Source organism: Ceratotherium simum, chromosome 2 (genome assembly GCF_057802395.1).
Source record: "Ceratotherium simum simum isolate JZ-2026a chromosome 2, ASM5780239v1, whole genome shotgun sequence".
NCBI classification, from domain to species: Eukaryota; Metazoa; Chordata; class Mammalia; order Perissodactyla; family Rhinocerotidae; genus Ceratotherium; species Ceratotherium simum.
The window spans coordinates 53,665-125,753 of record NC_141901.1 but is presented as its reverse complement, the minus strand read 5'-3'; the positions used below and the strand labels follow the sequence as shown (position 1 = coordinate 125,753).

At 41.6% G+C, this 72,089-nt stretch overlaps 2 long non-coding RNA genes across 2 annotated transcripts; both read left to right on the top strand.

Annotated features, from left to right (window-relative positions):
* The first annotated feature begins 41,008 nt into the window (after positions 1 to 41,008).
* Positions 41,009 to 61,543, top strand: LOC147917706 (uncharacterized). The gene is made up of 5 exons (XR_015553633.1): positions 41,009 to 41,405; positions 51,689 to 51,769; positions 52,470 to 52,731; positions 58,716 to 58,896; positions 61,275 to 61,543. It is a non-coding gene; the product is annotated as an uncharacterized LOC147917706 (long non-coding RNA).
* An 895-nt stretch (positions 61,544 to 62,438) lies between these two features.
* Positions 62,439 to 65,157, top strand: LOC147917705 (uncharacterized). Its single transcript, XR_015553634.1, has 2 exons — positions 62,439 to 62,657; positions 63,309 to 65,157. It is a non-coding gene; the product is annotated as an uncharacterized LOC147917705 (long non-coding RNA).
* The last annotated feature ends 6,932 nt before the right edge of the window (positions 65,158 to 72,089 follow it).

The window sequence follows — 72,089 nt, the reverse complement described above, 5'->3', positions numbered from 1 at the left end:
AAAAAAAAGGTGCAAATTAAAGTAAAACCTGCCATCATCCTCTTTAAAGCAGAGTAACAGTAGCATTATTGTCAAGGTATAAGAAGGAATAGAAATGCTTTATAAAGACAATTCTTCACTTCTAAAGGACCTAATGTGACATTCTAGAAGTCTCCATAGTCTTTCACTTATCTAGATTTAAATTGCTCAATTTATATTTTAAAGACAAATGAATCTGAGGGCAAAATATTGAAATTCATTGTTTTTTTTTCATTGTTGCACAGTACATGGGTATAAAGTGTGGCTGAAATCCATGGTCTTAAGAAAAAAAATATATAGAACTTATTTATCACTCTCATGTTCTGTCCTGACTTAATCCTACATATGTCCCAAGAATAAAGCCTCAGTGAATTCCATTCTGTTCTTAGATATGACATCTTTCATTCATAATGAATATTCTCAAATTAGGCTCTAGCTAGTAATTATGTTCCTGATGCAAATAGGCAATAAAAAGAATCCATGATTGATTAAATTGGGCTCATAACATGTGTACATGGGAGAAACCTGGGAAACTGAGTTTCTCAACTCAATGGCAGAGATTTCCTCTTAAATACTATCTTCAGCTAAAGACACAGGAGGATGTTGGGGGTGGAGGTTTGGGATATGAGAGGAGAAGAAGACAATTCTCATGGACAGGGACATGTAAATGTTTGTCTGGCAACTCTTTGTAGTGCACCCTAGAGATTGTTGCCTGAAGGAGCCAGAATTTTTGATAAGATGGGCTTGTTGGTGCCTTTCCTATTGTAACACCTATGTGACATCATATTACAGCCTCCATAGGACAGTGGCTCATTCCTGAGACGGATCTTCTAGTTTCAATTCTTTAGGCAGTTTAGGGGAGGTCCAATGTACGACCCAGAAAATATTCAAGGTAAAGAGACATCTTTCAGGGTGGCCCATTTTGATCTCCCAGTCCCACAGGGTCCAAAGACTGAGGGAGGCCACAACCAGTGAATCAGTGCAGGACTCCAGGCTCTTCCTCGCCCCTGCATCTCTAGCTATTTTGCTGCCCCCCACCCCCATTTGAACGGTTTCCCCTGCACTGGGGTCTGGTCTGGAAGGGACAGAATGGAGGTGACCAGGAACCCGCCTCTCTGTGGTGGGGCTGGCCCTGGGGGCGGGCATGGGGGTGGTGGGGGGAAGGGAGATGGCGTGTGAGATGGCACCAGTGGTGGTGGCAGTGACTCAGAGGTCAGGGAACTCTCTCTGTCTCTGTCTCTGTCTCTGTCTGTCTCTCTTGGGGACCTAAGGAGAGGACGGGGGCGCACCCTGCCCACCTCACCTACCTTTCCCATAGGCCCTTCTTTCTCTGGCTGCTCAGGGAGCCCTGTCAGCTTGGGTTCAACCCATCAGGCCAAGGGCACATGCGCAGCTGCCAGGGCCTAGGGCGGGCCTCAGGGTTCCTCAGTGAAGCCCCTGCCCGCCCTCGAGGCTCTGACCAGCTGGGGCGCTCTCTGGTGCCTGCCAGGTGCAGCTGAAGAAGGAACGCCAACACCGTACTTGACTTGGCTTCAGCTGTTGTCTCCCTCCCATCCCCCACTTCCACTCAGCTCACAGGCTGCTTCCATTCTTTGGAAGTGGTGGTCTGGCCCTGGTGGCCAAAGGCGGACTGGGGTGCAAGGTCAAGGCTCTGCCTCGGCCAGCTGCCTCGTACCGGACCTCATTTCTTCCTGGAAAGACAGAACCACGGCCTCACCCCACGCTCGCATTTTTCGACTGCAGCTAGGTGGAGGAAAGTCTCTGTGGAGTCAGAAGGGCCGAGACAGGCATATGGCAAAGCAGTGAGTGTGGCCCCAGCAGGCTGGAGGCCTAGGGAGCTGGGGCCACACTGGGCAAGCCCTTCTGGTGACAGGTCCCAGCCTCTTCTCTGGAGTCGTGAAGGCCTGGCCTTCCTAGTGCCCAGGCCACAGCTCTGGGGAGAAATCCATGAGGGAGGGCAAGTGTGAGGCCCTCTGCCTCAGGGCACAGGTGCCATGCCAAGGGCGACTGGAAGGCTGGCTCGGCTTGCCTGCTTTGTCTAAAGGAGGCTGGCCAGCCAGTCAAACCAGCCACCTGGGTCAGGCCCCTTTCAAGGGGACAGGTTCCAGAGGAAAAGCCTTGGGCCCTGCCGTCAAGTTTTCTGGGGTGTGTGTTGGGCCCCCTCAGAGGAGGAAGCTGCCTGGCAACAGGTGTGCCAGACCTGGGCTCTGGCAGCCTCCCACACCTGGGTCCCTGCCCTGCCCCGGCCTCCCGAGGGAGGACGATGGTCTAGGCAGTTGCAAGTGGAGATAGTCATTAGAGACTTAACTTGGAGTTGTAGTAAAAGAGCATAACGTAAGAGCACTGAGCTTGGGCTCTGCCATTTATCAGTTTTGTAACCTGGGTGAGTTTTCTAGCCACTGTCCCCAGTCTCTTCATCTATTAAATTGTGAGAAGAACAACATCTACTACGTCGGGATATTTTGAGGTTTATGTGAATTAATGTATGTTCAAGCACAGAATTAACATTCAGAGTGCAGTCCCTGGTTCAGTAGAAGTGTTTGTTGCTGTTATTATAATTATCATTATTTCATGTCCTTATCTTCCTCGTGAGTTCCCTGTGAAACCAACCGTGATCCACAGTGTCAACAGTTTTATTCCAGGTCCCTGCTTAAAGGCCTGCAAAGGGAGCTCCATGCTCATAACCTCCTGTTTTTATCTCAGTCTCTGGAGGGATGCATTGACCTCTTTCTTCTTTGCACTGAGACACTGAATGGGGGCCCACACCCAACCCTGCATGTCCTCCTTTTAATATCCGATGCTTTTAAAACACTGCTTAGTGTTTACTTGGTGGACTATACTCCCTGACATGAACAACTCACGGGAGATAGGATGTAGGAAACATTGTTCCACGTAGCTCTCTGAGTTTATCACAACACAGAGTACGGTTGATCAAGGGCCAAGGTAGAGTTCCTTAATGAAAAGATCTTCAGAGATGAGGGTGTTCTAATGTGACACCACCTGAAAATAAAGCAAGCACATAAAAGCATATGTAGTTTTAAAAGGAAAAGCACACAACTAAAAGAACTGATCTCATTAAATACACTATTCTATTTGTTTATGTATCAAATTACTGACAGGAAATAGCCAGGTGTAGAGATAGTAGAATTGATCAATTTCATAGAGAATTCTTTTAACAGTTGTTCATATCTTGTGTTTTACATCATTGATGAGGGTAATATTTTCATCTTTTCCTTTCCTAGTGTCTCTATCTTTCTCAACTTTTCCAAAAGATATATTTATATTATCCTCTGAAATTTTAGGGAAATTTAAAAAACGTTATGAAACATATTATGTTGTTGATTTTGTATATTGGAGGAGCACTAGATTGCAAGTGAATTAGTGATAATTAGAGTTTTAGTTTGGTAAAAGATGGTAGTTGGAATTGATACCAGGATGTTTGTAACCTAGTTTTAACTTCATTATTTGATGTAGTTTTCAAAATGCCAGAGCCGGTCATTTTTAATATAATAACTTGTCTCATTTTAAAATATGTGTTCTTGGAGAGGGTGAAGGAAGTAAGTAGAAAATAATTTAATGTAGTGACTTGTTTTTCTCCAATGGATCTGTTATAAACCCAACAGCCATATAGCATTCTGTTGTCCAAATGACCCAATGGCACTTTCTTAACTTTTCTTGCTGTGACTCTAGCAATCTAGGGTCACACCACCTTCTCTCTCCTAGTCATGCTTTCAGTTGTAAGTGTGACATTGTCAATAATATAGTGACAAATTTCCACTATTATTGTCTATTATTTACTAAAATATATATATTATTTACTAAAATATATATATCAGTCTATTATTTACTAAAATATATATATCAATTGCAAACTTTGATAACATAATTGTTAAGTAATGAACTATTTGCAGTGCACTTAACAACTGATTGCTACACATTATTGTGTAGTGACATCATGGTTAAAACCATTATTTCAATTTTATTTTAGAGGTAAGGGTTCAATGACCTTTTTCTTTTTGAAGAAGAAAGACTTGCATTTCCATCTTAGAAAATTGAGACCTTGTTTTTTGCCGTTTTTTTTTTGTCCTCAGCTCTCCTGTATCTTGGTTACAAATTCACATGTCCAGTTACTTCAGATTCATGGTGCTACCTCCTCTGCCTTTTTCATGGCTCTCACTTTAATTTTTCCATAATCCCTTCTGTGAAGGAGGTTTCTCTCCACGCTCATCTAGCGAGGAAGGAACCGACCCTCCTTTATGTGAACTTGGAGACAGAGGCCAAGGTGAAGCCTCGGTGCCCCTCCACACCAGTGAGCTGCAGAAGGGCTGCAGAGTCCTGTGAATCTTTGGCTCCCCTCCTGGCTCCCTCCAGAGTTGGCATTGTCTACACGGAGGAGCCCAGCTCGTTACAATCAAATTGTTGAAGTCTCTAGAAGCCGGCTGAAGGATAAGACTGGCCAGAAAGGACATCAGCAAGCAGTGTGCTCCAAAAGTTGGTGGCAGAAACATTCAGAAGAAGAAAACCTTTCCATTTATCTTGTTTTCTCTTTATCTTCTCTCCCTTCCTTTTCCTTTCCTTAGATGGTACAAAGCCTGTCCACCCCCCATGGTAGTTGTTTTTCTCCTCAGAGCCCCAGTACAGAGCTGTATCTCTTAGTTGTAGGTCAACCCATGGGGGTTCTTTTCCTGGAGTCCCATGGCATTTTATTCATATCTCTTTCATTCAAATTACTTCTCTAGTGTAATTTGTCTTTTTATACATATCTGTCTTCCTTGAAGACTCCCAACATTTCAAGACTTTTGGGCACATAGTATATACTTAAGTATTTGAGTGAATCAATGAAGATCTTTTGTTGAATAAAATCTAAATAAATGAAATACCTACTCAGCACATGAATGCAAGCATTTGAGAGAGAGTTTTGTGTCTGCTGAAGCAGGCTGTTGTCCAGTTTAGGGGCTCAGTGCCAAGGTTACTCAATAGATTTAGACAAAATGAAAGAGATAATTAACTTCAGTTTTAAAATTCATGGAGAAGAGGAGCAGGATATCTAGGTTTGAATCAGGACTTGATCATTCTTGTTGCATCTTTGGAAAATCCAGTCCTTTATCTTTCTCTGAAAACATGACAGGCCAAGAGAGTGAACAGAGGACTGGCTTTTAGAAAGGCAATTTGGTCACAGGAAATCCTGGAGGAAAATATATGGAAGGAGAGCTGGTAGAAACATGGCATAAACTTTTTGTGTAGAAACCCTAAAAATTGTGTTTACATGCTGGCTGAAAGAATTGTAACCCAACTTTTCTCCATTATAGATTTGAGCAGCTTTTTTTTTTTTTTTTTTTTTTTTTTTTTTTAATTTTATTTATTTATTGTTCCCCCAAAGCCCCAGTAGATAGTTGTATGTCATAGTTGCACATCCTTCTAGTTGCTGAGCAGCTTTCAAATATCTAGGTATACAAAAGGATTAGAAAGGAAATTAGATCCAACTGAAAGGAATTTAGGATGGAACAATGAAATGAAGCTGAAGTAAGCCAGAGCACTGAAAAGTGTTTCAGTAAGACCTGCAGTTTCTAAAGGCAGTCGGCAATGTATCCATCAGGTTTAAAGTAGAAAGGGAAATGGGAACAATTCTCTATCATCTCATGTCCAGGAGATGAAAAGCAACAGTCTCTCAGAGAAGCAAAACTTTTCTGGCTTCTAATGTCCCAAAAAAGTGTTTTGAATGGTGCCTAATGAAAGAGATTCTGTGTGACACAATGCAAATACAGTATCATCAACTCATTTCCAAGTTTAGTTCAAACACTTTAGACACGTTCAATTGAGGTAATGCAGAATTCTATAAGGGGCCAAGGAAGAGGCTGACAGCATTCTCTCTCTCAGCTTCTCACTTGACCAAGGGAGAAAATGTTCTTCAACAGATTGACCATGTCTCCTAAAGATAATGGTCCATTTTCAATTTTTCTTTTTGTAAACTCAGCCTGCATTTCCCCTTACATATGCAAGCTAAAGCCTGTGTGTAGACATCCTTTGTTGGCAATGAGGAGCAGACCCATACTATTAAATTATCAAATAAGCCGAACATACAGTTGGCCCATTTTAGGAAAATTACAGGTTTAAGCCCACCTTCATTGGTGGAAGGACATGGTATACCAGAATTAAAATATCTACCATTTATTATGCAGCTAATCGTAAGTCATGCTATTTAAATGAAATTTATTGAATTCTTCTTCTATTAAGTTGACTAGATTTTATTCAAACTGATGTATAATTTTATCTAAGTGCATTTTTACTTACAATGTAAAACTATTTAGAGATGACTTCATTCAGTTTTAGAGGCATATTTTGTATATTTTGGTGTGATTTTATTTATTTTCCTTCATAGCAGAGAGGCACATCCTAGTCTTTTTCTTGCTGCCCTCCCTCTGCAAGATAAAACTCATCCAAGTTTATTTTGTTTTATAAGGCATAGGCTTACTTTGTGATGATACAGAGATCATTTCTGAAACATATTTGGAACTGTAGGGATCCCAGAATTTTAGACTATGCTCAGAATTTTGGGATGTAACTTCAAAAAACATGGAACATTTAAAGTTTTGCCAGGCAAGTTTTCTGCTACTTTCCTTCACAGTAATTTTTTTTTTAAAAAACGAGTTTAGTTTCTTAATTCTTCAGAAGGGTGAATGAAGGAGTTGGCAGGTTTAAATGTACTCTTGAGAGAGCTCTCTCTGGGTTACTCTTTCAAAACAACCATCCCAGTTGATGAATATTTAATGGGGACTCTGTCAGTCCCAGAGCTGAGAGAGGCAGTTTCCAAAGCTCCAGCAGGTCCTGGGAGAAGACAGCACCGGTATCCAGTGCTGTCAGAGTTTGGATGAGGCATGGTCATTCTCAGGATGTTAGAACTGAGTGGAGTTCTCAAAGGCAGCCCAGTGACTCTAGATCTGAGCCCTGCTCAGAAGCCAGTTGACTTATCCTTTGCTCTGAGCATGGTGTTGTTGGGGAAGAGGGAGAATCCCCCTCTGCCCTTTCACTTAAGGTTCTTATGGCTGGCCAAATAATTAACAAGACAGGTTAGCAGGAGAAAATAATACCAAGTTTAATAACATGTATACATGGGAGAAACCTGAATTTCTCAACACAATAATGGCGATCCTCATCTTAAATACTATCTTCAGCTAAAGACAAAGGAGGATGTCGAGGGTGGTAGTGGTTTGGGATTCAGAGGGGAAGAAGGCAATTGACATGGAGAGGGAAATGTAAATGTTTGTCAGACAGTGCTTTGCAGGGCCACCTATAGAGAATGTGGCCAGAGAGACAGGAATTATAGTAATCAAGAGTATGTAGATTTAAGTCTTCTTCTTCCGTCCTGATAAGAGTTTTTACAGATAAGGTCATCCCCCTCCTCTTCCCACTACATGGGGTGGGGAGGGGAGATACCTTTACAAATGTAAATATTTGGCAAACAGAACTTTGAAAACAATGGGTTTTTCGAGGACCCTGCCAGTCTGTCCACACCCAGAGTTAAATTCCTTTAGGCAGTTAGTAGGGGACGTCAAATATCCATTAGAGAAAATAATCAAAGTGATATATTTCAGGGTGGTCAACTTTGATCTCCCAAGTCCCGCCTCTGAAACTAAAAGTTTCACTGTCTTTTTGAAACTTAAAGAAGTTTCATAGTCCAGAATCTGAGTTGGTAGATTGTTCCATCTCACTGAAGACATTTTTTAATCCTGATAATAGATCAGTCCAATTAAGTTCATTTTAGAAGGTGGTGATGCAGGTGGGCTCCCAAAGTTAGGCCTTATATATTGTGGAAGTAAGCAATAAAGTATTTAATAAGAAGCATTTCTATGGAAACAAAAAAAAAACAAGGTTAATGGTTGGAGCAAATTGTAAACCAGTTTCTGAGTTCAGAGGGCAGCCAGTTAAGAAGATTTCTAGATGTCAGCGTCAAAGCATCATTTGCAGTTTAAAATGTCTCTGATAATGTCATTGGGTAATCTCTCAGGTTTATATAAGTCCATTAGTTATAGTTTGCAAGGCTTCAGGTAAAAGGGCAGGTTCAGTTCTCAGTGATTCCAAATGAAAATGATGGAAAAAATAAAAAATGTTAGTTAGGAGATCTGTAGGCAGATATTTCAGGAGACTAGAAGAATTTAGGATCTAGTCTAGTTAACAGAAATAAAACATGGTGGCACAAGAGGTTAAGTGTGCATGTTCTGCTACGGCGGCCCGGGGTTCGCCAGTTCGGATCCTGGGTGTGCACCAACACACTGCTTGGCAAGCCATGCTGTGGCGGCATCCCATATAAAGTGGAGGAAGATGGGCACGGATGTTAGCCCAGGGCCAGTCTTCCTCAGCAAAAAAAAAGAAAGAGAGAGAAGAATTGGCAGATGTTAGCACAGGGCTGATCTCTTCACAAAAAAAAAAAAAAAAAAGAAATCAAAAACCACAAAAGGCAATTAACAAAATTAGGATCTAATATCCGCAAGTGTATACTATAGTTTTTACTGAAATATACTTTTTCTCTGTAAAATCATCCTCATTTTTATCAAAGATAGGCAGATTAACTAGTTTGTAAAATAAGTCTAGTTTTAATAAATTTGGCCCAATTATTTCCATAAGTACAGCAAGAATAGCCATTGATCATATAGCCTCTTTTAAATCTGCTTTGCTGGAACTTTTTTTTAAAATAATTTTATTTATTTATTTTTCCCCCCAAAGCCCCAGTAGATAGTTGTATGTCATAGCTGCACATCCTTCTAGGTGCTGTATATGGGACGCGGCCTCAGTGTGGCCGGAGAAGCGGTGCGTCGGTGCGCGCCTGGGGTCCGAACCCGGGCCGCCAGCAGTGGAGCGCACGCACTTAACCTCTAAGCCATGGGGCTGGCCCTGCTGGAACTTTTTATAAGGAATCTCAGATTGAACTTCAAAGGCCTCTTGAAGCCAGGAAAGCCAAGTCACGGATTTTGTCATCAGGCTTCTCCTGCAATACCTACATATTTGGGTGAATTCCTCTCTTCCTGAGGTTTCCCCAAAATATTTCGAGGTTTCTTGTACCTACCAGATAAGTGACATTCTTACTTATCCAGTAAGTGCTGCTTGGAATGCTGTACATAAGGTACCAGGCCAATATTTCCATGTGGCTTTATTCCATAAAGTCCAATCTTCATTCCTCAAAAGCTGTATGGTTATATCGCAAATATGATGTTCCAGTCACAGCCTTGGTAATATAACCAGTGTTTCCAATTGTGTCCTGTTATAAGGAGAACAGATTCTTATTGAACTTATGCAAATAACTATATTGCCATGAAGTAAGAATATTTACTTACTAAAAGTTTCCAAATTCTGGAGGGATCAGGTAGAGAGGAAAAGATAAATATTTCCATTTTACTTACAAAGGTATAATTTACCAAATTGCTATAAGTCATAGCTAGCTCAGGAGAAAAGAGAAAAAGTTTTCCTTAAATCTGAAAAAACAAAACATTAAAAAAATCAGCAATATTTCAAATGAAAAATCATAAAAATTAGCATCATCCTCATCAGTTTATTTAGTCTTGTGTAATCAGTTCTTGATCCTGATTTTTTTGTTAGCAGCTTCATGAAGTCATCAGTCTCTCCATCAGAGTTCTGTAATTTCTTACCAAGTTCAGTTTTATGATCAGAAAGTTTCTCAGAAGCCTATACTCCAGAGGAAATGTTAGAGTCCTTTCCAGGAACTTTTCTGAAGATGAAACATATGTAAAAGCAAAAAGCAAAGAGATAAGTCTGTAAACAAGACCCCAAAATGGCAATTGACAAAGAAATTTGGTTAATTTTGTGACATACAACACTTTAAATAATAATCAGAACCAGACTGATAACCAAGACAGATCAAAATTTCGGTAATGTTATACAGTTTTAAAACACCTATATCAATAACATTTACCCATACAATATCACCTAAGAAGGTTTATCATTACTTATTTGTAAATGCTTCCCGTCTAATTTAACATACCAAGTAAGCCTAATAAGTTTAGTATCTTTCTTCTTATAGGAGGAGATCAAATTTCTTTGAGAAGTTCCAGAGCCCTTTGAAAATTCTCAAAGAAAAAAGTCAAAAAAAAGACTTTATTTAAGATACGATTTTTGGGGAGCTTGTCAAAAATATAAAAGTCAAGGCAAACAGAGCATTAACAGTCCCAAAAGTCTTAACAGAGAGACCTCAGTCTTTTGAACGTTGGAAATTAACAGGTTTTTTTTTTCTGTCTTTTAGGTAGACTTACTCAAAGGCAAAGAAAAATCTTTTATAACCTCTCAGATGAAAAGCTTAAGAAAAATTATTCTTTTAAGAAAAGAAGACCAAATTTTAATTTTGTACTTGCTTACTTTTGATATTAAACTCATTTACTTAATTGGTTTTAGTTTAATCTTAGCCAATTTGATCATGTATTAAACTCCTTTTCCAGAATTCCTCTTCCACAAACCTATAACTTCCTTTTTACCTTCAGAATTTTTTCCATGTCTTTCTTTTCCCTCCTAGTACTTGAGGACAAATTTATCTTTCTTAATCAACCAAACAAAATATTTCCATTCTTTGTATCTTCTTTATACATCTTACTTTCCTTGTACACAGACATATTTTTCTTAATTTTTAGTAGCTTTTTTTTTTTTAAAGATTTTATTTATTTTATTTTTTCCCCCCAAAGCCCCAGTAGATAGTTGTATGTCATAGCTGCACATCCTTCCAGTTGCTGTAGGTGGGACTCGGCCTCAGGATGGACGGAGAAGTGGTGCCTCGATGCGCACCCGGGATCCGAGAAGTGGTGCCTCGATGCGCACCTGGGATCCGAACCCGGGCCACCAGCATTGCAGCGCGCGCACTTAACCACCAAGCCACAGGGCCGGCCCAAAGATTTTATTTATTTTATTTTTCCCCCCAAAGCCCCAGTGGATAGTTGTGTGTCGTAGCTGCACATCCTTCTAGTTGCTGTATGTGGGACTCGGCCTCAGGATGAACGGAGAAGTGGTGCCTCGATGAGCACCCGGGATCCGAACCCGGGCCACCAGCATCGCAGCGCACGCACTTAACCACCAAGCCACAGGGCCGGCCCAATTTTTAGTAGCTTTAATCACATATACTAATTAGAAATTTTAACCCTTAGAAACCTTAATTTGTAAGTAAAAACTAAGTAAACAATTATAAACTTTTTTTTTACATTGGCATTCTGTGGCTTGGAAAATTTATAAACACTTCATAATTTCTGGAAACATGTTACTTTATAGTACAATCTCTTAATAAAACACAAGACATCTTTACCAATAGACCCAAAAAGCTTTTAGTTTTCCTGTAATAAGCCAAAAGTAGATAAACTTATATTTAGCAATCAATGTCTAATATCTTATCTTATTTGGAAATGATCTAGATACTCAACGAATTTCTATCATAAAATTTAGCAAAACTCTAAAGTTTTAAGTCACCAAAAAGAGTTTGGAAGCTGTAACCACCATAACACATAATTATTGTTAAAAGTTTACCCAACATTTATCTTTTTCACAACTATTTAGTTACTTGTTCCCAATAATTATTTAGATTGTTTACAAGACTTTATAAGACATTAGATAAAATTAGCTGTCATTTAAGTTACTATTTTTGTTAACTAGTTCTGTAATAGAAATAGCATCAGTTTTTCTACAAAATTTCATGTGAATTTCATCACTTCTTATACCTCTAAACATAGTTTTCATTAGGACTTTTATCAATCGGTCTTGGTATTATAATTTGGACAAGGGAAGCATTCCCAGTCAGACGTTTTAAAACATACACAGGCAAAGTTGATGTAACCTTAATTAGCTCAACATTCCAACCTTTGTAATCTTATCAACACTTACACTTTTACATGTTCTCAATTCAATTATAACCTGAGTCGGGGTCTTAAGGCTAGTCAAATTTTTCCCTTCTTTTTCTGGCCTTTTCTTAGGTACCAGTTAAACAATTATGTGAGAGCTCTCAAAACATTTTTTTCCCCCAATTTAGAAATTTTTCCAATTTAAATGATCCATCGTCTGGCCACGTTGACGAGTGGGATCTTAACCGGAACAGCAACTCATCCCAAGCTTTAACTATGGACGCAAGAGGCATCCCCAAAAGAGATCCAGAGAATTCACTCCCCCAAACAAGAAAGGACAACAGATGACAAAGGCCCCTTAAAAAGCAAATGGGACCGCTTGTGACAAAATTCCATGAGAGCAGGCACAGCCAGACAACAAGAGTTTGTCGGAACCCCAGTCTGCTCCACTGGCCGCCAAGGATGTAGGCCGGTATGTACCTCCTCCGGATGGCGGAGACCAGAAAGTTCACAAAGCCAAGCTCACAAGACATAGAACAAGACAAAAGCCCAGATGACAGGCTTATAGAAAGCACAACAAGAGAGACAGAGACAAAGACTCTTCCTGGGAGGAAAAGAATCAATTATCCAATGGGTACCCAACCAGATCCTAGAGTCGCAGAGTCCAAGAAGCTAGCTTCACCAATATTTTCTCCTGTTAATCTAAATTTAGAAAGAGAAAAAAATTCCCACGACTTGCTTCCACTGGACGCCACAGATAGAGATTCCAGGACGCTGACTTTGTAAGAAATCTTACCTTTTGTGGGCTTTCGTCAGGCGTTCCCATATCTCATCATCTGCAGTGGTCCAGGGAGAAGGCAGTTCTTCCGGCCAGAGAAGGCAACTTGCCAGCCAGTGGGGATCCTGCCAGCTATGCCAAAACTGTGGGGGAAGAAGAAGAATCCCCCTCTGCCCTTTCCCTTAAGGTTCTTATGGCTGGCCAAATAATTAACAAGACAGGTTAGCAGGAGAAAATAATACCAAGTATAATAACATGTATACATGGGAGAAACCAGGGAAACTGAGTTTCTCAACACAATGGCAGCGATTCTCACCTTAAATACCATCTTCAGCTAAAGACAAATGAGGATGTTGGAAGAGGTAGTGGTTTGGGATTTCAGAGGGGAAGAAGACAATTCACATGGAAAGGGAAATGTAAATGTTTGTCAAACAATTCTTTACAGGGCCGCCTATAGAGAATGTGGCTGGAGAGACAGAAATCACAGTAATCAAGAGTATATAGATTTAAGACCGCTCTTTCCATACTGATAAGAGTTTCCAGAGACAAAGTATTCCACCCCCCCTTCCCAGCACACAGAGGGAGATACCTTTACAAATGTAAATATTTGGTAAACAGAACTTTGAAAAGAATGGGCTTAGCGAGGACCCTGACAGGCTGTCCATACCCAGAGTTAAATTCCTTTAGGCAGTTAGCGGAGGAGGTCAAATGTCCCTCAGAGAAAATAATCAAAGTAAAGAGATATATTTCGGGCTGGCCCTGTGGCTTAGCGGTTAAGTGCGCATGCTCCACTACTGGTGGCCTGGGTTTGGATCCCGGGCGCGCACCGATGCACTGCTTCTCCGGCCATGCTGAGGCCGTGTCCCACATACAGCAACTAGAAGGATGTGCAGCTATGACATACAACTATCTACTGGGGCTTTGGGGGAAAAATAAAAAAAAATATATATATATATATATATATTTCAGGGTGGTCAATTTTGATCTCCCACAGTGTCTTCTCTCTGCTTGTGCTCCTTTTTGCCATTTCTCATGCTTCTCCTGGCTCTTTCTCTTTCCTACACCTTCTTTCTTCTTTTTTCTCTTTCTTACTTTTACTCTCTATTATATTCCTTCTGCTTATCATTTTTTTCCTTCCTTCTCTTACTGTTATCATTCATTTTCTTTTTATTTTGTAGTACAGTTACTCTGTACATCACTCTCATCTTAAAATCTTGACCCTCTACAACTCTTATACTTCAGTTAGCTATTTTGATGAGAGTATTTTGATGAATTTCTCTTAGATGTTATGCTGATTCAAGGAAATAAAAACTATCACGAAAGGGATGCAGTTGGAGAATGAATTCAGTTCAGGTAGCCATGGAATTAGACAGAGGGAAACTGAGAGCTTAGGTGTGGGTGTTCAAAATATTTCCTGATACATCTTTGTAGTTCATTGTTGTGGGAAACTGCACAAAGTCTTATTTACTGTTGGAGCCCAGAAGTTTGCTCCTCTGGGCAGGTCAGCAGGACTCGGCCTATAGAAAAGAAACTAGGAAACACTGCATGCATTTCTAATGTAAAGAACTGTTTGTGTTCCACCAGGAGACACTTTGGGATCTTCTCTGCACTATCTGAATAGAAAAAGATGAAGAGAAGCTTTTCTCCCTCTGCACAAAGCTGGAACCTTATCTTGAGTTTGAGAGGGTTTGCATGTGACTGAAAACAAAAGTGTTCCCGAGTTTGGATTTGCTTTAACAAGATCTATTGGCTGGCTTTGATGTTAAAGGTCTTTATTCAAAATTGGCTACCTCTAGTGCTAAGTTCAGAGTGGAGATTTGTCAGTATAAGAGAGAAAAATCCCTTTTGATTAACTCAGTGAAATACAGTATTTGGGAAAATGGTTATATTTGAAGGCCACTTGTTAATATTCTGTTGCCACAGTGACATCTGTTGGTAAGTGACTACTTCATGCTATTCTCCATGATTTCTGTTTGAAAGACACACCCTGAGCTTGAGAAATAAATGGCAAGCAATAGGATATATTGGAGCATATGAGGAAGCCATTTGGGGTAAAGCTACTTTGGCACGAATTTGTTTTTCCAAAGAGACCTGTCGCCTGCATTGTGTATCTGCTTTGTCATGTCCCAAAGAGAAGACTAAATGCCCTTAAGATAAGGATGCAACTTCTCCCTCATTGGCATTTCCTTAAGGATAAGCATTTCTCCCTTGGCTAGGATTTGATTGCTGCGCTTATCCTGTGACCACCCAGCTCCAGACAACAGACCTGACACCAGCCAAGCCCATTGAGACAGCAGACCTGCTCCCTGCTGTGTCCATCAATAGCTATTCTGGTGGGGCAATCTGGCAGGGCGGATCTTGTGGCTATTGTAAAAGGGACATTGCAATCCTATGTGATACACGCTCTTTGATGGTATATAACCGCTCTGTACACCCCACTTCTTTGGTGCCCTTCCTTCCTTAGGGAAGGAAGGCCCCAGGCCATGGTCCTCAAAAGTTGGCTCATAATAAACTCACCCCAATTTTGATTTATAGTTTGATTCTGGATTATTTACATCGACAAGCTGACGTGCAGGAAGTAGTAAAGGCACAGTGGTATCCGTGTTGCCAGATATAAAATCTTTCCTCCCTCTTTCCTTTCCCAGGATGCCCACTCTTCATGGTTTCACCTACTTCCATGCTGTGCTCATTCTTCTGATAACTCCTTTCATTCCCTCCTACAATTACACAACAAATATTTAAACACCTACTGTATGCCAGGCTTGGGATACACTAAGGAAAAAATTTTCTACAAAATCTCTGTCTTCACAGAGTTTGTTTTTGTTGGGTAAGAGAGATAATGGCTAAGTAGGCAGACAAGTGAATTACATAGTCTATCGTGTGATGATCTGTGTCATGAAGAAAGTAAGTGACAGGCAATGGGGAGAGCTAGGGAGTGAGTGGGTTGCTACTTTAGAGAGCCCAGGGAGGCTGGAGCAAGGCCCAGAGGGAAGAGACAGGGCAGGAGGACATGCAGATGTCCCAGGGCTGCAGAGATGCTGTGGAGGGACTGTGACTCGGATGTCAGTGGGCAGCAAGAAGCCAGTGTGGCTGGAGCACAGTGAGCAAGAGTGGAAAGGCAGAGAAGGTTTGAGATGTCAGGGAGGGTGAGCAGATGAAAGAAGGCCCCTGGGCCCATCAAAACTGTGCTGTAAGTGAAATGAAAACTTTCAATGTCATTTAACTATACGTTATACAATTTAAGTAGTAAATACCTTTTGTTTTTCTATAGCCTTGTCATGTACATCAACTAAAATGCTGCTAAATTGGGAATGTCTAAATTATCCCCAGGAGTGACGGCTGTATCTTGTCAGCTGTCTGATCTGCACAGCAGTCGAGGGTGGGAGTGATGTGACAATGAGGAGACGAACTCTAGTCTTCAGGTTGCCACCAACTGCTTGTGTTATGTCTCATCTGTAAAACGTGGAGGACGGAAAAGACGAGTGGTTTCCAGACTCCGATCCATGGAGCACTGGTGATTCCTGAAGGCTCTTTGTTTTTATTCTTATGTTTGTAAACTTTGATGCAAGCTTCATGTAGAAGAAAGTGTCCCCTAGCTTTAAAAAGATTCTCGGACTTGGTTATCCCTTAGATTTTCCAGTGTGAAGAATTTGCAGTCTCACAGACTCCCAAAGGACAGACTAAAGGGGCACAATCCCTTTCTCCCGAGTGTCTCTTGTGACAGTGCTCATTGTCTCTCATTCAAACCAGAAGGTGATTTGTCAATAGTGAGATATGGCATTTGAGACCCCATCCTTCAAGATGGCTGAGTTGTCGTCCATCATTGACCAGATTTACGCTAAGTGAATAATATAAAAAGTGAATGTCTTAGCAGGTAGTTTCTGGCACAAAATAGAAACTAGGAATTGAGAAAAGTAATTATGATTGATGTCTGTCAATAAGGGCATAGGACTATTCTTTTTTGTGTGTGTGTGAGGAAGATCAGCCCTGAGCTAACATCCATGCTAATCCTTCTCTTTTTGCTGAGGAAGACCGGCTCTGAGCTAACATCTATTGCCAATCCTCCTCCTTTTTTCCCCTTTTTCTCCCCAAAGCCCCAGTAGATAGTTGTATGTCATAGTTGCACATCCCTCTAGTTGCTGTATGTGGGACGCGGCCGCAGCATGGCTGGAGAAGCAGTGCGTCGGTGTGCGCCCGGGATCCGAACCCGGGCCGCCAGTAGCAGAGTGCGCACACTTTAACCGCTAAGCCACGGGGCCGGCCCAGGGCGTAGGGCTATTCTAATTTCAAAAGTAATTAATGACATGAGTATTAGTCACTGTACATATTAAATATATTGAAAAGCAGTCATGTCCTCATAACACATAATTATAGCTAGAAGATAAACTGGATGCTTTTGGTACTTATGGTTAAAGATATATTTTATTTAGTTTTCTGATAGAGGAAATGAGAAAATTTATTCTTTATATATTGACTATCCTCTTCCTTTCCAACCTAGAATCTCAATCTGCTATTTTGGAAACTCTGAAAAAAATGTTCAGATGCTGTACAACAGGTAAGAAGATCTTGTTAGGATGTCGAATCCTTTTCTCTCTTATTTGTCATAAAATTGTGACAGACTTTGATTTATCTTCCTGTCTGCCCAGCTGGCTAGGCCACCTTGTTTCTCTATACCTGCAGGAGAATCCAGTCAGGTGGAAGGGGATGTTTTCTTCCACTTAGACTTTGCAGAGAAGATCAGCCTTGAAGTGGAACTGAGCACATGCTTTTCAGAAGCTGCATCATCCTCTACTCAGCCAGAGCATTGGACCTGACAGCAGCTGGATCCAGCAGAAAACTGCCCACTCTAGGAGATGTCATGTGGAGATGAGCCTGGCTGGACTAATAGTCACATGGATATGATTTTTAAAAAAATCCCTCAGAGCTTTTCTAAAATCAAATAATATTCTTAAGTTGCTTTAGTAGATGAAACATTAGTGTCTTTTTTATTTCCACAAAAGCTTTTTTTTCTGTTACCAAAGAAGCGAAATTTTATGTCTTTTTTCTTGTAGCAAAATGGACTTACTGTTAAAAAAAAGAAACCTGCAAGAAAGGAAATACTCATATGGAATAGAAATTGTGGGTAGCAATGGCTACTTTTTTATATAAAACCATCTGTTTAATTTATTTATACTTTTTCCCAATTGTGCTTTTGAAAATAACTTAGTATTAGAAATTACCAGCAAGAAGAGGGTGTGCTGTCTTGAGTGTGGTCCAGTAGAAGTCAGGCGACTCAGACCTGAGTTCTAGGCCCAGGTCTGTTTCTGGTTAGTGTGTGACAACGTACTTAGTTTCTCTGGAACGTAGTATTCCTTTCTGTAAAATTAAAGAATTTGATGATTTTTGAGAAGTTTTCCAAATATTAAATGACTTCTCTTTTAAAAAGAAGCAGAAAGGTCCTCCTCAAACTTAAAATTTATCAAAAAATTTTTGTGACCTTTCACTTTCCAGGAACAACTGATGTCCCTTCAATTATATTGATTGAAAATAAAGATCATAAAACTATAAATTTGGTAATCTAATGAATGAATTAGCAGAAAAATGAGCCAGGAAAAAATTTATGATCAATCAAGATATTACATTATGAAAGTATTGTTTGTTACAGTATATAAAATTATGACACTAAAATAGTATCCTTTTGCAGTTTGTAAGTTTATATTGTTACTCATATATCACTATTAACCCTATTATGTTTTACAAGTAATAAAATATCTTGAAAAAACAATAAAGCAGCAGCCCTGCATTACACATGAAAGTTGTGCTTCCCCCTGGAGGGAAAATGAGGATACAACATTGGTCGAGTACTTCATTTTGTAATCCATTGGTGCCTTTCAAAAATATAGCTATTATTGGAAGAATAAAGATACTCTAAAGAATAGCACCACAAAACAGGTTTTCCCAGCTTCTTTTTGTCAGAGCTGAGACCAACATCAGTCTGGGGCACTTGAAGAGGCATGGTGGACTCAGCTGAGGGTTATTTAATTACTGTGAGATGATTAGCTAATAACGAATAAGATGGAGAAAGATTAAAAAGAGGTAAAGGGAAATAAATTTGGAAATAATTAAGAAAAATATCTTAATGCCTTCAAAATATCCTCTCATTATTTTTATAGCATTATTTTTTTTTTTTTTTGAGGCATGACTAGGATAGTATGTTAGATTTTTCTAAATCCTTATCTCCAGGGCATATGTTACTGCGTTCTTCACTATATGTGATAATGCCAAAGAAAACCTGGACAAAAGTATTCCGTACTATTAACAAGGACAAAACATGTACAACATTGCTCTATATATTAAGATTCCATCTGTAATAGTCAAGATACATATTCACGTGTGTAAAATTATAATGATTTTCTATTTTTCTCGGGCTGTGAACCATGGTAAAATATATAGTAATAAGCAGAAAACCTGATGAACTAGGTGATTTAAAACACCTGACGTTACAGCTTGGCCATTCAAGAGTGAAATAGATCAATTTAAATTTCACACCTTCTCCTTTCCTTGAAGCCAGTGAAATGTCTGGAAGACAGAAAACACATAAAATTAATTGAGAGTTAACAGTATTTGGAAGCAGTTGAGGTGAAGCACTCAACAATGATGTCCCTTACTTCAGGAGCCATTGACTCTTTGTCATGAGTTTATAGTATAGGCCGGTTCTCTTAGATGATTTGTGTATGTTTCAAAGAAGAGAGACAGGGAAGGAGAATTAACTGTGAATCTACTGTGCACCAGTTACTTGACTGTATTACCTCATGCAGTTCTTACAGTAATCCTTTAAAGTAACTATTATAATTCTTATTTAAGTGACAAAGAAAACCATGTTCACAAAATTGATCAAGGGTAAGAGGGAAGATCTGAACATCAGTCTGTTGGGTTTTATGCCTCATATTCTCTCCACTGTGATAAAAATGGTGCTTCAACATGGGTACTCACCATCTGGTTATTTAATACCAGCTCCTGCCAACAGCATTGGATGAGATGAGATGAGAAGTTTATTTCCAAAGTTATTTTATTATATTTAAACTATACTATTTATGAGTCAGATGTCAAGACATGTTTTAGAGGCATAGAGAGCAACTGATGAGTTCATCTACACATTTTTCAGTTTTACTATAACTTTCGTGTGTCAACTTTGTGTCACCTCTACCAACTTTAGTGCTTCACTGTTCTTGTTTAAAAAACTCACAATTTCACTTTTCATGTAAAGCACCTTGCTGTTTTCTTCTTAGTCACTACATGGCTGTTTTGTATCTCTGTAAATTACCACTGCAGCAGGAAACGAGAGGTCTTAAGCCAGTTTGCTCTGTACAAATGATGGACATAGGAGGATTTCTGGTCCATCAAGGCTGCCTGTGTTATTCTGTGGCTGTAACAGGGATGTCCAGGACTGCTTAGTCAGGGGCATGAAGCAGAGTCAGAAAGCATCCTCTAAGTTCTTCTTCAGATGTGAGTTCAGGCACCTATCCTCTCACCTGAGCACACTGGAGTTTATTGAATGTGTTCTGACTCTTACTCTTTCCCTGTAGTTAATAAGTCTGGGAGCTCCATACCCCTAGAAAAAACACATGACACTAAACAGACTAACATCCCAACTAAAAAGAGTTGGAGGCTATGGTGTTGCCCGAGAGTCTGATGCTTAAAGAAAATACAGCTGGTGCTCATGTGGAGGGAAAGAGCGTCAGCTACTCCTGCAGGGCTTTTATTGATGCTCCTATGGAATGAGCCAGTTTAAAATAAAACTACATTGCTTAAACCTCACTAACTGATTATTTATTTTCAAGTAATATGCCCTGAAAATCTGCTATGTCTAAAAAACTACTTCATAAAACTGAAACAATTCTGTTTTTTATTCTCTGGTATTGGAAATACTATTAAAACTGTAAATTCTTTAACATTCCACAATATATAAATAGGCAAATATCAATTATATTCTCTAAAAATGTTTGCTCCCATGTTAAAGATTAATATATGGTAACAAAACTGGTTACCACCCAGTTTTTAACTAATTTTTTGCTTTTGAAATTACATATAAAATTTGTGTTTTGAAGTATTTTCCTAAAACTCAGCATCTTTCTGATATAAATGGACTAGTTGAAAGGTAACTAGAATGAAATTTGATCTTTAAAACTCTAGCTTTGTGTGAGAATTGATAATATCAGGCAGTTGAAAGTTGGGTCTCTCCACATTATGATATTTATTAATTGTGAATAGCCACATCTATTACAAAGTACTGAATAATAAAATGAAATTAAACAATATCAGCACTCTCTTACCCCACATGTTATACAGTTTATATGAATATAAATTCTCAAAGGTCAGAAAAATGCTTATGATTTCAGATAACTGGTAAAATACTATCTCATTCCAGTTTTAACCTCATTTAAAATTGACTTAAAACTCTTCTCTTAGGATCCTGCTCTGATCAGTGCCCCCAGGTCCCCTCAATGCCTCATTTGATTGCAAACTTATCTGAGGAATTGAATATTCTTTTCCATTTGTTCTCTTTAAGGTATCTGTGATAGTGCTTTTTATACAATGACCACTTGGTACAATTTATTATTAGTTTCAGAAACATCTTTATTTAGGAACAAATCAAGGAAACAGATGTGAGGAATGTGGGGTCGCCTAGCTGATGGTGCTTGAGGGATTCCTCACGTGAGTCTTCGCATAGAAAAGTTTAAAGAGTAAAGCAGCATTGGTCAGATCAAAAGTGTGGGGTGAACATAATTCTGAAGGAATAATGATGGAGACGTAAAAACAAGAAGCCACTTGAATTGCGTTGGAAGGTATTAGACACATCAAAGGGCTGGGAAAAAACCTTGTTTAATGTAAGTTCTTTCTAAACTCTAAGGCAAAAAGTAATATGAATTTACTTGGTAATTATAAACCACAAAACAACAATTTACAAGACAAGTAAACAACTAAAGTAGAAACCAGAATGAGAAAAATAGAGGTTAAAGGAGAGATAGAGAGAGATGGTTGGGGTCAGAAAACATGGCTTAGTCATCCTTGAAGTCTCCCTCAGACTCTGATCATTCTTAGTGCTCAGTAAACACTTTGAGCCCATGAGCCTGGGGAGGGGCAAAGTGAGAGGTGGTTGGGAGGGGAGACAATGCAAGGATACCCTTGTGGAGGCACTGACATTGAAAATCAGTGACATTTTCTCAAGGTGTTTACCATAATATATTAAGGATTAGTCTGGAAAGTTAAGGATTTTTCTGGAATGTATATTTTCATTTTATGGAAACTCCAAGTAGCCCAGAGAAAGATTTAGACATTTCAGCTTTAGAAATAAAGAGAGGGGCCGCCCCTGTGGCGCAGCAGTTAAGTGAGCGTGCTCCACTGTGGCGGCCCCGCGTTCACAGGTTTTGATCCTGGGTACGCACCAACGCACCGCTTGTCAAGCCATGCTGTGATGGCATCCCATATAAAGTAGAGGATGATGGGCACAGTTGTTAGCCCAGGGCCAATCTTCCTAAGCAAGAAGAGGAGGATTGGCATTGCAAGTTAGCTCAGGGCTGATCTTCCTCAAAGAAAGAAAGAAAGAGAGAGAGAGAGAGGGAGAGAGAGAGAGAGAAAAGCAAGAAAGAAAAGCAAGCAAGAAAGAATGAGAAAATTTTCTGTCAGTTTTAAGAATGAAAACCAGTTAGCACCTGGAAAACAATTGCAATTTGACCACTCTGTACACCCCACTTCTTTGCAGTGCTCCATTTCTTCGTGAAAGGACTCTCCTGGGCTATATGGTCCTCAATGCTTGGTTCATCATACACTCACCCCAATTTTGATTTATAGATTGGTTTGGATTACTTGCATCAACATTCTATTTGTCTCTCCAGTATCTAAACACAGTACCTGACACCTTTGGGGCACTCAGAAAATGTTTGATGAGTGAATAAGTATGTGGGAGACCACACTGACTGGAGTAGAAGGGGCTTTTTGGGGAGTGGTAGAAAATCCCCTCACATTCCTACCATAGTGCTTGAGCCTGTGGGCTTTGGACCAGTTTGTCTGGGCACCAATCCCAGTTTTTCCACTTTTAACTGGGGAACCTGTGCAAAGTATTTACTCTCTCAGCTTTAGTTTCCTCATCTATAAAATGGGGCTACTGATAACTCCTGTCTCATAGGGTTTTAGTGAGATTGAAATGCATTAACTTATGTAAAGTACTTAGAAGAGCTCCTGGCACATAGTAGGCACTAAAATGTTAGCTGTTATCTTATCATTATTGGTCTTATATCTGAGCAGTACTCTGGTTTTGAAAAGATGCTTTCATAATATAGTTGATCCTCATTATTTGTGGATTCCGTGTTGGCACACTTGCCCACTAGCTAAAATGTACTGGCAGCCTCCGAATAAACACTCACAGGGCTTTCATGTCCATTTGCAGATATGCACAAAGTGGTGAAAAATTTGAGTCACTCAACATGCACGTTCCCAGGTGAGGGGGAACAAGGTGACGCTCTGCCCTCTTGTTTCAGCTCATATTGTAAACAAGTATCCTTCTTGCAGTCAATTTTGTGCCTCATTTCTTATCTTTTTGTGTCTTGTGTTGGTGACTTTGCCATTTAATATGTCCCCCATGTGTAGTGCTGCAATGCTGCCTGGTGTTCCTCAGGGCAAGACGCTGTGACGTGCCTTTATGGAGGAAGTATGTGTGTTCGACAAGCTTCTTTCAGACACAAGGTACAGTGCTGTTGGTGTGAGTTCAATGTTAATATATCAACAATATATATTAAATAAGGTGACTTTAAAGAGAAACACACAGAGAACAAGGTTATGTATTGATTAGTTGAAGAAAATGTGACTAAGTCTTGCAGGAACCTAACCCTGCATTTCCCGTAGGAGCAGTGGGTCATAGTCACCGATTCAGTGTTCACAGCGACTTTATAGAATGTCACACTGTGCATAATGAGAACTGACTGTATCTTATGTAATCCTCACAGACTCCTTTATAGTGGGCAGGGTAGGGAACAGGGTGTCCACATTCTACAGGCTATTACAGACCTTATGAGCCAAGTAGAGAATTTAAAATGTCTTGTGTTCAGCATAAGAGCCATGAGTTTTTGAGCAAGGAAGATCTATGATGAACTGATGTTTAAGGAACAGTTACCTGGCAAGAGAATGTAGCATTGAGAGGAAGAGAAAGAACTGAGCCAGAAAGAAGGACCAGCTGTGAAACTCTCCAAGTATTCCCATTGCTAGGTGAGGAGATTCAGACCTAAGGTGCTGATGTGATAAAGGAAAACTAGCAGCCAAAGGATGAAATAATGGATTTGGTCACCATATATAGGGTATAAATTAGGCTGTGGTTCTCAAATTGAGGTCCATGGACCAGCAGCATCAGCATCACCTGGGAACTGGGTATAAATGCAAATTCTCAGGTGCTGCTGCAGACCCGCAGAACTGGAAACTCTGGGGTGGGGCCTGGCAATCTGGGTTTCAACAAGGCCTCCAGGTGCTTCTGGTGCCCATCAAGTTTAAGAGCCAATGAATTAGAAAAATGATTCCAACACATCACCATGCCCAGGTAAGCTGCAAGGCAGGGAGGTGGTATTTGTTTGGAGGATAAGATGCATTTTAAATTTTAGGAAAAAGTAGTTTAGCGTCTGTTTCACCGTAAGGATTCCAGAGATGTCATTTTAGCTCTCTGCGTTTAAGCTCGTTTGTCCACAATATGTTCTCCTTTAGAGAGCCCTTGGTAAGTTATTTACCACTTACCACATATTCTGAAAGTCCCTTCTTTCTTGAAATCCCCTTTCAGAATTGAATACGTACTTTATTTTCGTGCACAAGATCCTCTATTTAAAATCTGGATTCCTTTTCCTATAAGATCATGTATGGCACATGCAGTCTTACTGTAAATTTGGAATGCCATTGGTTTGTTCCAAAACCTTAGAATGCTTTAGAATTTAGAACCTGATGAATAGAGAATGTATAAGCTTCTGTGTAGGACTCATATTTTTCAGATGTCTAGAGGTATCCCAACTTGCCAGTAATGTGGCCTTAGATTTAGCAGAACTTGAAAATATGAATATAGTAGAAAATGAATTACATATCTCATATTAACATTTACAAAATAAATTATCACAGTGTTAACTTACTAATAAGCACTTTCTATATTCTAGGCTTTTGAAAGTATCTTGCTTACATAATAAACATGATAAAATTCCAAAGATGAGCCAATTAACTTTTCAGCAAAAGATTTACTTGAGTGTATCTTGGCTTCCTTTTTGACAGTTTTAGCCTTAATGTTACAGTAATGTTTTCTTTTTCTGGGAATCAGATAATCTTGTATTTGGTGAACATTTTAATTTTTAATGGCCACTTGTATTTTGTGATATGCACGTGTTCAAACAATCTATAAGAACTAACCATTACCATCCACATATAAGATTATACAGGAATGGAGGAATTTGGGCTGACTTATTGTATATAATTGTTCAGCCAAAGCAGATGGCAGACTCTACCACTTACAATGATTTAGGGGTTTGAAGCAGTATTTTTAAATACAAATAATCTCAAAATTGGTAATATATAAAATATATTACTTACTGTGTTAACTAACCAAAATAGTTAAATTTGTTATCTTTCCTCCATTTATAAGGATGCACCCATTATATAGATTCTGTACAAAATTGCAAAGATCACTTTTTTCCTTTTCAAAATTTATTTATTTTAATTTTTAATAGTGAGAACCTTAGTGTTGGGTAAACTGCTGCACAATTACTGGAAATGCTGAGAGTCTTTTTGAAAAGTGTAGAAGTCTAAAGATAATGAAATGTACATTTCTCCAATGTCAAGTCCTTTGAGCCTCTGTCTAGTTGTACCATGAAGAGATGGAAGATTAAGTACCAGCACAGGACACAAGGGAACAGGCTCCCAACTTGAGGGCTTCCCACAGACCACAGAATGCCTGGAAGGCTCTTGGAGATTAAATCTGGGCTTTGTCCATGGGTGGGCCCTGAGAGGAGGATTTTGCTTAAATGACCAGAGAATAGACAACCTTTTTTCTTGATAATAAGTAATACTTACTATGTAAATTTCTTTATAAATCTCTGAATAAAATAAAAAAATATAACCCGTATAGAAATCAACTCTTACTGACAAGCCCCACAGCCTTCTCTAGGGAGCTCAACAGACAATGTCTCAGCTGACTGTGAATTGCTCTTCTCTGAAAGCCAGCCAGCCCTTCACTGATAGCCCTGGGTAAGGAAGGCCAGACACAATTCTTTGAAGATGTTTAGCTGAATTCAGAACCAAAAATCCTACCCCCAGTTGGCTCCTCTGTGAGAATGAATGGCCGGCCTTATTTCACAGGCTGGGCAGTTGAGGTTTCAGATGAGCTTAATTGCTCTGTTCCCCGGGGATGGAAAAGGAGGATTGTGACATTGATTTAGGGCTGAGATTTTGCAGGTAAAGATAGGGTCATAGAGGGGAATAAAGATTTCAGCAAATTGGTTTTTTGTTCTCTACAGTGGAAATAATTTAAGAAGCAGATAGTCTCTCACTCCAACTTCTCTTCCCTGTTCTCTATCTGTCATATCACTGTAAAACTTCTCTCTATAAAAATTTCAGTCTTTTTTCTTTGCAGTTTGTTTATTATCATCTTTATGAATTCTTTGACTTCACCACCTTCTTGGCACCACAACGCTAGTCATTGTGATATTATTATAGATTCAGTTTTGCAATTTCATCCTCTTATCTCTATTTCCTCTGCCATTTCTTAGTTTTAGTTCTTATTGTATCTTATGCTTGAAAACATTTGAAGCTTACAGAGTATATCTGTTCCTTATTTTCTCAACATTTTATTATCTACGTGCCCTCAACTATCACTTTTTTAAAAAAAGAAGTGAAATACAGAACAGAACAATACACTGTAATAAATTGACCACTTGTAAAATTAAGTTCAACCTGAAATCCCTCCCCACTTAACAGAGACCATCTTTTATAATTCATCATGCTTTAGTTTGGGCAGGGTCAGTTTATCAATGATTTTTGGATGTTTTAAACCACATGAGACAAATACAGTGTAAGGTAAAATTGTTAATCTTGCAGAAGTTGTAGAATTTCCTGATGATTAGGGAAGTTGATGGCGGAGAACCTGAATCATATGAAAAGTAGTTGATTAATTAGCACCTGACAGAGTTTGTTAATTTGGTAAAGACATATATGTTGAAAAGATAACTTTGCATATCACAGTATTGTCAGAGGCCAGTGGGAAAATTCATAATATTCTCAAACACTACAAAAAATGACCATTTCTTCATAAAAGATGTCATACATGATGGCATCATATACTTCTGTCAAAAAATTTGCAATGAAGAAAATTAACACTTGAGTCATTTTAATTGTAACAATGTGTTCATGCTTACTATTAGGTTAAAAACACTTTTTATAAATAAAGTGATAAGTGATGTACTTGCTTAATTTTTAATTTTTTTAGGAAAAAAACTTTTTCACAATTTTAAAAAATATTTATTTGTATTTATTTTATGCTGAATTTATTCCTGGGCCCAAAGACTTGTTTTTTAATTAACTAACACCAATTCATTTCAAACTCTTTCAAAAAGTTGAAAAGAAGAGAATACTTCTAAAGTCATCCTATGGGGTTAGCACTACACTGATATCAAAGCCAAAGACATTAAAAGAAAAGAAAACTACAGGTCAATATCTTTGATGAATAGTGGTACAAAAATCCTCAATAAAATAGTAACAAACCAAATTCAGCAGCATATTAAAAGGATTATACATCATTTTTAAGTGGGATTTATTCCTGGAATGCCAGGATGTTTCAATATATGAAAATGAATCAATGTAATAAACCACATTAACAGAATGAAGGAAAGAAACACATCTCAATGGATGCAGAAAAAGCATTTGACAAAAGTAAACATGCTTTCATGTTAAAAACACTAAAAAACCCTCATAGTAAAAGGAAGCTACTTCAACATAATAAAAGCCATATATAGAAATCCACAGAGAGCATTGTATTCAAGTGTGAAAGAGTGAAAGCATTTCCTCTAAGATCAGGAACAAGGCAAGAAGGCCCACTTTCACCACTTCTATTCAACATGGTATTAGAAGTTCTAGCCAAAGCAATGAGGCAAGAAAAAGAAAGAAATAGCATCCAAATTGGAAAGGAAGAAATAATATTGTATTTTTTCACACATAATATCTTATATGTTGAAACCCTTAAAAATTCCACAAAAAATTTTTAGAACTAATAAATTCTGCAGAGTAGTAGGACACAAAATCAACATGCAAAAATTAGTTGTTCTTCTATACATTAATAATAAGTAATGAGAAAAAGAAATTTAAAAACTTTACATTTTTATTTACAATAGCATCAAAAAGAGTAAAATACTTAAGAACCAACTTACTCAAGGAGGTAAAAATTCCAATGATGTTTTTTGCAAAAATAGAAAAATCTATCCTAAAATTCATATGAACTCTCAAGGGACCCCGAATAGCCATAACAATCTAGAAAAAGAAGAACAAAATGGGAGAACTCACACTTCCTGATTTCAAAACTTATTACAAAGTAAAGAAAACAGTGCAGTACTGGCATAAATACACACAATATACTAATGAAATAGTATAGAGATCCCTGAAATAAACTTTTGCATATATGGTCAAATGATTTTTGACAAGGGTGCAAAGACCATTCATTGGAGAAAGGATAAGTTTTTCAACAAATGGTGCTTTGAAAACTGGATACCCACATGCAAAAGAATGAGGTTGGGTCCTTACCCTATACCATATACAAAAATTAACTCAAAATGGATCAAAGATCTAAATGTTAGAGTTGAAGCTATAAAATCCTTAGAAGAAAACACAGGGTAAAAGCTGCATGTCGTTGGGTCCAAATGCCATTGCCAACAATGATTTCTTTCATCTGACACCAAAGACATAAGCAACAACAACAACAAAATAAAAAATTGAACTTCATCAAAATGCAAATGTTTTCTGTATCACAAGATACTATCAACAGAGTAAAAAGGCAACCCACAGAACAGTTGAAAAGATTTGCAAATCACATATCTGATAAGGGATTAATATCTAGAATATATAAAGAACTCCTACAACTCAACAATAAAAAAACAACACAATTTAAAAATGCAAAAAGGACTTGAATAGACATTTCTCCAGAGAAGATTATAAAATGGCCAGTAAACACGTGAAAAGATGCTCAACATCACTAAGTATCAGGAAAGTGCAAAATAAAACCACAATGAGATACCTCTTCACACCCATCAGGATAGTTACTATCACAAAATCAGAAAATAACAAGGATTGGCAAGGATGGTGAGAAATTGGAACCCTTGTGCTCTGATGGTGAGAATATAAAACTGTGGAAAACAGTACGACAGTTCCTTCAAAAATTAAAAATAGAATTACAATATGATCTAGCAATTCCACTTATGGGTTCTGAAATAATAGAAAGTATATTTATTGGTCTCTGCTTCTAGTTCCTGGCACAGAGCTCCTAAAACCCTTGTAACTTCCTAAGTGATAACAACACTAGGAGAATCATTTGTTCTATTGAGGCAACTCTGGGTGGCCTCCTGGATGGCTCCTGGATGGGGGCTGATCACCAGAAACACCAAGCCCTGATTAAAAGGTTGAAATTTTTAGCCCTACCCCTTATCCTCCACAGAGGGGAGAGGGGCTGGAGACTGAGTTAATAATTGATCATGCCTATGTGAGGGAGCCTTCATAAAAATCCCAATAGAAGGAGGTTCAGAGAGCTTCCAGGTTGCCAATGACAAGGAGTGCTTGGAGAGTGGTGCACCTGGAGATGGCATGAAAGCTCTGTGCCCCTTCTCACATACCTTTCCCTATGCACCACTTCCATCAGGCTGTTCTTGAGTTATATCCTTTTATACTAAACTGGTGATCTAGTAAATGTTTCTCTGAGTTTTGTGGGCCACTCTAGCAAATTAATCAAACCCAAGGAGGAGGTTGTGGGAACCTCTGGTTTATAGCCTGTCAGTCAGAAGTACAGGTAACAGCCTGGGCTTGTAACTGGCACCTGAAGTTGAGGTGAGGTTGGGTGGGTGTGCAGTCTTATAGGACTGAGCCCTCAACCTGTACAATCTGATGTATCTCTGGGTTGACAGCATCAAATTGTGTTGAATTATCTGATGATCAGCTGGCATTCCAAGAGTTGCTTGTTGGAGGTGTGGAGAATCATCCCACATGTGAAAAAATGAATCTCAGAACACCATTTATGGGTATACACCCAAAAGAATTGAACACAGAGGTAGAAATACATACACATACACCCATGTTCTTAACAGCGTTATTCAAAATAACCAAAAGCTGGAAGCAAGCCAGGTGTTCATCAACGGATGATTTGACAAAAAAAAAAAAAAAATGTGGTGTATACACACAGTGGAATACCATTCACCCTTAAAAAGGAAGGAATTCTGACACATGCTATGACATGGATGAACCTTGAGGACTTTATGCTAAGTGAAATAAAGCCAGCCACAAAAGGAAAAATACTGTGATTCCACTCATATAGGGTACTTAGAGTAGTCAAATTTATAGGAATAGAAAGGAGACTGGTGGTTCCCAGGGGCAAGAGGGAGGGACAAGAGGGAGTTGTTGCTTAATGAGCACAGAGTTTCAGTACAAGGTGAAAATAGCTCTGTGGATGGTTGGAGGTTATGGCTACACAATAAGGTGACTATACTGAATATCACTGAACCGTACACTTAAAAATGGTTAAAATGGTCAATTTTTTGTTATGCATATTTTATGACCATTAAAAATATTAATTATTTTCAACAAATGAACAAACACTAGCTACATGCAATAGCAAGGAGGAATATCACAGCCATAATGCTGCATAAAAGAAATTATATTCAAAAGGCTATATATTTTATAATTCCATTTATATAAAATCCAAAAAAGAAACAAAACTGAGGTCTAGCTTCCAGTAATTGTGGAGTAGCTTGTTGAACTAACACTCTCACAGATAACAATGATAAAATCTGCATAAAATATTATATATATTTGTATAGAATCATGTATCTGTATGTAATACAGGTACAATGAATGTGTATATGTGTGTATGTATAAATCTCTTCCAAAAGCAAGCAGAACTGAGAGGGAGTCTTCCCTTGAATGATGAGAATTGTACCATGAGATATTTGCAAACTTCAGTCTTTTTCCTCAAAGCATTCCAAAATCTGTGCATGGCCCAGACAGGGGAAAAACTACAGTCTTACTTGTAATGTTAGAGGATGTATTTTGGGGCTGGCAGAGTAGCTGGAAAGTTAGGGGAGAAATTCTGGAAGGGAGGGAGCCACAAAGAGGAAAATCTCAAAATATGTATGAAAGTCTCGCCCACACACACATCAAATTGGCAGATCTTTGAACAACACACAGCAGGGTAGGCCCCAGAGGGCCTCGTGTAAAAACAGCAGTTGGAAGATGAAAGAACTGATTGAGGATTTCAGCTATGCCCACTGTAAAGGAGATAGGATTGGAGTTTCAGTCCAGCCAAGTTAATTCCCTACTAGAAAAATAACAAGACTCTTCAAAGGAATACAATAGAATCCAGAGTCTCTATAACTATCTTACATGGTTTCCAGTACACAATTTAAAAAATCATGAGATTTGAAGAAATAGGAAAATGTAATCCATATATGACTAAAAGCAGGCAGTTGAAACTATCCCAAAGGTGTTGCAATTAGCAGACAAGGATAAGAAAGCAGCTATTATAAAGATGATCATGGTGGTAAAGAAAAATATTGTCATAATGAATGAACAGATGTTGCAACTCAGCAGAGGAATGGAAATTACAAGAAAGAACCAAATAGGAAGATGAAATAAAAAAATACTTTTGAGTTTACCGGTAGATTAGAAACAGTAGAAGAAACATGAAGATAGAGCAATAGAAATTATCCAGCCTGAAGAAAAGAATGTAAAAATTTTGAAGAAAAATGAAGAGAGCCTTACGACCTGTGAGATGATTGAGTCCCCAGCAGAGAGGGGAGAGACAGAAAAATTAAATGAGGCAGAAAGACAAATCAACAAGTAATAGCATAAAACTCCCAATATTATATATATTTATATAGAATCATGTATCTGTATGTAATACAGATACAATAAATATGTATATGTGCGGAAATGTGTATATGTGTGTATATTCGTGGAAAATCTAAAATTTTAGATCTTAGAAAGTCAGCAAACCCACAAAATAAAATACAAAATAAAACCATACCTAGGCACATGATAGTCAAGCTGCTAAAATCCAAAGATAACAAGAAAAACTTGAAAGCAGTCAGGGAAATATAGGGGAAGACGTTACATACAGGGAGAAATAATGTGAACGATGAACGATATATTATCAAAAACAAAAGAGACAAATCAACAAGAAAATCACATCTTTCAAGTGCAGAAAGAAAACCCAAAAGTCAACACAGGATTCTATATTTAGCAGAACTCACTTTCAAAAAGAAAGCAGAAGCCACAATAAGAGACTGCATATCTATTAGGTGGCTAAAATAAAAAAATAAAATTGCAAATAGCAAGTGCTGGTGAGGACTAGGAGCAACTAGATCTGGGAATGCAACATGATAGTTGCATTCGGAAAACAGTTTAGCAGATTCTTATAAAGTTAAACATACACTTATTATGTGACTCAGATATCCGACTCCTAGGGATTTACTGAAGCAAATTGAAAACTAATGTTTAAACAAAAATCTTTGCGTGAATCTTCATAGCCATTTTATTCATAATTGCCAAAAGCTGGAAATAAACTAAATGTCCTTCATCAGGTGAATGGAGAAAGAAACTGTGGTGCATCGGGACATTAGAATACAACTTGGCAATAAAAAGGATAAACTCTTGATTCACACAACAACATGGATGAATCTTGGATCCATATCTCTAAGTGAAGGAAGCCAGATTCAAAAGGCTATATAGTATATGATTCCATTTATATGACTTTCTAGAAAAGACAGCATTACAGGGATGGAAAATGATCAGTGGTTGCCAAGGGATGGAGTGGGAGAAGGGGTTGACTACAAAGAGACAGTATGAAAGAATTTTGGGGGTGAAAAAAACAGCTCTGTGTGGTACCGTGGACGTGGATACATGACCATAAAGTTGTTGAAACCCGTAGAACTGTACATCACAAAGAGTGAATTTTACTCTGCAAATTTTACAAATCAATCAGGATGCTGGGGAACTCAGACGGAATGCAGTGACAAATGAATCTCACTGTATTACAAACACGGGACATAACCACACTGAAGGGCTGGGGATGAAAGGTCCTGACCTAAGTAACTTTGGAAAACAGTGTTTTGATGGGATACTGTAAAACTAAAGTACTGGACACAAACACTGTACTCTAGGTGGTAAATTTGTTTTTCACAAGGGTATGGATTAGCAATTCTGAAACTAGTTGACACATTAGTAAATATATTGTAGACAACTGGAGTTAAGTTTCCCACTGTTGGTGAAATAAGTGACAAGTAAACAAAAGGACAATGCTAGAATAAATTCTGTGATGCTGGATTGGAATTGGAAGTATCAGTATGAATCCATGTCTCTTTTAATATATCTATCCAAATAGATAAATGGATTGATAGATTGAAAGATCTATAGATAGATGTGTATACCTGAGTTTATATTCATACATACATTTCCAAGCTCTGCTGAGAGGGTCTAGAAACAGTGACCCCTAGTATCAATGAGCACACCTAGCGCCCTGATCTTGGTTTCTAAATATCATTCTCCAACAAAAAGAACCAGGTTTTCTTGGAGAAATGCCTGATTCTAGGGCTGGAGATGGAAAATACAAGATGAGCCTGGAGCGTCTTGTAGTGCCAGAAAGTAGGAAAGTGGTTTAAAAAAACACACACACACACAGAAAATGATGAGATGTGTCAAAAGGAATCAATCTGAAAGACATCCCAGTGGCTCAAGCTGGAAAACTGTGAGAAACAATATAAATAACGGTAGCATTTGATTATTATCCAGAGAATAAAATAAATATCCATGAGTCTATACTGATATAAAAAAGATTAAAGAAGAAAAGAAGAAAGAAAGAAAAAAAGGGGAAAAAAAAGAATGAGAGAAAGAGAGGAAGAAGGAAGGGAGAGGGAGGGGCGGCATCTTCCTCACAGAATCCCAAATAATAAACACGACTGGACAGCGTGAAATAGAAAATCGCCACTAGAACACCACAGTAATAATTACTGTGGGAAAGACTGACTGATGAATGCAAAAACTGTGGGTGAAACTTAAAGAAGAAACAGTACGTTTGCAGAGCCTCAAAGCATCTCCCTCCAAATACTTAACTTTTTTCTCTTAATTTCTTTAAAAGACCTATGACTATTTAAAGCAAAAATTATAACACTGTATTGTGGGATTTATAACATGGGTAGATGTAAAATTTATGACAACAATAGCACAAAGGTCAGACAGAGGTAAATGCAACTGTTCTGTAGCAAGGCTTCCATATTTTACATTGATTAAACTGGTACACTATTAAGTCTAGGTAGGCTGTCATATGTTAAAGATGCATACTGTAATCTGGACCAACCACTAAAAACTGCAAAGGTGTGTTACTTAAATGCCAATAAAGGAATTAAACAGCGTACAAAAAGCGTTTATACAAGAATGTTTGCAGGAGATGACCTGCACGTCCCCAGGAGGAAAATGAGTGCATTGCGGGGCATCCACAGAGCAGAACGCCCTCAGCCGTGCTGAGGAGCAAACGCTGACACACGCATGCTGGGTGAGTCTCATCCACCTCGTGCTGACGGAGGCAAGTTGGACAGAAAACAATACACGTGGGATGATTTCAGCCAAGACGAACCTATGGTGAAAAGACCAGAACAGTGGTGGCCTCGGGGGAAGGAAGAAATTGCCTGGGAAGGAACAGGAAGGAGTTTTCTGGGGGTGATGGAAATACTTTATTCTTAAAGGGGTGAAGGTTATATGGGCATGTTTATTTGCCAAAACTGTACGGTTGTGATTTGTGCCTTTCAGTGTGTGTACATCTTACCCCCCACACACACACAAAGGACTAAAAGAATAATAAAGTGAGGTGAGAATGGGATGGAGTGTGGATGAAACAAAAATGGCAGATGATTATTAGTTGTTGAAGCTGGGTGACGGGCCTACTATGCTATTTTGTTTATTTTGTATATTGTTTAAATTATTCTGTAATAAAACACTTGTGTAAGAAGACAAACTCAATATACAGTGTTTGCTGGTAAGATATAGGTTACCTTTGGGGAGGAAGGTGGGAGAAAGGGATTGTCGGGGCCTGAGTGAAGCTGGTGCTAGTTCTTGGTCACACAAGTGTGTTCACCTTGTAATAATTCTTTGAGGTTTACACGGATGATTTCTGCATATATTTCTGTACTCATGTTATACATCAATAAACATTTTAAATCCTACATATTTGCACAAAGATACTAACTCAATATCTCAGAATAACAGCTGTGTTTTGTTTTAAAATGGAACACATTCACTCCTGACATCATCAGATGCATTTTAATACTCCCAAGTATCTATTAATGCCCTCACACTTGCGTGGCCCCCTGGGTCTTTCCATTTTTGCCTATATTTGGTAAGTGGCATGGCTTTGAGTTTTTATGATGCCATCTTTTTCCAGCAAGGTCCACCCCCACGACGATGCTCACCAAGGCCTCGACACCTAGCACAGTGTCATGTTCACAGCATGCACTCAAGACCTGTGGGACTGGGTTGAATGAGGAACAAAACGAGGAGCACATGATGTTCGTAACTTATGTCTAAGTACCATATCGTGACTTAGGAAATTGGTAGGGTTTTTCAATAGATTTGCTATGCTTTCTAATTTTTCCTATTTAAAACAATGGGAAATAGGGTCTCAGAGTTCTTTCTCAGAGAAAGTCTGACATTTCAGGCACAGACTACTGACAATTATTAATGGCATATGACTTTCCCACCTCATCTTAGTTTTAAGTTTTTAATTCCTTACCTTGGAAATGACCTAACTTTGCTTCTTACAAATCTTGTAGTAATACCGATGCTCCAGAAAGTCGGGCCATGGATATTCTGCTGTTGTGCATCCTCCCTGCAAAGAAGTGGAGCTGTGCATCCACCAGTCAGAAAAGCATGTGGTGCTGTAGTATTTGGAGTCAATCAGAGAAGCTAAATGGAAAAACGACTTCAGAGAGTTATCACCATAACCCCCCACAGCAACAAATTATTTTGTGATTCTGAGGGTATATTTAAAAAGGGATATTAAACTGGTTCCCAAGGAGCTAGCCCTATAGTAGAGCAGAAATTGCATATTACCTTCCTGCACAAACTTCCCTAACATTGTGGGAAGGAGCAACGGGAAGTTTTGGTGCTGTTGCCTGTGTTAATGAGGTCAAGAGGTCCACACTGGGATAAGGAAGTCCAGTGAGCAAGCCTGTGTGCAGTGTGGGAGAAGGGGTGTGCGTGTGGTACCCTGAAGTGGCTTAGGAGTCACTTACCAGTGCAGCTGAGTTTCCTGTCTGTATAACGCAGGAATTGGGACTGTCCACTGTGATGTTTTCTCCCTTTTATGACATGGCTCAGGGCAGTCCTTCTAAGACACCTGACCAAGGTATGGGGCCTTCAGGTGGGCGGGGTCCAAAGGGAGGATCTCTGCAGCCACCCTGACCATGGAGTCCAAAGGGAGGATCATGGCAGCCTGGAGGGATGCAGGGGTTGGTAGGACAGGTGGCCTTGAAAAGGCAAATTCCAGGATCCCGGGCACCTGGTATTTCCTTTTTAAATATTGAATTTACATTTCAAATACTGACCAGGGAACTTCCACGAGGGCTGCAAGCATCCTCAGCAACTGCCAGGCTGGTGGGCCCAGCCCTACCTGAGTACCGGCCTCAGGGATGCAGCCCAGCCATACTGCGCATACTCCGGGGGTTGGCCAGGTCATGGAGGGTGGGTGTAGTATAGAGAAGAGGCGGGGTAGAAGGTGGGGTGGAGAAGCAGAGGGGCGGGGCCAGGCGTGGAGGAACAAGGAGGGAGTTAGGGCCCCTAGCTGTGCATGCTGGGAGCTTTTGTCTCTTAACGGCTCCCGGCTGGCAACCTGCAGGACTACAACTCCCAGGATGCTCTGGGCACAGGGCGGTGCCTAATCCTGGGGGGAGGAGCAGGGCAGTGTGTGCTTGGCCAAGGGCCAAACCACTGTTGGCTAGGGACTCTGGTCCTGCCCCCGCTACACATGGACTGAGCCCCGGAGGGATGTGACGGGCGGAGCAGGACCACGGCGTTAGGAGGGTGTGGTGGCTGCATGGGCAGCCGTGGGCCTGCAGCGTGCAACTGCTTTTGTCCAAAATTGAAGCCGGACTCACGTCTCTCCCCCACCGCCTCCCTCCGTTGCTTGATTCCTCCTCCCACTTGTGTGCCTGTGGGTTTTTCCACAGCCTCCTACCTAGTCCAGGGCCAGGTGCTTCTCTAAAATGCTTATGGGAACTGGTTTGACATCCCAGAAACTTGCCACTTTGCCTGCTGCCCTCTGCCTTCTCCAGCCAAAGTGCCATCATTTCATCAGCTTTTGGGAGAAATTCGCCCTTGTGGTCGCTCTTGCAAACACAACTTAAGAGCTTTGCAGGGTAGGGCCGGCCCTGTGGCTTGGTGGTTAAGTGCACGCGCTGCGATGCTGGCGGCCCGGGTTCGGATCCCGGGTGCGCATCGAGGCACCACTTCTCTGTCCAGCCTGAGGCCGAGTCCCACATACAGCAACTGGAAGGATGTGCAGCTGTGACATACAACTATCTACTGGGGCTTTGGGGGCAAAATATAAATAAAATCTTTAAAAAAAAAAAAAAAGCTTTGCAGGGTAGTAACATTGGCTGTTGCTTGCCTTTTTTGCAGATGTGGAATTTGAGCCATCCGTGAGGTTAATCATTGGTTTCCTCAGGATCTGCCAAGAGCAGAGGAGAACAACCCAATTCCCAGGCAAGTGCCTAGTAGGCCGTTTTCACCAACACATTCCAGTGCAGAGGCCTCCGAAACAGCAACCTTAAGATGAGAATAGCTTAAGCATTTTGCCCTTTAGATTGATCACCTAATCTCAGCTCAGGCCTGAGTGGCCAGTCTCTCAGGGACACGGGTCATGACTCTGATCCCTCAGGAAGAGACTGGTGGTCCAGCTTTGGGAGAGGGATGTTCAAGGTAGACAGCACTTGGGCAGCATTTGAAACCCGTCAGCTGTAACATCTCTGCTTTGGATTCCGGCAGGTTCCCAGGATAAACAACGTAGGGATAGTCAGATGTACTATATTCTTTAAAAATTCATTAGAGTAGTGAAACGAACAGAGCATAAAATATCCTGCATATTTGCAAAAGATGAAATGCAAGCAAGACCTTCTTGTTAATTTTTTTCTGCTGTACTGTATGCTTGAATGCAGAAACAAAAAATTTGAATTGCCAAATTCTCTTTTCCTAAGATTGGTAAAATAACTTAAAAGTTTTATTGAAACCTGTGGAGGAATGGTTAGCAGCCTTCATGATTTATGTCCTCCTTAAAATCTGGGCATTGATCTACATCAAGAAAAATCCTTGTTTATATTACACATCCCAATAGGTTACATTTCCGATTCCTGAATGTGGGATATTATCAAAACAACTGAAAAACCTGGATTTTCCTCTTTATGAATTAATGGCACATGAATTCTTTAACATTTTTGTAGAGAAAGGATGAGAAACTGTAGTGTTTCTGAATGTGGCAAGACAGGGAATTCTCATTAGACCACATCCTCGGGTTCTTCTCTCATGTTCAATAGGCCCAGGTGATAGTCCGTGTAGTCAGGTGCAGCGCCGCCACCCCAGCCCCCAGTGTTCCATCCTACTCTGGCCTGTGACCTCTTCAGGGGGTTCTGATGACACTCATCCACAAGTGTTGGAAGGAGACATTGTAACATGAGGATAATCATCATCTTAAAACAAAGATTAATGGAGAGGAAAGGTTCGGGGTCTGTGTGCTCCGATGCATGCTGTTGGGGTGTGGCTGCAGTGACCACTGTGCTCCCAGCAGTCCCCACAATGGCTGTCTCAGACGTTTGATCTCCTGGCACAACTACAACAGCTGTTGACAGAGCTGGGTTCTCGTCGTGGTTCAGTGACTTCCATCAGATTTTGTGGCTCTGACCCTCCTCTGCTCGCCCCCTTCCCATTCCTAGCTGCTTTGTTTATTGCTTTATAGTTGTTTCCTAGGAGCCACTGTGTGTAACTGTATTTCACAGTGTCTTTAGGGACCCACTCTCACTACATGTGTCGCTGTACAACAGCGACTTATCCTGGTGTAGCCCATGTTCGTCCTCTCCAGTGGAGCTGTGAAGAACTCTGCTTACTCGGAGCTCCTCTCATTCTCATGCTGCTGGGGCTGCTTACGAATCTGAGCATCTCGTCTTTGGTCTCATCAACGTTATTCTTTTCATCGATTATTTTGAAGTCGGATATGACTTTGTTAATAATGTGGACACTGGCTGTCACAGGCGCTTTTATGTATCTTCCCCAACAGCTCTGTGAGGTAGGCCTGTGACACCCATTTTACAGGGGGGGACACTGAGGTTCAGAGAGGTCGAGTAGCTTCCATCACTTCACACAGTTTCTTGGTACATTTTGAGTGTCCACCTGGAACTCCATCTCTCAGGTGTGTGCACTTAGCTGGTGTTCCACTTTGTGCCTCTCTGACAGCCTCCTCAAAGGCACATGCCCCATCCTGAGTCCATTGTCTGCTTGATGAGAGTCACTCTGCACAAACAGGCCCCAGGCGGAGAGTGGACTAGTGGGGCGTGGACCTCCGGCTTACCCTGGGCAGGTTTTAGGTTTCTTACGAGAGCTGGAGCAGTGGAAGATACTGACTGTCACTCACCTGGAAGGTTTGTTATGTAGAAATACTCCACTGACATTTTGCAGTTGTCATGTCTTCTTTGTCTTCATTGCTCCTCTGGGCTTTCTCCTACAGTCCGTGCTGTGCAGTAACATACAGCACAGAGACTGGTGAACATAATACTGTTGCCCTGCACCAAACGGTCACATCACTCATTTTTCTAATTATGAAAGAAATATATACTGTAAAAAAAGTCAAATTACACAGATCTATGTAGAGTAAAGTGAAACCTTGCCCTTTCATCCTCTTCCCTGCAAACTCACTCCCCTACTCAGAAGGAACTATTGTTAAGAGGTTGCGGTTTATTGTTCAGGACATTTCCTATGAATTTATGAATACACAAAGTTTTTTTTTAAACATAGATTACATAACTACATCGTTTTGCAATTTGCTGTTTCCCAAACCATATGTCATAGACATCTCTCCTTATCAGTGCACATCACTCTAACTTATCTTTTTAGAAGTTTTAGAGGTATTCCAAGGAATAGGAATACCATGATCTGTTTATCTCTTCTTTGATAGAAACGGGGTTACATCCAGTTTCACTATTATACATAATGCTGCAGTAATATCCTTGTATGGAATTTATTACACTGTTATTCAATTGCTCAATTTGTTTTGTTTCCTTTTAGTCAGAGACTGTGATATATTTTTAACATTTTTAAGGGAATTATTTTATAATTAATTTATAAATTTTATCACTGAATAAAGACATTTATGGGTAAACTGGCCTTCAAGGTCATCCATCTCAGTATTCTGGAGAAAAATGAAACTTAGAAGGTATTATGCTTGCTCCATCACATTCTAACAAGTCATGTTAACAATTTAAAGTTGAATGTTTGAATAGCCTCTACTCTCTCTGTTCCGAAGAAGGATGACTTTTTCTTGTCTTAAAAACTTCTGACTCCAGGGGCTCTCAGTTGGGCTTCAGAGAGGATAAGATATTGGTGTTGTATCTGTTTCTTTTCAGCTGTACGCTGCATCTTCTAAAGATCATAGAATTGAACATGGTCCAATTGATATATATGATTTGGGTCAAAAATTCAAAGTAATGAACCTGTGGGAGATCAAGATTTGGCCACCCTGAAATCTATCTCTTTACCTTGGTTGTTTTCTCTAGGGACATTTCACCTCCCCCACTAACTGCCTAAAGAATTTGACATGGTGGCTCCTTCCAAGAACAGATCTATCATGATGGCTGTAAAGATAACGTAGGGTAAATGTTACAATAGGAAAGGCACCAACAAGCCCCTCTTATCAAAAGTTCTGTCTCTCTGGCCACATTCTCTGGATGACCCTGTGAGGAGTTGCCAGACAATCATTTACATTTATAAGGGAAATCTCCATTTGTAAAGGTATCTCCCTCTCTGTATTGGGAAGAGGGGAGATGAGCTCATTTCTAGAGATTTGATCAATGTGAAAGGTGAGGCCTTGGGGCTACATAATAAAACCTTACTCTTGTTTACTGTGCTTTAGTGGTAATCTCCTGTAACTGACTCCCCCCAACCCCCAAAATCCTCCTTTGTCATTGGCTGAACGTGATATTTAAGATGATAATTTCTGCTAGTGTGTTGAGAAACGCAGTGTCCCTGCTTTCTCCCATGTATACATGTTATTAAACTTGGTATTATTTTCTCCTGCTAACCTGTCTTGTTAATTATTTGGCCAGCCATAAGAACCTTAAAGAAAAGGGCAGAGAGAGATTCTCCCTCTTCCCCCAACAGTTTTGGCGAGCCAGCCAGGAGAAGCACTGGCTGGCAAGTTGCCTTCTCTAGCTGGAAGACCTGCCTTCTCCCTGGACTACTGCGGATGATGAGATACGGGAACGCCTGACGAAAGCCGGCAAAAGGTAAGACTTCTTACCATGTCAGCCTCCCGGAATCTCTATCTGCGGAGTCCGGCGGAAGGAAATGGTGAGAATTTTTTCTCTTTCTAAATTTAGATTGGTAGGAGAAAATATTTGGGAAACTAGTTTCTTGTGCTTTTAGTGACTCGGTTTAAATTTGGTAGAGTACTCTTGGTTTTGATCTTGATCCCTTTTCCTCCCAGAGGTAGTCTCTGTTGTTCTCTTTTGTCTGTGTCTTTTGTCATAAGAAGGAAATACCATAGGGTAGGAAGCAGGCATAGGCCCTATAAGCCTGCTGTCCTGGCCGGCCACACAGACTGGTGAGTTTGTGGGTCTCACCAGACCAGCGTCTACAAACTTTGCTGTGGGTTATTATACACATGAAGTGAAGGCCATTGCCTTTTGGTTGCTGAGGGCATCTTAGAAGCCAAAAAGACCGCAAATTTGGTGGGCACGGGTCGAGCAGTTAAGAGCCATTAGGGCGCTCGCCACTTTCAGAAGACTCCCGTGTCAGGATAAGTTGGGTCACGGAACGGGGTAGATGACACAGGTCCCCCGCCAACTGCAAGAAAATGTCCGTGCAACGACGAGGTATTCTGTAAAGCACACAGTCCCCAACCCCGCGGCACCTCCCCCCCTAGGTATTATTCTGGCTCCAAGAGACCTAAGGCGTGGCTAAAGCTGTCATTGTGCACATAAGGAAAAAAAAAAAACCGGATGAGGTTTTTCCTTCTGTCTTGTTCTGTGTCCTGAGAGAACTTGGCTTTGTGACCAGTGAGAATCTTCTCCTTGGTCTCCACCATACGGAAGGTGCATTTACCGGGGTGCACCTTGGTGGCCAGTCAAGTAGACTGGGGTTCCGAACTGTCTTTGTCCGGCTGTGCCAAGCTCTCAGGGGAGTTTGTCATAAAGGGCCCAGTCCATAAGGGCTTTTGTCGTCTTAACCTTCGTTGCTTGTTAGTGCTGGAAAAATCCCATTCCAGTATCGCCTGCCCGGTGTCACAGATTAGCGGGTCTGTGACTGGAGGCGTCCCACACTATTGTGGAGACCGGAGACACCGTTTTCAGTACACCATCCTTACCGCCTGTGCAACGAAGGTCTTTACTTTTTCTGAACATCTTTGGGAGTAAATTCTGTGGATCACGGGGGCTACATCATCTGCGCCCTCACCAGGGACGTTTCTTACGTCCATGATAAATTTATTCTAAGCGTAGAAAGTTACCTCCGGGTCTTTCATTAAAAAGGCTTATTGGTTCGAGTCACTATTGGAATAAATATACAAATGAAGATCCTACTCGTCAATGGCCAGACGACAGATCCTTTAAATTGAAAAAACTTCTAAATTGGGGGAAAAAATTTTTTTTGAGAGCTCTCACATAATTGTTTAATTGGTACCTAAGAAAAAAGGCCGAAAAAAAGAAGGGAAAAATTTGACTAGCCTTAAGACCTTGACTCAGGTTACAATTAAATTGAGAACATGTAAAAGTGTAAGTGTAGATAAGATTATAAAGGTTAGAATGTTTGAGCTAATTTTATATAAAGAGGTTACATCAACTTTGTCTGAGTATGTTTTCAAATGTCTGACTGAGAATGCTTCCCTTGTCCAAAATTAAAAGACCAAGACCTATTGATAAAAATTTTAATGATAACTATGTTTAAAAGTATAAGAGGTGATAAAATTTACATGAAATTTTGTAGGAAAAATACTGATGTTATTTCTATTACAGAACTGGTTAACAAAAATAATAATTTAAATGATGGCTAATTTTATCTGATGTCTTATAAAGTCTTATAGGCAATCTAAATAATTATTGGGAACAAGTAAATAGTTGTAAAAAAGATAAATGTTGGGTGAACTTTAAACAATAATTATGTATTATGGTGGTTTCAGCTTCCAAACTCTTTTTTGGTGACTTAAAACTTTAGAGTTTTGCTAAATTTTATGATAAAAATTCAGTTGAATAGATCATTTCCAAATAAGATAAGATATTAGACATTGATTGCTAAACTTACGTTTGTCTACATTTGGCTTTTCATTACAGGAAACTAAAAGGTGTTTTGGGTCTATTGGTAAACATGTGTTTTATTAAAAGATTGTACTATAAAGTAACATATTTCTAAAAGTTATAAAGTGTTCATAAATTTTCCAATCCACAAAATGCTAATATAAAAAAAAAAGTTTATAACTGCTTACTTAATTTTTACTTAAAAGTCAAAGTCTAAGAGTTAAAATTTCTAATTAGTATATGTGATTAAAGCTACTAAATATTTAAAAAAAAGTCTGTGTACAAGAAAAATAAGATATATGAAGGTACAAAGAATGGAAATGTTTTCTTTGGTCGATTAAAAAAGATAAATTTGTCCTTAAGTACTAGGAGGGAAAAGAAAGACATGGGACAAATTCTGAATATAAAAAAAAAGCTATAAAAGGTTTGTAGAGAGAATTCTGGAAAAGGAGTTTTATACATAGTCAAGTTGGCTAAGATTGAAATGAATTTAATTAAATAAATGAGTTTTAATAGCAGAAATAAGCTGGTACAAAATTATAATTTGGTCTTATTTCTCTTAAAAAGATAATTTGCTTAAACTTGATAAAAAAGTTATAAAAGATTTTTCTTTACCTTTGAGTAAGTCTACCAAAAAAAAAAAAAAAACTGTTAAAATAATTTCCTGTGTTCAAAAGACTGAGGTCTCTCTATTAAGGCTTTTTAGACTGTTAATGCTCTGTTTACTTTGACTTTTTATATTTTGGACAAGCTCCCCCAAAATTCATATCTTAAATAAAGTCTTTTTTTACTTTTTTTCTTTGAGAATTTTCAAAGGGCCCTGAAACTTCTCAAAGAAATTTGCTCTCTTCCTATAAGGAAGAAGATACTAAACTTATTAGGCTTATTCAATATGTTAAACTACGTGAAAAACATTGTCAGACAAGTGATGATAAGTCTGCTTATGTGCTATTATGTGGGCAAATGTTATTGATATAGGCGTTTTAAAATTGTATAAGATTACTGAAATTCTGACCTGTCCTGATTATCAGTCATAATTCTGGTTATTATTATTTTACAGTGTTATATGTCACAAAATTAACCAAATTTCTTTTGTCAATTGCCATTTTGAGGTCTTGTTGTTTACAGACATTTCTTTGCTCTAATGCTTTAATAAAATGTTTCAACTTCAAAAAAATTCATAGAAAAGACTCTGACATTTACACTGAAGTACAGGCTTCTGATAAACTTTCTGATCATAAAACTGAACTTGGTAAAAAATTACAAAAATCTGATAGAGAGACTGATAACTTCATAAAGCTGCTAACAAAAAGATTGAGATCAAAAATAGATTACACAATACTAAATGAACTGATTATAATTTTTATGATTTTTCATTTGAAGTATTTCTAAATTTTTAATGTTTTGATTTTTCAGATTTAAGGAAAACTTTTTCTCTTTTCTCCTGAGCTAGCTATGATTTATAACAATTTGGTAAATGATACTTTTATAAAAAAAATAAAAATATTTATCTTTTTCTCTCTACCTGATCCCTCCAAGATTTAAAAACTCTTAATAAGTGAATATTGTTGTTTTCATGGCAATATAGTTATTTACATAAGTTCAATAAGAATCTGTTCTCCTTATAACAGGACACAATTAAAAACACTGGTTACCCTGAAACTGTGAAAGTTCTAGAAGAAAACATAGGCAGTACGCTCTTCGACATCGGTCTTAGCAACATCTTTTCAAACACCACATCTGACCGGGCAAGAGAAACAATAGAAAAAATAAACAAATGGGACTACATCAAACTAAAAAGCTTCTGCACAGCAAAGGAAACCATCAACAAAACGAAAAGACAACCTAACAATTGGGAGAAGATATTTGCAAACCATACATCTGATAAGGGCTTAATCTCCAAAATATATAAAGAACTCATGCATCTCAACAACAAAAAAACTACCAACCCAATTAAAAAATGGGCAAAAGACCTGAACAGACATTTCTCCAAAGAAGATATACAGATGGCCAACAGACACATGAAAAGATGTTCAAAATCACTAACTATCAGGGAAATGCAAATCAAAAGTACAATGAGATATCACCTCACGCCCGTCAGAATGGCTATAATTAACAAGACAGGAAACAACATGTGTTGGAGAGGATGTGGAGAGAAGGGAACTCTCATACACTGCTGGTGGGAGTGCAAACTGGTGCAGCCACTATGGAAAACAGTATGGAGATTCCTCAAAAAATCAACGATAAAACTACCATATGATCCAGCTATTCCACTGTTGGGTATTTATCCAAAGAACTTGAAAACACCAATTTGTAAAGGTACATGCACCCCTGTGTTCATTGCAGCCTTATTCACGATGGCCAAGACTTGGAAGCAACCTAAGTGCCCATCAAGGGACGAATGGATAAAGAAGCTGTGGTATATATACACAATGGAATACTACTCAGCCATAAGAAACGACGAAATCCAGCCATTTGTGACAACATGGATGGACATTGAGGGTATAATGCAAAGTGAAATAAGTCAGAGGGAGAAGGTCAAATACCATATGATTTCCTTCATTAAGTAGTAGATAATAATAACAATAAACAAACACATAGGGACAGAGATTGGATTGGTGGTTACCAGAGGGGAAGGGGGGAGGGAGGAGGGTGAAAGGGATAATTCGGTACATGTGTGTGGTGATGGGTTGTAATTAGTATTTTGGTGGTGAACATGATGTAGTCCATGCAGAAATAGAAGTACAATGATGTACACCTGAAATTTTTACAATGTTATAAACCAACGTTACTGCAATAAACAAAAAATTAAAAAAAAAAAAAAAAGAAGTGGTGAGGTGGGAGGTCAGAGGGCAGACCCCTACTCCAGCTGATGGCTGAGCCTTTGTTTCCCCAGAGAAATTAGAAATCTGGATTTTTATGTGGAATTAATTGGCAAATAATTCAAAAATTTTAACAGAGCCAAAATAAAATACTTGTGGAGTCCAAAAAAAAAAAAAAAAAAAAAAGACTTTTTTTAGAGCAGTTTTAGGTTCATGGCAAAATTGAGAGGAAGGTACAGAGATTTCTCGTGCACTCCCGGCCCACACACAGGCATATCCCCACCCCCATTATCAACATCATCAACCAGAGTAGTGCATTCATTACAATTGATGAACTTACCCTGACACATCATAATCATCCAAAGTCCATAGTTTACTTTATGGTTCACTCTGGGTGTTGGACATTCTGCGGGTTTGGACAAATGTATAATGACGTGTATCCACCATTATAGTATCATAGCCAGTACTTTCACTGTCCTAAAAATTCTCCTTACTCTGCCTATTCAACCTCCCACCTCCCCCAAATCCTGACACCACTGATCATTTTGTCTTCATAGTTTTGCCTTTCCAGAATGTCATATAGTTAGATTCATACAGTGTGTAGCCTTTTCAGATTGACTTCTTTCACTTAGTAATATGCATTTAAGCTTCCTCATGTTTTTTCATGGCTTGATAGCTCATTTCTTTTTGGCTCTGAATAATATTCCATTGTCTGGATCTACCACACTTTATTTATCTATTCCCTTACTGAAGGACATCTTGATTGCTTCCAAGTTTTGGCAATTATGAATAAAGCTGCTGGAAACATCTAAAAAAAATGAACCTGCCCTTTTTCCTAAAGCCTTACAAACTGAAGCTAATGGACTTGATACAAACTTAAAAGATTACTTGATGACATCATCAGAGACATTTTAAACTGCAAAAGATGCTTTGACGCTGACATCTAAAATTCTTCACTGGCTGTCCTCTAAACTCAAAAACTACTTTACAACTTACTCTAACCATTAACCTTGTTTTTCTTTTGTTTACATAAAAATGCTTCTATTAAATACTTGATTGCTTACTTCCATAATATAGGCGTAACCTTAAGAGCCCACCTACATCACCACCTTCCAAAATAAACTGATCTATTATCAAGACAATAAAATGTGTTCGGAGAGATCAAACAGCCTACCAACTCAGCTTCTAGACTATAAAACTTCTTTAAGTTTCAAAAGGACTGTAAAACTTTTAGTTTCAAAGGCGGGACTGTGGGAGATCAAGATTTGGCCACCCTGAAATCTATCTCTTTACCTTGGTTGTTTTCTCTAGGGACATTTGACCTCCCCCACTAACTGCCTAAAAAATTTGACATGGTGGCTCCTTCCAAGAACAGATCTATCATGATGGCTATAAAGATAACGTAGGGTAAATGTTACAATAGGAAAGACACCAACAAGCCCCTCTTATCAAAAGTTTTGTCTCTCTGGCCACATTCTCTAAATGACCCTGTGAGGAGTTGCCAGACAATCATTTACATTTATAAGAGAAATCTCCATTTATAAAGATATCTCCCTCTCTGTATTAAAAAAAAGAGAGATGAGCTCATTTCTAGAGACTTAATCAATGTAAAAGGTGAGGCCTTAGGGCTACATAATAAAACCTTACTCTTGTTTACTGTGCTTTAATGGTAATCTCCCATAACTGACTCCCCCCAACCCCCAAAATCCTCCTTTGTCATTGACTGAACGTGATATTTAAGACAAAAATTTCTGCTAGTGTGTTAAAAAACACAGTGTCCCTGCTTTCTCCAATGTATACATGTTATTAAACTTGATATTATTTTCTCCTACTAACCTGTCTTGTTAATTATTTGGCCAGCCATAAAAACCTTAAAAAAAAGGACAGAGAGAGATTCTCCCTCTTCCCCCAACAAACCCAAGATAGGAATCTATAACTTTGGTTCTTAATAAAGAATTTCCTTTGATATCCTTAAGTCTCTGTGATTACTAGTAAAAACTCAACTATGGGTGAAGAGATGTGGTTCTGCTGGCAATATCTGGCTTGAACATGCATAGTTAAACCTGCCACACCCGTAGGTAGATTAGACTTGACCTCTCTACGACCTCTGCCTTTGGTATTTGACCTTGGAAAAATAAGAATTTTAAAAAGCTGCTGTTATTAGCACTCAATGCTAGAAATGCCCATTAAAGAGTGATTTTGATTTGGTAAACCAAAGAGAGTAAAAGCAGAACGAAGTCTTTAATATCTATAAAATTTCAAAAAATTCTAATTTTTTAAAATATAACTCTATTTTTGCCACAGTGCAAACTGTGTATATATGAATGAAATATCCCTCTGTCCATTTCTTAAGTTGTTTCCATTGATTTGATGGATTTATCCTCTAATCCGGATTCCAAGTGTAAAAGAACATCTTGGTCCTTCAAAGAAAAGAATCCATTGAATTTGATTTTCTTTTAGCTCGGCATCCCACAGGTTTGAGGAATAAATTATCATGTAATGATACAATGATTCTGAAATCTAATTGTTAATTAGAAGGGTGTAAGTGATGATTGAATGGTGGTTCATCCCCATGGTCAGGGGTATTGTACACATGGATGTGTAAACACGATTCAGGAAGCTGTTTCAGCCCGGTGACATCCCTGAGAACCACAGTGCAGGAGGATCTAGGCACACAGCCATCTGCCTCGATCTCCTGGGTTACATGTAGATCCAGGGGTCTTGAGAGTGGCTTCAGAGCAGCTAACTTTTATCTATTTCTCCCCTTCCTTCTCTCCAGCTTATCTCAAACAGTCTTGACTATCATATTTTAAAGTAAGACCAATTATAGTTATCTACATGAGCTTCTTGTTCACTATTGCAGAGTAATAATCAGGCATAGCATTAAATATCATTTAATTGACCTAATTAAATTTGTTGTACCTTATAATTGATTAGAACACTAAGTGTAGTTCACCAAATGTGTTAATCTGCTTACAACTGCCATGTGTCTCAGTCCTCTTAGAAGTGTAGCTTTGGCCAATCACAAGATTTTAATGAATCAAATCATCATAAATTAAGATAATGTACTGTCTTTTGGATGATAGGGGGCATATGGGTCCATTTTGGAAATATGCCCATCTGTCTTTGCTCCCCATGGGAAGTTTCTGGTCACTAGGTCTCCAGGTGGCTTGCATAAGCCCTAGGTCTGTAATAGCTTGGTGCCTCTCCTTCTACTTGGGGTAGAAATAAAAGAGGTCAGAGAGACATTAAAATTTTGGTTGCATGAAGTCATCTATGAAGACCATCCATGCATATTGTTCTGGATAGCTCTCTGTTCCTAAGACTACTAGTTACTTTAAGGGCCTGTCAGGAACTGTGAAAGGTCTGATATTTTACCTTACCTGCAAGCTAATAAGTCAGCCTACCATGGTCTTATAGATGCTGGCAAAAGACATGAGACCCATGGGTCAGAAACAAAGGACTTAATGACACAGCAATAGCAGTGGCCAGAGTATCAGCATTTGCACCGGTTCACTAAATCCCACTTCCTACAGGGTGATACACAGTGGGCCAGGTGACATGCAGAGGGTTGCAAGAACTCAGATCTTCAGGAACTCAAATCTTTGATAATGGGCAGCATGTCTGCTGACCTTTGCCCTGGGGGCTGTTATTTTTATTATACTGGGCAGTAAGCAAGCCTGCCCTCTGCTCCAGAGGAGCAGCACTATTTCTATCTTCCAAGGCTAACAGCTCTACACACATCCTTGAAAAGATAACCTGGTTTTACTGGCTTTCAAAGATAAGCTTGGATGAGACTTCATCATCATTCAGTTTTCTGTTTCCTTTAGTGAGATTTTGCAAATATGCTCTTTTCTCTGTAAAGTTCACTAACTTTATTCATACATAAGGGATACTTTTGGTTTTATTTATTAAGTTGAAATTTTCTTATTAGAGCAAATGATGAAACTATTATGGGTTGGATCTGAAAGTATGCTTTTCCAGGAAAAGTGTGAAAGATCAGTGCTCACAGAACTTTGCCACAAGGAGCTGATATCAAATTAAATGATTTTAATTTGAATACTGTTTTGTACAACTTTCTTCCATCTTACTTCATCCTCTCTGCTTCCTGTAACTCCCATATGAGAATGGGACAGTTTCTGGGATTCACTGAACTCATTTACAATATTCAAATGGTTTTGTCTGTTGTGTTTTTTTTTTTATTGAGGTATAGTTGACATACAACATTATATTAGTTTTAGGGTTACAACGTAATGATTCAATGTTTGTATATGTGTTGAAATGATCACCACAATAAGTCCAGTTAACATCCGTCCCCATATAGAGTTACAAAACTTTTCTCTTGTGATGAGGACATGGCGTATTTCAAGGTGCAGAAGAATCAACGATGATGTCATACTTTTCCATATACAGCTTGATGAATTTGGACATAAGCATACACCCTTGAGACTGTCACCACCATCAAGGCCACAAACATATCCATCACCTCCCAAAGTTTTCTTTCACCTTCTTTATTAGTATTATTCTGTGGTAAGAACTCTTAATATCTACTCTATTAGCAAATGTGACTTATGCAACACAGTCTTGTTAGCTGTAGGCACTATGCCGTATCCTAGATCTCCAGAACTTATTTATCTTCATAACTGAAACTTTGTATCCTTTGACCATCAGCTCCCCATTTCTCCATCCCCCCCAGCCCCTGGCAACCACCATTCCAACCTCTGCTTGTATGAGTTTAACTATTTTAGATTCCACATACAAATGAGTATTTGACTTTCTCTGTTTGCCTTATTTCACTTAGCATAATGTCTTCTAGGTCCATCCATGTTGTCAAAAATGGCAGGAATTCCTTCTTTTTTCAAGGTTGATTAATATTCCATTTCTTTATCTATTCATCCGTCAGTGACATTTAGGTTACTTCCGTATCTTGGCTATTGTGAATTAGCTGCAATGAACATTAGAGTGCAGGTATCTCTTTGAGACCCTGATTTCAATTCCTGTGGGTATATACCAGAAGTGAGATTGCTGGATCATATGCAAGTTTTCATTTTTGGAGGAACCTCCATACTGTTTTCCATAATGGCTGTACTAGTTTACATTTCCACAAGGGTTCCTTTTCTCCACATCCTCACCAACATTTGCCATCTTTAGAGTTTTTGATAATAGCCATCTTAACAGGTGTGAAGTGATAGCTCATTGTGGTTTTGATTTGCATTCCCTGATGATTAGTGATGTCGAACAACTTTTCAGACACCTATTGGCCACTTGTATGTCTTCATTGGAAAAAGTCTATTCTGGTCCTTTACCCATTTTTTAAATTGATTTTTATTTTTGTTATTGAGCCAACACAAAAAAAGAGAAAAAAATTTCCAAGCATTTTGGCTGCTTCCCAGTTGATGCAGACGGCTTTGTATTTACAGTGTTACCAAAAGATCATGTTTTGTGCTTTTTCTTCAGCATGTTATAAGACCAGCAGTAGCTGCGGCATGGCAGATATCGGGATCTTCTTGGTTTGGAGATTTACAACATAAATGAGTGGTAAGGAATTTTTTATTCTTCAAGGAAATTCTTGAGATCATAGTCCATGGAATCCAGGATTGATAGGTGTAGGAGGAAATTAAGGTGAGCATCGGTGATCTGGCATTATTTCTGAACTTGAGGGACAGATATCTACTCTATGAGTGTTTGAATAAAAATATTAGAGATCAGGAATTTGTGGTGGATGAATAAGTTTTCTGAATTATTTACTTTTGAACATCACCATTTGGATTATGTGAACATCTGGGATATGGGAGTAAGTCAATAACAGGGTGGTTGATCATGTCACTATTGATTTAACTTCTATGAACACCAAGTGGTCAATGGATTAAGCAAATGAGTAGTCAGAAAACACAGAAATGGTAGGATATGGGATTCAGTAAAGGACTTGGGACCGACTGTCCTGAGAGGGAGTGCCAGGACTTGTGTGGTTGAGAGTGACAAGGACAAGAAGAGAATAGAAACACACTCAAACAAGGAGTTAACAGGATGGAGGAGGAAAAATGATCTGGAGTAGCCTTGAGCTTTGACCTTGAGCTTTCTGTTCTTGATGCAAATCTGCCTGATGACATCCCAGGACAGGTCAGGTCTATCCCCAGAGGATAGAGGGAAGGTGGAAGTACAATACAGCCAGGATAATTGTCCTAAAAAGGCAGGCTTCCTTTATCATTTGACCCAATTTCATGATTTATTTTTGTAGAGTAAGAGGAAAAGATGGATGACAGTCACGTCTTCACAGAGAAAGCAGTGTAACTGTGGGAACCAGTCCAAACCAAAGCCTGGTTTAAGCATCTTCATCCCTTTGAGGATGTCCAGTGACATATTCAAGAGGCCGGTTACTAGTATCCCATCCGATTCTGGCAATGACGGGTCTCTGGGAGGACACATTGGACCAGCTCCACCAGGTCTGCTGGCCCAAGAGACCACAAGGACTCCAGGCCTGCAGCAGTGAAGGACCACTGGTAAGTCCTTTCAATCTTGCCAAAGCATTGCAAAAACTTGCACCTAGTCACTCAGGTGAATCCTTGCCAGGTGTGCTCGCAGGTGGTCTGTACCCCAGGTCCCATGCCCACTCCTGCCTGTCTTCAGATTTGGCAGAGATGATTCCAGGAGCTGATCTGGGCATTCCACAGCCCCACTGCCAACAATTTCTGGTGACTGAGGAAGGTATCAGGAAGGAGGAAAGGGCAGTGAAGAGCACAGGAGAGAGACTGGTGATAGCACTGATGGCGGACAGACTTGCTAGCGAGGCAGAGAAAGTGAGGGGCCAAGAAGGACGTCCTGACAGCAGATGAAATGGAACAGGCACCTCAGTGAGGTCTCTTGGCAGCATCCCTAATGTTTCCTTGCTTTGAGCTCTTGAAACTTTAAAATATACCAATACGTTTCTTTTATTAAACTCTGCTGCGTGACATAGAAAATATAGACAGTGGTTTCTTTCTGAAGTGAGAGGTTGAGTTTCAGGTGAGGAGAGAAAGATCTTCCTTTTTCATGCTGTTCTCTTATTTTCCTCTACTACGTACATTATTTATTTGTACTTTCAAGTCAGCAGTGAGTTATCAACGTCACGGGATGATTCAGTTTTTCCCCTCACAGTCACAGTAAAACCTACTAAAAGTGGATTATTCTTTTTGTGTAATATTCCAAAATATTATTTCAAAAGCTCTTTTAGGTCTATGTTCTCAAATTAGATATTTACTACTAGGTCTCCGTTTTTCTGTTCTTTGTTGCATACTAATTCAGAGTTGCATCTAAGGAAATATCAGATTTCCCTTAGTTTTTTGGATCCATATGTGTTGGAAATTTGATTCATGAAGATGGACATGGCAGTTGGGGGATCGTGCTATTATCAAAAGAGGCCTTTTCAGCATCAGTAATCTGACAAGAACCCACTGCTTGTTGGGATTTAATTGTTTATTTGAGGGATCAAGCTTTCACTGTTGGCACTTCTCTTTCTCTTTTGAGGGAAAGTACGGCCTTCCCAGTCTTTCTTTTACCAAGTCACTTTCCTGGGTGGCTGTGCCGTGTCAGGAAGAACCTGGGATGCCGGGTACCAGGATTCATCCTCAGCTTCTGGCTATCCTGAGAAGGCTTCCCTGGCAGAGTCCAGCCTGTGTGTCTGGGTGACACTTGCAGCCATCAGAAAGGAGGCGATAACTCACAAGTGCCAAGCGATTCATCTGGCCCTTGTCTTACAGGGTCTTTCTGAGGGATGAGGGTCAAAATGTCACTTGGTGACCCTTTGAAAGCTCCTAGTCATGGGGTGGGTTCTCGTTGTGAGCTCAGAGCAGTGTCTGTTCACCACCAGATGGGAAGCATTTCAGTATTTTAATTGGTAAGTCTGTGTTCATGAACGTCCATGGATCATCAGTTCCATGGCATTTCCTGCTGGACCACCCCCATACCCCTGTCATGCCTCATCTTTCAAAGCACCAAACAAGGTTCACACCCCAGCAGGTGGTTGTAATATAACCACAGCACAAGACTGGAAAAAAACACAACTACCCAGGGGCCACACACTTTAAGGTCTCGGGCCCAAATGCCCCATTTGGACGAGTTGATAACACCAACACTGAGTGTGTAAACTGAAGGATTGTCCAAGACCATGGACCTCAGAATGACACGGGCTCAGAAGTCACCTTGAACAGCAAGGGACAGTGTGGGGTCACTCACTGGCCAGGAATATGGTCCCTTATCCTTGTAAAGTAGAGCTCACCCGGGATTCATCAGGCCAAGCCAGGGAGGAGGCTGGGGGCCTTCTAGGGATTTTCTGCCCTAAAGGGAATTGCATAAGGAAGGCAGGGGTGCTGAAAATCCTAGTTCACAGGGAGCAGTCATCTTTATGGAAAGAGGCCCAGCAGTAGCCTTAAAAGCTGTGTCACAAATCTTTCTGCCTGGATACAAAACAAGCAGGAAAAGGAAATCAGAGTCCTGGACAAGGATCCCAGCAGGATTCAAAGCTAGGTCAGGGGTGAACAGGGAGCCCCTAGAGGGGCCTCAGGAGGGAAAATCCTGCCTGCCTTTAGACCATTTGCAAATGACCTTCCTCGGGCCTTGTCCTCTCCACCTGCACGTTTTGATCTTTTCACATTGTTTTCCCCACTAAGAGCTGATGAAATTCCAGAGATTGAACTAGAAAACTACAAGTTCCTAAAATTTGGTCAAAAGAAAACTCAAGAAGAGAAGCAGAAAACATTCCCTGTTCCTCCAGAATGTAGAAAGGCAGCCCCTGCCTGTGGCACGACCTGGTCCTGGGTAGTGCTGTTTTAAAGACACCCACATTTCAGTGGTTGTTGCTCTGCCTGTGAAAGTACCTTCAACATTTATATCCCAAGAGAACGGGTGAGGGGCCGTGTCTGCTCCTGGAGCAGCTGAATGATACTGAAATGAACCAGTCCTCAGAGTTAGGGGGACTGGGGAGTGTCCCCAGTAGCCAGGGAAGGAGCTGGCCCTTCTCCCTTCTCCCACATACAATAAGCTGATGACCCAGAAGAGTTCTTGATTCAAGGAGAAATGTGAGATTCAGTTCTCACTTACATGCCTACAGAAAGTGACAGAACCACACCACAACTCCCAGGTTGTAAAGGGAAAAGGACTTTAATATAATAGTCAAATATGGTATTTATTATTTAAAACAAATAACCACTGTCCCTCCCCAATGTGTGAATAGGTGCTGGGGTAGAAATGTCAGGGAGCTGGGGTGGGGTCATCCCCTCTCTCTTGGGCTTCAGGGGCCCCAGGAATCAGCCTACAATGCTCCCCTTCCCATCAGGTGGGAGGAGCTGGCCCGGTGCATCGCAAGCATCCCAGCTGTATCCCCGCTGCTGAGGATGGGGCTGTGATGGGCCACTGGTATGGGGTTCGGTGTTGGGGCCTGGCAGCTGAGTAGAAGAGTCGGGTATCTTGAGGGACCTCCCTCAGAATCATCGCCCCCCACCCTCTCCCCACTGCACTGGGTGCTCCAGACCCTGTGCTCAGTGCTGTCAGCCACCAGTACCCCGTTTGTCCCTGCCATGTGAGTGATCATTTAGTATCACCTATTTCACAGAGGAGGAAACAGAGTCTCAGGAAGCTGAAGAGAGTAACCCCAGTCACAGGACTGCTCAGTAGTGGAGCTGGGATCCCAGTGCCAGCTGTCCAACTCCCCAAGGCCACACTTAGTCCAAAGCTTTACTGAACCCCTAGGAGTCAGTCATCCCGGCCCAGACACTCACTCACCCCTGACCTTGATGATGGCCGGTTCTTCTTGGCCTTGAGTACTCTGCTGGCCAACTAGGTCTAGGGCTCCGGCTGGCCGGACAGGCTGTAGCTACAGGACAGAGAGGCACCTGTGAGCCTACCAGGAGCCACACCTCAGGTGTCCCCCCACTGCCTGCCCAGCAGCTGGAGTCTGGGTGCCCTGGGGTCGCCACGCAATAAGGCCTGGGGCTGACCGGGGGCCCATGGAGACAGGCTCTCTGGACTGGCCAACAGGGAGAGTCCACCCCTGCCCTCACCCAACTCCTGCCCGGTCTCACCTCTCATTCTCGTTGAGCAGCTCCATGTCCTGGAACCAGGCCCAAAATCGCTCCTCGGGCTCTAGGTTGTAATTCTTTGCAGCCACCTGGAGCAGCAGGATCTCCCTCATGACTCGGTATTCCTGGGACCAGAGGGAAGGAGAGGATGCAGACAGGGCCTGGGTGGGGGATGCTGCAGGGGCCTTGTGGGGGGTGAGGAGTGGGGTAGGGGACCAGTCTTGGGAACCCTCCTTCCCTCCAGTTCCATCCAGCTCTACCTGTTCTCAGAATGGGAATAATCAGCCCCTCCTCCAGGAAGTTTTCCTTGATGCCATCCTCCCCTCGATCCACCCGCCAATTGGATCGGTCTCCCACTTCTCTGTTATCAAACTCTTACACTCAATGTAAGATACAGGGGTGGAACCAGGGACTGTTCTGCCCAGAGGGTCTCTGAATTCCTCCTCCTTCCCCTCCCCTGCAGGGAGTGCTGCAGCTGCTCCTCAGTCCTCTTCTCAAGGTTGATCTCATTCCCCTGGAAGGCAGACAGCCAGAGTCCATCAGACAGAGCCCCCTAGCCCGCCTAGCCCCCTATGCCCACCCCTTCTCATGGTGCACTACTGCCAGGTCCCCAGAGGGGGCCGGGCATGCAGAGAAAACAGGACTTGGACCTAGGTCGGGCTCTGGGCTCCAGAGAAGGAGGACATGGGGGTGAGGCTGAGGGACCTGGCAGCACAACCCTCTCTGATGACAGACTTGGAGGCTGAGGCCTCAGGCAGAGGGGACTGCTCAGCCACTTATATGCTGCCTGACTTGGAGGGACCCCACATCTCTCTCCCCAATGTGCAGCATGGGAGGGAGAGGCTGAGTCCAGCTCAGATAAAATCTCACGCAGCTGTGCCATCAGGCAGCTCTGAGCTTCCCCAGCCTGGGGAACCGGAATGGGTGTCTCAGCTGGAGCCTCTGTTCACTCATCCCTAAGATAGGCCTGCTTCCCCAGCTCCCAGGGGCGGCTGCAAGGCTCTCATGAGAGATGTGCCAAGTGCTAAGAGCTCAGAGCTCAGTTCGGGGTCTCCCGCATCCCAAGGCTCAGGATCCTGGTCCTCCCTGCCTGGTCCCCATGTTCACCCACCTCGAGATAATCACCCATCACCAGGTGCAACATCAGCAGGTCACTGAGGAAAGTGCCAAGATTGGGGATGACACCCTGTGACAGTGGGGTGTAGGTGGGATGAACCCTTGCTCTCAAGTTGACCCCCTGCAGACCCTCCCCTGAAAAGTCCACAGCCACAGCCTCCTGGCCCACACCAGGGTTCCCACGGGGAGCAGCCTAGGACCCTTAGCAGCCTCCCCACAATTCTTCCTCCCCTCACACCCCAAGAACACCACACTCCTCCTCCTCACTTCCCAGGGCCGGCTTCTGGCAAATCACAGGGTGTGCGGTCCCCAGCCCTCCCCACAACAACCCATCCTGCACCAGCTCTTCCAGGCCCCCCTCCTGCTCACTTCTATTAGGGGATTCAGACACTGGCACCAGGAGGAAGGGCCCTCCTCTCTTGATTTGAGGCCTCCAGCTGGGAGGGCTGAGCCCCTCCCCCACAGGCACACTCACATGCTGCTGCTGCTGCTGCTTCTCCTGCACTCTCTGGGGGCTGATCTCTGGGGGGGCAAACGTGGAGGGCCCCTCCTGCCAGGGTCGAGGACAATGTCAGCGAGGCCATACTCCCCTCACCTCATTTCTCTCCAGCACCACTGGCCTCCGACCCTGGACATCTGATTTGAGTCAACTGGTACCAATGCCATTCCACCCTCCAAGGTGTTGTGATTCTAGAACAAGCCCAGCTCCAACTCTTACTCTGGGTGTGAGCTTGGGCTTGTGGCCTGGCCTTCCCGAGCCTGTTTCCTCATCTGGAAGGTGTGAGAACTCCACCTACCTCACAGGTTCTCCTGAGGACTCAGTGTCACGTGACTGTCATCATTGTTCTCACCCTCACCCCTCCAGGTCGAGCAGGCAGAAAGCTCCCACATTCCTTTCCTCCCTCTTAGCTCCTCATCACCACCCTGTGAGGCCTGTACCATATGATCACCATCCTTTCATTTCCCTGATGAGGAGACAGAGGCCCAAACATGGGCAGTGAGTTGCTCAGGGGCCCACAGAGGAAAGGCCGCTTGCCCCTCCCAATCAGAAGACCTGTTCCAACATCCTCACCTAACCCCCTGCCCCACCACTGAGAACAGTCCTGTCCCCTGAGCTCTCAAAGCTTGGTCTTGGGCCCAGCCGTGGATGGAGAGGATGGGGTGTCTTGGGAGTCTGGTTGAGTGGCTCCTGCCTGCCCCAGTCCCGTGGAGTGTCTGGCCCCCAGGCTGGGACAGAGGCCATGCCAAAACCTTCTCCTCCCCAAGGAACCCCTCAGGACATTCCCCTGCACTGAACTCTTTCTCTATCCACTCAGGAACTGGACCCCAAAGGTGCCACCTCTGATCCACAGGGAAGGGGGTGACAGGATACTTTGCTTCCTCGTTTACATGACACTCCTAACGTCCTTGCAGCAGGATCCACTAAGAATCCATCAGTTGCCTAGACGCTTCTCATAAGCCACCGGGGTCATATGTCATTGCCAACCAGGCACTCAGGTGAGACTCCTGTGGTTGACTCCAGTCACTGCTCTAGGGGTTCGGGGGGGTGTCCCAGAATGCACACACAACTGTCTCTGGTCCAGCCCTTCAGACCCAAGGATGAGCAGCCTGTTTGTCCACCTGGGCCATGAGAATCCCCTGCTGTGCCCATCCCCGGGGCAGGTAGGGTGCCGCCACTTGGAGACATGGTGAAGACAGAAGGAACAGCAGGGTCCTGGCTTCCTGAGGACAGGTTTAGGCTGAGGACTAAACCCACCCCAAACACCCAACAGCCTGGAAGAAGCTACATCCAGCAGGATGGAAGCCAGAGTCCTGCTGATGGCGCCAGCTCAGCAGCTCTTCCTGGAACAGCCCAGCCAACACCACTGTGTCCCATGACCAGGGCCTCCTGCCCACAAACGGCACCCCGCCAGCCCACGGGCTGAATAGATCCCTCTGCTTGTTAATCTGTGCAAGATAGATGGGAATGTTTCAGAGAAAATTCAAGTGAGAAAATATCAAAACCACAGCCTACCCAGTCACCCACCTCCCTCCCTCCTCCTCTCTTTCTAGACCCCCAGTCTCCACTCTACCTTGGTCATCAGTTCTCTGCTCAAGGACTCGTCTTGGCTATAGAGCTCCTTAAGTTTTTCAGAGCTCTCCCTGAGGGGAGGGGAAAGAGGGAAGGATAAATTTAGGGATAATGTGAGGAGTCTGAGTGCAATTCCCTTTTCTTGGACAACCCGAGAGATTCAACCTGCCTGAAGGAGTGTTCTCACTGGGCTTCTCTGAGCGCTAAGGTCTCATGGGACTGGGACGGGGCTCTCCTGTTGCTAACTGTGGTTTCCATTCCCCAGCTATACAGAGCAGCTCTGTTTTGACCACTTTGAGTTTCAACTGAGCGTAGAGTTCTATTGCTATAAACACTTGAAAATCTCCAATGTGGCTCAAGCCAGTACCTGCCATTTAGGGAAACCGAATCCTGAAGCAGAACTGGTGCATTAAGGACCCCAGGAGACTTAGAGACCCACTGCCGAGGCCCAGGCCCTGTCCCCAGCATTTGCTGCCACCCAGGAGTTCCCAGCTGACTGAGGGGCCAATGGCAGACATACAGGAGATCCCCCATCCATCCTGGTCCTCCTATGGAGAGAGGCCTACCCACAGGGAAACTTCCCCCGTGTGTTCTTCAGGTGGCTTGTGGAGGTTTTCCGCAGAGCAGAGATGACACTGTGGGGCAAGGAGAAGTTCTTCAGGATCTTGCACTCCTGGGGAAGGGAAGACAATGAGCTGTGAGGTGGGGTGCTGGAGTCCTGCTTGCTCTAGCTTCAGTCCCCTTCTATTTAAATCACCCCTCCTGGATGAGACAGATGTTCAGGGAGCCCCAGAAGGGCACATTTAGGACCCAAAGTGTAACACTCACAAGGAGGAGGGCCTCATGTACCTGCTCCTTGTCTAGTGAGTTGGTGGAGTTGAAACCATTGGGCAGCTACTCGACGACCTCCTGAGTGGAGTTCTGCAAAGACTGCCTGGGAGCTGGGCCAGAGGGAATCAGGTGCTGCCTGCACACTGCCACTGAGGCCAACCCCCAAGAGAAAGTCTGCTCCTCAGTTCAGGCACAGAGGGCATCCTGGCAAAGATCTTTGGTCAGGGAGGGAAGGAAATGAAACCTCTAGGGCTCAATAATATACGAGTAGAGGAGCTCACCTTCTCATGCTGTCAGCCATGATCTGGGGTATGAACGTGACAGACCCACCAGGTTTCCGACACCTAACAACAAGCTCCTGCCCAGGAATGGCCTGTCCCACATACCCTGCCTTCCCCACTCCACACAAACACACACACACACACTATGAGGGGCCTGGAGTGTGGGGTTGATCAGGTGGGATCACCGTTGTGTCCTGGCCTGCACTAGCCTTTCCTGGGCTCCCCCATGTTACCCTTCACTGCCTCCTGTCAGACACCCAGAGGCATCAGGGATGAGGGCTGAGCCAACATCGGCAACAATCAAAAGATTCTCTTTCTGGGTTTTTTTGAGGCCAGATCCTCCAAAAGTTTGGATACAACAACAAAACATTTTTGCTTCTTGGCTGTCTCCATTCAAGTGAGCTGGATGGGGGGCTGTGGGTGCCTGGTTACCAGAGTTCTAAGATCTGATGAGGTCTATGACCAAGGAAGTGGGGTCATTTTTCAAGATTCCTTTACCTGGGCCCCTTCCCTCAATCAGACTTGTCCAGAGCTGCCCCCTGCGCCTGGGCTGCTAACCCTCCTCCCCTATGTCATCTCCTGAACTGTACACAAGGAGCCTACACATCCCTAGCCAAAGCTCCCTGGAAACCTAACTCAGGTCCTAGCTTTGAAGAGACAGAGATGAATGCAGACCTCCTTTTTCTTGCCAGTTCTACATCCTGGGAAAGTCCCTGTGCCTCTCAGGTCCTCCCCAGTCTCCAAACCTGCACCATGGGGATCAGACTAGAATCTACATCCTAGGGACGTCACCCAGTGTATATGAGGTAATATCTATTACCCCTGTGGGCTGGTGTCACATGTACCTAAGGCACAAACTTAGAGATGGAAGAATAACAAGGAGGGGTGGGAGGTAGCACAGAACACCACTCAAAACATGCCTGGGTTCCATGAATGTGATATTGGAACAGCTGCTTCCAACTTGGCCTCATTTTCAGGTCAGCATCATGAGGGGGTTGAAACCGATGGAAATTTAGATACTGCCATCCTGCGGCATAAAACCATTCAATTGTTTCCTGTTTTATGGAGAATGAGACCCAAGTGCCTCATCTTGGCCTATGAGGTGGGCAGCCTCCACAATCGTACCCAGTAAGCCCCACTCATGTTATACACATCCCCGTGGAACCACTAAGTGGTTAGTAACTGGCTTCTGAACATAATAACAGCCAAAATGATGGGATGTCTTGTCTAAATTTTAACTAAACAAGTCTCTCACTTCCTCTTACTCCCTCTCTCATGTTCCATCTCTCTCTCTCTCTCACTCTGTCGAATCCCTGTAACTGAGGAATCAAATACCAGTGTTTTGGGGCTGCCCAAGGTGGAGGCCTATAGAGGAGAGAAGCACAGGAGTGCCCAGGCCAACAGACAGAAAGGAACTCAGGCTCTCAGTCCAAACTGAAGCCTGAAGGCTGAGAGTGAAATTGGGGGCCAGTCCTCCCCCAGTTGAGCCTCAGTTGAGGCCACAGCCCCAACCTATTCAACTCACTGAGGCAGAGGCACCCAGCTAAAACATGCCTGATTGCTGATCCACACATATTGCGAGATAGTTAACATTTGTAGTTTTGAAATGCAAGGTTAGGGGCAATGAAGTCAGAGAGGGAAAGGTAACTGACACAGCCTACCAGGCCCTGGCCCTACCTTCCACCCCAGCTCCTGTTCTCTCCTCCCACTCTCCCTCCAGCTGCACTGGCCACCTTTCTAACCTCCTCTGGCCAAACTCACTTCTGCCTGTGAGATTCAGGGCCAGTGGGGCCATCTCCCTGACACACTGCTCCCAGACTTGTGCAGGGCTGGCTCCCTCTTGTCATTCTGGTCGCAGAAAATGTCACCCTAGTGAGGCCTTTCAGACCCTCCTACCCAGTGACCCCCAGTCCTCCCTCACAGCCCACTGCTGTGTTTCTCTACAGCACTTGCTCTTTTCTTTCTCATGTCTTTGCTTTTGTCCATTTCCCCTCTAGACTGTGAGCTCCTGGCAGGCAGGGACCACTTGGTCATTTTCATCCCGCACTTCGGCACACCAGGGCACCTGGCACAAGGTGAGTTCTCATTGCACAACTGCTGAATAAGTACATGGGCAGATCTTGCACCCCTCCCCCTGCTTCTGACCAACTGTGATTGTGGAGATGAACACTAGTAATAGGAGGTACAAGTTGTTTCTGAGGCAGGGGGAAAGACCTCTGCTTGACTCTTTGCTGCTCCAGGAGGTCAAGTAAAGTTCAGTGGACATCGAGTAAATTCCAGGTTTACAGCAGAAGGAAAGAACTTGATGTATATATATATTAGGTAATGGTTACCAAAATAAGTCTAGTTAATATCAATCACCAAACAGAAATAAAAGGATTTTTCCTGTTGATGAGAAGTTTTAGGATCTACTATCTTAGCAACTTTCAAATGTACCACACAGCAATGTTAACTTGCATAGTGCTGTATATCAAGTATATCGCAATACAACTGAAAAAAATAAAAACAAAAACTCACTGGCCACCACTAACACAAGAGGCTTCCCGCCCCCTGGTGGCCAGCACTAGCACTGCAGCCCTCGCCAAAACAGGAAACTTTCTTTGCGTGTCCTCAAGGCAGAGGCTCTCCAGGGTCCCAGAGGTAAAGGAGCAGGACCTGTCGTCTTGGAGGGAGTGGGAGGAATCTCGGGAACTTACTTTTCCCCGCATTTTGCTGTCCCCCACCAGATGTCCTCTTCACTCCTGAGGCATCCAACCTTAACGAGGACAATGACTCCCCCCTGCCGCCAGATGAGGACCCCGAAGGTCCAACAAGGACTGGTCTTCTCCCCCATCTCTAGACTTGGTGTCCAGTGCTCTGGCATCTTCTTCATTATCCCCAGTTCTCATCCACCCAAGCCCCCAAGCCTCCTCAGTTCTAAACAGTCTCAAGTGGGTGGAAAGCATTTTCTCAGCGTTGTAGAGCACAGTAGGTCATCAACAGAGAACCTAGTCCAACAGACATGTTGTGAGTGCATGGAACCCTTGGAGTCACCTGCTGGATGCACTCGACTTTATACAGGAGGACCCTCACTGAGGTCTTCTCTCCTGGTCCCAATGCATACACAAGGGGAGGATGGGCTCATCATAGTTCTGGGTGCCCACAGAGGTGGACTGCGGGACCCCAGTCCTGTGCTCTCCAAGCTGGGCCAGGGATGGGTCTGGAACAGGTAGAAACCTAGGAAACTTAGGGATTCCTCTGCCCATCTCTGTGCCCCTGGACACGTATCTAGGAGAACAGATGCTATGGCCCCATGGGAGAGCTGCCTCCAGCCTCTCTCCCTCCTGCCTCTTGTCACTTCCTCCGGTTCGGCTCTTTCTTGACTGCACCTCCATGGCCCCTACATGAGAAGTCAGTGTGAGTGGGGGTGCCTGTGCACATGTGATGATGAGGAGAGGTAAATGACCCCATATGGACAGGGGTGGGCAGCAACCCCCTAGGATCTTAATGCCTCTCATTGCCAAAGGAAACCTGAGGGAAGGGGCGGAGCGTTGGCCAAGGAAGCTGGAGCTTTGTCTAGTCTTCAGGACCCTGACCACCTCCTGTGGTCTGGGCCAGTACTTGCCTCTTTCTGGGCCAGTTTCCCAACTGTACAGTGAGGGGTAAGATGTGCAACAGCACAAGCATGTGCTCGGCCAGGACAAGTCATCAGGCCCCATAGATACATTAAGTACAATTTAAGTGTATTGAAGACATTAATATTGCTGTGAAATCATCACCACGACCCATCTTCTGAACTCTTCTCATCTGCAAAACTGAAATTCTATATCCATTCATGAATGACCCCCATTCCTCCTCCTCCCAGCCCCTGGCAAACACCATTCTACTTTCTGTCTCTCTGAATCTAGCGATTTCAGGAACCTCATAGAAGGGAAATCACACAAGGTTGTATTTCTGTGACTGGCTTATTTCCTTTAGAGTAATATCCTGAAGGTTCATCCATGGTGTGCTGTATCTTAGAATTTCCTTCCTTTGTTAAGAATGAATAATATGCCATTGTATGTATATACCACATTTTGCGTATCCATACATCCCTGGACAGATACCATAGCCAGGCCCAAAACCAAGCCCAAAATAAAATGGGGCGCCGACCCGATTTTTATCAACGGTCCCCTGGAGACTACTTTCTTAAGCCACGTTCCATATATTTACTAAGGATCTAGTCTTGGGCCATGAGTTGTTTTTCAGAAACTCCATTTTTCCTCCTTGAGCAAGTTTCAACTGGTTTGAGCCAGTGAGACCACAAGATGGCTGGCAAGACTCAAACCGTGACTGCACAAGTGACTGGAGGATGACTTGTGGGACCAAGAACTCCCCTGCTGATCATGTTAAGGACACCGCCTTTTGAACGTGGGATGTATGACAGAACACGAAAATTTTCTTGCACAAAAGGCCTAGGACTGCCCCCAACCTTCCTGCACCCACTCCTTTGCCCTTAAAAAGTCCTTTTCAACAGCCCATCGGGGAGAAGGATTTAACCTCTGTCTCCTGTCTCCCTGCTGGTCAACCTCGTAATAAAGCTTTTTCCCTTCTTCAGGAACGGGTATCTCATGGTTGGCTTAAGGGGTGCATTGGGCAATGAGCCCTTCCTCGGTTACAATACTTGGGTGGGTTCCATGTTTTAGTTATTATGAATAATGATGCTATGAATATGGGTGTTAAAATATGTTTTGGAGAACACGCTTTCAACTGTTTAGGGGGTATATACCCAGAAGTGGAATTGCTGGGTCCTATATAATTATATTTTTAATTTTTTTTAGGAATTGTTATACTGATTTCTACAGCAATTGTATATTTTATATTCCCAAGAAAGTGCACAAGGGTTCCAACTTCTCCACATCTTGGCCAACACTGGTTCTATTCTTTTTCTTACTCTTCTTCTTTTTATTTTTTCAATAGATGCCTTCCCAATGAATGTGAGGTGGTCTCTCACTGTGTTTCTGATTTGCATTTCCCTAATGATTACTGATGGTGAGCATCTTTTCATATGCCTGTTGGTCATTTGCAGATCTTCTTTGAGGAAATGTTTACTCATGTACTTTGTTCAATTTTGATTTGGGTTGTTTTTTGTTATTGAGTTTAGGAGTTCTCTATCTATTCTGGATATTAAGCCTTTGTCAGATACATGGTTTGTCAGATACAGGATGGTCTCCCATCCTGTGGGTTGTGCTTTACTCTGTTGATAATGAATTTTGAGGCACAAAACTTTTAATATCCATGAAGTCCAGTGTGTGTATTTTCTTATTTTATTGCCTGCTCCTTGGATGTCATATCCATGAAATCATTACCAAATCCTATCTTGTAAAGTTTTGGCTTATGTTTTCTCCTATTATAGTAAATTCTCAGGTCCCCTCATCCTACTTGATCACAAACTCTGGGATGGGCTCAGCATTCTGTGTTGTAGGGGACCTCCACACGGTTCTAATGCACACTGGAGTTCGAGAACCACTGTCTTAGGAGAAGCCAGTCCTGGGTACAACATAGGGTTAGCAAGGATTCCTCTCTCACGAGGGAGTCTCCTGAGGCCCCATGGACAAAATAAGGATTCTCCTTTATAGCCACAGGAAGATCTATCGGCTCAACTCCAGGCAGCCGTCTTCAGGAATTTTTCCAATATGACCAGGAGCTCTGAAATTTGGGTTCAAAAAAGAAAAAACATAAAAGATTGGTTCAACGTTCAAGAAATTTTCCTGCTTCAGATTGAGGGTGGAGAAGTAGCTGAAACAGAGAAATTTTTCCCAGAACACTGATCTGTCATTTCTTGATGGAAACCACTGAGTTCTTTCAGTGGAACTAAACAATGACCAGGAAGGTTATGGTTAGTCTGATGTGTTAGAGGAGAAAGAAGCACAAAGATAAAGAAAATAAAACAAACAGGAGAGAGGGAGAGTGAGGAAGGGAGATAGACACAGCGACCATCAGTCAGAGGTGGTGAGAGGAGGGGAAAAGGAATAGAAGACGCAGAGGGAGAGAAGCAGCTGCCACTCGGTAGGAAACACACCTGTTGACACTCTGCACGTGTGGCTTTCATAGAAAGGTGTAAGGTTTCTAAAAAGCAAAGAAAACAAAAACAAATCCATCCAATATAGTAATTTGTCCTAAATATTAATTGATCAGGTCTGATCACTCTGATGTCTTCCTTCTCCTTTATTTCACTCATGTCTCAAATTCTATGTCCTGCCCTTGTCTAAGGCTTCAGAAACACACCACAATTCAAACTGTCACAAGGTGAACCTTTTAAATCATTTCAACTTCTTCTTCCTTGCCCCTCTGCACAAAATAGATGCCCTACCGTGTTAGATTACCTTTCAAAAAAACTTTTAAATCCTTTATTTTTAAAAGTAGAGTTTTAGATTTACAGATAATTGAACAGAGAGTACATAGCGTTCCATACACCCACCGCACTGCCTCTCTCCTCTCTCCCAAGCCCCATATCCCCTATTATTAACACCTTGCATTAGTGTGATACGTTTGTTATAATGAATGAACAATATTGAAACGTTGTTATGAACTACAGTCCCTAGTTTGAAGGTCACCCTTTGTGTTGTACAGTTTCATGGGTTTTGACACACATATAGTGACATGTAGCCACCATTACGTACAGAACAGTTGCACTACCCTAAAAATCCTCTGAGCATCAGATTAGCTCTTAATGGCTTTTTAAAATATTAACAATTGTCAGAATAACATAAATTTTTACGATGAAAAATGTTCCACAGGTGCTAAGTTTTGTTACTCTCACTATTACGATCACTATTAGAAATAATGAAAAAGGAACCCCTATATAAATAGCAGAAATCATAGAATTTTAAAGATAAAAAGGATCTTGAAGATTAGGAAATTCCATATTCTTCAAGACCCTGCTCTCAGCTTTTTGTATCATTTATCTGCCGACTCCGCTGAGGACAAAGAAAGAAATTCATAAAGAAAAACAAAGCCAAAAACAAATTTTCGTTCTAAGTAGTCCTCTTGAGCCCAATTTAATCAAGCTTGGGTTCTTTTTCGTTGCCTCTTTGCATCAGGAACATAGTTACTAGCTAGAGCCTAATTTGAGAATATTCATTAGAAATGAAAGATGTCCTATCTAAGAACAGAATGGAATTCACTGAGGCTTTATTCTTGGGACATTTGTAGGAGTAAGTCAGGACATGCTATGAGAGTGATAAATAATTTCTCTATATTTTTCTTCTCTAAGACCATGGATTTCAGCCACACTTTATACCCACGTACTTTGCAACAATGAAAAACAATTAAACAATGACCTTGAATATTTTGCCCTCAGATTCATTAGTCTTTAAAATATAAATTGAGCAATTTAAATCTAGATGAGTGGAAGACTATGGAGACTTCTAGAATGTCACGTTAGGTCCTTTAGAAGTGAAGAATTGACTTTATAAAGCATTTCTATTCCTTCTCATACCTTGACAATAGTGCTACTGTGACTGTTTTAAAGAAGATAATGGCAGGTTTTACTTTAATTTGCACCTTTTTTATAAAGTACATTTACGTAGTATTTCTCAGTCTCTTGAAAACTTCTATCATTAAGCTCAACCTTCATTTAAGTCACCAGACCTATTTGATGAAGGCGACACGAACATTTACTTGCAAACTCCTCAGAAAACTACTAATTTAACCTTTACTTTGGATGATCCATTGTAGAACTCAAACTGGATTTGCCAGGCCCCTCAAAAGGGCTCATAACTGTGTGTTTGTACATTTATCTGGGAAGATATTATCTGAGGGTAATTGTTCTTCCCCAAAGCTTTCTTTACCTCAAACAGCAATACTTTCAAAGTTTTAATGAAAATGTGGCCAATTTGGTGAGAACCAAGTGACTTAAGTTTGTTTTAGCATGCCAATGAAATTAAGAAAATACGTATTTTAATTATTGCTATTGATTTTAAAAATCAGAAATGAGGAAAACAAACTTCTTTGTCCAAAGACGCTTCTGCAAATGAAGTTGTCTGAAAAACTGACAGCTAGCCTCCCGTTTTAACCACTAAACCGTAAGAAATGTAATACCGTGGGCAAACAGTTGAGCGTTGTCACCTGCACGAGTCCCCAGCGCTGTCGCCCCATCACGGCCACAGATCAGGGGAAGGAGCTGGCAGAGGGGAGACTGCTTCGCCCTCAGCATCCTTCCTTCCTGGGTCAGAACTCTGTCCCAGCTGCTCACTGTCTAGTCTTCTGGGGAAGCAGAGAATTCTTCTGGGGACACGACACATCGGGTGTTAAGGATGTCATCGTTCTTTTTAAAACAAATGTTACATCGCGTGACGCGCTTCTCAGGACAGGAGGAGGCGCCTCAAGGGAAGGCACATCTTCTCCAGGAGCTGACGGTCATCCAGGGAGAGCAGAGTCAAGGGCTGCAGAGCGCCAGCCCGCTCCCGCTCTCCGTCTCAGGGACACCTCAATCCCCACCCTCCTCCCAGCGCCCCCCCAGCGTTTCCCATTGTATCCTCGGAGGCCCGCGCATGCGCAGGACCGGCGCTCTGAGCGGCAGAGGCGCCGGGGAGCTGGAGAGTCCCTGGGCGCGTTTGCTGGAGGCGGGGGTCCCTGGTGCGGAGGTGGCGGCCGCTGGGGTTTGTGGGGGGGGGATTGGACAGTTTCTGGATCCTTCCTCCAGGATTTTCAGCGCTGGGGAGCTCTCCTTTCTGCAGTGTGGAGGAGCGCTGGGCAGGAGGCGGTGCCGAGGTAGGCGGTGGGCGGCCGGCTCGGCATGGAGATCTCCGCCGCTGATGGCGGGAGCGCGGTGTCGGGCGCCGGGGCTGCTGGCGGGCTGCCCCAGGCGGGGAAATCCAACCTCTGTCCCTTGGAGGAGCAGAGGAGGACCCCCTGGCCGGCCGGTCCCTCTGCCTTAGCGGGGCCCCACCTCCGAGTGGCCTCCTGCCCACCCAGTGGAGGTGCAGGGGGCGGCAGGGAGTCGCCTGCCCTCTGCGCGCCCTTGAGTTCACGCCCCCGGGACCCGGACTAGGCCAGGTCTCCGTATCCCCGGGTGAACACTGCCCTTCAGAAGGTGGACTGTGGTCAGCCCTCCTCTGCCTGACTCTGCTCAGGCTATTGGGCTCCTCATTGCGTTCTTTAAACAAATAAATGTTCCTACTTCCTTGGGAACACTTTTATAGAAAAGCCTAATCTCATATATGGTTTCTGATAATTGACTCTATATTTGCAAGGCAAACTTGAAACCTGTGAATTCTTGTAAACTGCATTTAATGAAAGGAGCTTTAAACAATCTTTGGTGCAAATTATGTAACTTCCCAATAATAACTCACCTTCTGTTAAGATTGAAGATTGATCAGTTGATGAGATCGATTGACATAATGTGTATGGAACTTAGGTTTCAGTGGAAAGGTTTTTCTTGGCAGTTGCTGCTAAAATTAAAATCGGATAAGGATGAGGTTTTTAGAAGTAGTATGTAGTGTGTGTTTTGTCTCCGTACTCATTTAGAATTGTAAGAATTTAGATTTGGAAAGCCCATAGAACAAGAATTTTGAAATTTTGATTTGACTGACAAGGTGAAAGGTCAAAAGGCCAAATACGGTAGGATTTCATTATATGATATTCTAGAAAAGATAAACCATAGGGAAAGACAACAGATAGTTGTCATTAGTTTTAATATTTAATCATTTAGTTTAATAGTTTAATCATTAGTTTTAATATTTCTGATTAAATAAATACATTTTAATGTTAGCATCCTAATTATGCTTTTGGATGATACCAGAAGTTAAGAGCCTATTAAATTCTGCAGTAGGAACAAATGACAAGTTGGCTATTGGTGTCTTTGAAGTGTGAGTATTGGCGGTAATGACATTTTTAAATAAGATTTTTTGAATTCTGAACTACTGACTTTTTTGCTAGATCCTGTTGGACATGGCATATTGCAAGTTTCAAAAGGCTCTTTAAATTATTGTAGCAGGCTGAAGCTATTAAATTATAATGTAAGATCTTTATAGGTGAAACAGGCGAAAATACAAAAAGACATTCATGATTTTATCTTTGTTAAAAAATCAGGTAAATCTTACCATATACATGAATGACTTTTCGTTAGACAGACCTGGACTTGACAAGATGGACTCATTGGTATGGTGAACTTGTTTTGGAATGTTAAAATGGGAGAGGATATATAAGTTTTACCTGAGGGTGACCCAAGTTAATATGGTGGGTTTCGCTGTTTATATGCTCTTTCTGAGTTACAATCTTGATTAAACAGCTGGTCATAGACAGGCCAAGAAATTTGGACCATTTCATGTATCAATATATTAAGATGTCTTATGTCTCTCATAGTTTCTGATTTCAGGGTGTCTGGGAAAAACAGTTTCTCAACATAGCTACTTTGGAATATAATTTTGATTGTTGACTTATTGAATCATAGAACTGTTGAGTTGGAAATAATTTTAGTGATTGTAGATCCTAACCTCTTCATTTTCCAGGAGATGGAAAGTGAGGTTTCTCAAGTCGTCCATAGTCTGACTGCTACTTTAGTGGCAGGGTTGGAACTAAGTGCTCAGAGACTTGTCTCCAGATTCCTAGTACAGTGCTCTCTGTGCTACGTACTATTAAGTAGACAAACCGATGAGTTACCTTCCCAAATCATATATGTAGCCAGCAGGGTTGATTCTTTCCCATATGCATTTCTTTCCTTTCTTTTTTAAATAACTACTAACCACAATTAATTCATTCCCCTGCCATGTTTAATGACTATCCTTGTGTGTGTCTCCTCGAGCACACACGTGAAGGACTCCCTAGAATGGACACCTGCCTGTGAGTGGATTGCTGGGCCAGAGGCTGATGTGCATCTGCAACTTGACGAGCTGCAGCCAAATCATTCTCCGAAATTTTAACAATTTCCATTCCCGCCAACAGTGTCTCAGTCCTCCTTGCTCTGGGAATTGTCAGATCGGCATTGTCAGATTTTTGAATTTTTGCCAATCTGATGGGTGAGAAATGATGTATTTGTTTTCCTCTTTGTACAACTGTTTTGACAAATGCATGGAGCTGTGCAACTACCAAAGTCAAGATACAGAACAGTTCCAGCACCCAGAACTCCCTTGAGTTGCTCTTTTGTAGTGAACTCTTCCCCCACCCTTAACCCCTGGCGACCAATGATCTGTTGTCTTTCCCTATGGTTTGTCTTTTCTAGAATATCATATAAATGGAATCCTACAGTATGTGGCCTTTTGAGTCTGGTTTCTTTCATTTAGCACAAGACATTTATTTGAGTGTTCATCCATGTTGTTGCCGGTATCAGCAGTTCCTTCTGTTTTATTGCTGAACGTAGTATCCATTGTATGAATGTACAACAGTTTATCCATCCACCAGTTGAAGGACATTTGAGTTATTTTCAGTATTGTCTTTTTTGACTATGAATAAAGCTGCTATAAATCTTTGCAAACAAGTTTTTGTGTGAACATAAGTCTTCTTCTTTTGGGTGAGCACCTAGAAGGGGAATTGCTGGGTCACATGGT